Source organism: Netta rufina (genome assembly GCF_964035555.1).
Source record: "Netta rufina genome assembly, chromosome: 1".
Taxonomy (NCBI): Eukaryota; Metazoa; Chordata; class Aves; order Anseriformes; family Anatidae; genus Netta; species Netta rufina.
Window position 1 is genome coordinate 1,372,620 of NC_140123.1, and position 69,520 is coordinate 1,442,139.

The window sequence follows — 69,520 nt, forward strand, 5'->3', positions numbered from 1 at the left end:
CCACCGCTCCCCCAGCTCCTGTGGGCAGAGCGAGGCACTGCTCGCAGCAGAAGCTCTGCCCTGCGCTTCTCACCCTTGCTCGCCCCAGCACCAGCAGCAGGGTTTAAAGCCTTGGGGCTTCCCGGCAGGAGTGGTGCCGAGCTGGCACCTGCTGACCGAGCAGGGGAATTGCACAAAAAATGAGGGTTTTGGAGACGTGGGGCCCGTGCCCCTGGGTAGACAGACATTCATTCCCCTGGCTGCAACCATGGTGGCACCTTGGCAAGCTCTGCCACAGTGGCTTCTCCAAAACTGGTATTTTTACTTATTTTTTTCCTACCAGTAACCAAATCCTTTTTGGGTTGTTTTCCCCCAAATCAACCAACCTGCTTTTTTTTTTTTTTTTTTTTTTTTTTTTTTTTTTTCCCAAAGTCAAATCTCGCCAGCACCTACGGTGCCAGCCCTCCTCCAAGGACCCCATCTTCTCCCTACACACAGAGCTCAGACCTCGCAGCAGCTTAAACTTCGTGTTGCATTCTTTGGGGTACCAAGGGGGGAAGAGGGAAGGAGTTTTCCCATCCTGGGACACACAACATAGCGTGGCTGAGCTGATACATACATTTTTTCCCCTTATCTCCCTCCCTGCTCAGTCTCAGCACGCTGCAGCTGTGCACCGTGCTGTTTTTGGGGAGATGCTTTCCTGCCCTTTCTCATCTCTGTTTTATCCGTAGTTGTTCTTCAGAGAATTGTCATTATTTCCTAGCTGCAACTCTTGTTTATCTTCTTTAATAGCCTGTCTGCTGGGGAAACCGATCTGCATAGCTGCTAGAAAACAAGCTGTTCTGCCCCAGCTCCTTCTGTGCCCATCCTGCTATTGAATAAATGTCAAATAATCCATGCTGAGGCACACTAATTACCTTGAAATAAAAGGCATCGACAACAGGAATCCGTAGGGGAAGCATTCCATCAATCTCCCCATGCAAACAGCCCCGAGAACACACTCGGAGCGAGATGTGGACATCAGTCAATAACCTGAAGTGAGAAATGCCAGCTACCACCGTGGCTCAAGCTGGGAAATTCTCCTGATGCTTTTGAAGCCATTCATGTAAATCATCTTTTTTTTAAAGCTGTGACAACTTGTACTTGGTGGATGGAAAGATAATATTCTTTTTGCCAACGCATTCCCAGATGGCTACACATGTTTTTGTTTTTTTTTTTTTTTCTCAACGACAGTGCTTAAATCTTACATTTTTATTTTTTGAGAAAGAACTTTTCATGCAAAAGTACGAGAAATCCTGGCACAAACGTCTGTACAAGGTGCAAAAGTGAAAGAAATCTATCTGTTCGTGCCATTAGCCATACAATATTTCCCCCCTGATGCTGCGCGATGCTGCGATGTGCCATAAAACAGGCGAGTGGACTGGGAACCGGCTCCAGATGAAGCCACTTAAATGTGGGTGTCTCCACTTATGCTGGGTGTCTAAAACTCGGTGTCACTGGGGGAGGACAGCAGCCAGCACTGCTGGCGGTGCCAGGAGTGATTTGACTAACAAAGACAGACAGCAGCCGACTGTCAGCAGTCACGCTGTGCTTCTCTGCTGGTTGTCAATCCTGCTTAGGTATTCTTCATCCCCCTGAGCCTGATCTCAGGAGTTTTTCAGGTGCCTCTCCCTTGTTGGCATTGTTGCTGCCTCGCATTTTGAGCATCTCAAGGTGTTTGGTTGCGAATGTGCAGGGTGTTTGATCCTCTTGCACTATACGTGCTGCATGTCACTTCTTGAAAAAGCTTTTTTATTATTATTATTTCTTTCTTTTTATCCTTTTTTTTTCTTAATTTGCATTGCAAATCCGGCAGCACCCAGTAATGTCCTTCTGGCAGAGTGTTCCTACATTTCTGGGCTTCCTTCTTTCAGTGGACCTACACCCTCTTTTAGGGCTCAGCAGCCTCAGACACGGAAAAGACTGTGAAGCCACGCGGACAAATGCATCTGTCTCAAATGCAGCAATCTCCTACGAGAGCAATTTTCATCCCATTTTATGGACTATGCCTGTACCGATCCCATCCCTTGCAACCCTACAAACAAAATCATTCCAACTGCTTTTCTGGCAGTGTTTGACCCCAAGTCTTCCAGTTGTGCTTATGCATTTTGTCTGGTTAAGGAAGGAGGCTAAAATCTGACTCACCCACCACACGGGACTCCTAGCAAAAAGACCCCATTAATTCCACCCTGCTATTTTTAAGGCAGCTTGGTATAAGAAAAGAGGAGGATCAAACTCTGTATTTCCTTCTGCATGTCTTACAGGTTTATTTTATTGCTCAAATCCTCTGCTTTTCTTCAGATGGGATGCATTGACACCCGATCTTCAGGAGCCTCTGATAGAATTAACCTGACAAGCTCCAAAAGGAAAAGGGTGTCTGTACCTAGATGAATTTTGGACAGATTCAGTTAACAGCGCATGGACACCCTCCTCTGTGTCTCTAAGATCTCCGTGTCCCTGTTCTCCCTTCAGCATTGCTCGGTTGTTCGAGTTTCCCCTCATACGATATTAATTAAAACTTCAACAGAACTCCTTTCACTCCAACTCCTCCTCAGCCAGCTGCTTGCCAGCTACTATATATAATAAATTTCCAGAGGCTCTGCCCATTCTTTTTTGCCTGTTTGGAAAGCATTTTGTGAAACAACCATTATTACGAGCCTTTGGGCTTGGTTTCTGCCGGTGCTGGTGGTTTTGGCTGGGGGAAGCTCTAAGTACAAGACATTTTGTTACACACAAGCAACGTTTGAAAGAATCTTTTATAGAGCTTGGAGAACGAAAGTTTGAGAGTCAGGATACTCGGGCTTTACACCTGGGAGTATTGAAAGCTTCTTGGACGGATCACATAACCTCTCTGTGTCTCAGCATCGTCGTCTTTGAAATGGGGATAAACCTCATCTGCTTCTTGGAAGAGGAACTCGCGTTTAACTTACATTTGTCAGAGCCTCGTATGAGAGCACTGCAAATTCTATACAAGAGAGTATTATCGGGTCTTTTAAGGGAATGCTCCCAAAGTATTTCCAGATCCTGCACTAGGATTGATGCATCTTGCCTTCAGCAACCACAAATTTAGATGTCTAAACCTGACACGGTTACACTAGGTTGATTTTCTGGGCATTGAAGAAAAACAGACTCCTCTCGGGGTCAATACCAAAATAGGTGTCCTAGGAAGGTTCAGAGCAATGCCCCCTGGAAGTGCTTCAAACATCTCCAGTTATGCAACAGGAACCCCAGGCACATGCCCTTCAGCATCTATCCGTTTGCTGCATTACAATGAGAATATTTCCCTTGCTCCCATTTTTCCTTTTCTTTAAATTATTTTAAGTGTTTCATCTGTGCAGGATCATTTACAAGTTACTCTCCAGGACAAGGAGGCAGGGTAAGTTTGATTCTTCAGCCCCTTGTCCAATTTCATGGGCCAGTCTGCAGGAACTGCTGCCCTTGTAGAGCAACCAGCTCTAATGTGATGTGTGAATTAATGTGTGAACAGTCACCGTGCACCAGAAGGATCCCTGCAGCTCTCCTGCCAGCCAGTCCTTATGCTGTTTCCAAGATCAGTGTAGCATCCAGTAGATTTATGATGGAAAAAGAAGAAGAAGAAGAAGAAGAAGAAGAAGAAGAAGAAGAAGAAGAAGAAGAAGAAGAAGAAGAAGAAGAAGAAGAAGAAGAAGAAGAAGAAGAAAAGGAAAAGAAGAAAAGGGAAAGGGAAAGGGAAAGGGAAAGGGAAAGGGAAAGGGAAAGGGAAAGGGAAAGGGAAAGGGAAAGAAAAAAAGAAAAAGAAAAAGGAAAAAGAAAAAGAAAAAGAAAAAGAAAAAGAAAAAGAAAAAGAAAAAGAAAAAGAAAAAGAAAAAGAAAAAGAAAAAGAAAAAGAAAAAAAGAAGAAACAGTTATCAAAGTTGCAAGACGTTTTAAAAATTATCTTGTACCTTTACAGGTGTTGATGCTGAAAACTGGGGGTTTTGTATACTACCAAAGTTATTGCTGCACACTCAGGAGAATTTTCTGGGTCCCAAGGAGCGCAGCACAAGGTTTGTGTGTGCCCACTGCTGCATTTCTTTCAGGCTTTGCCATTCTGGATATTTCACAAAAATAAAGCAAACGAACAAAAAAAATGCCCAGGTGCTCAGAGGATAAACTGGGACTCCCCAAAACACCAGGGCTGAGAGGGCACCTAATTAGTTTACAACTGAGATTGCCGCTCTCTACAGTGATGTTAGGGACATGTCCCTGGTTTACACCCTGGGTCCACTACGTGCAACCCAAAAAGGGCAATATTTGCCAGGGCCAAGTGCAACAGGAGAGATATCACAGACAAGAAGCCAGGTTTCATGTCCCTGGTAAGCTCAGCTGGAGTACGAGTACCACAAGTGTGCAGCTGCGATGCTGGCTGCCTTTAAATTACAAGGCTTGTTTGATCTCCCCTGTTGACTGCGATGTTTGTAGGGGAATCAGGGCATTCAGGGAATAAAGTCACAAATGAGATCAGCACACCTTGGTTCTTCTTCTGCTTCTAGTACTGAGCTGATGTGCATCCCCAGGGAAATCTCATCACTTACTCCAAGTCTCCTTGCATCCATCTCTGCAGTGCTGCTTTGGGAGTTTCAGTGGCTCTGTCACATCTTCGCTTCTTTTTTCTTTGAGAAAACGGTAAAAGGACGTTAATATTCAACTGTTCCATACTTTGGTTTCAGGTTGTAGTTTTCATTTCATTGTTGATCAGCTGCTGTGTTTCAAGCACCATTGGATAGGAACATTTTGCACAACGGTTCGATTCACGAGATGAAATTGCAAAATGCCTCTTTACCAGCTTTGGGCAGACCTGGGGACCTCTCATACTACTGACACGAATATTCAGCGAGTCCCAGAATCTGCAAAAAAATCATCGCCTTTTCATAACAAAGAGCAGTATGTGAATAATGATTTTGACCTTTCTCCTGCTCCTTTTAAAATCAGAAATAAAATGCCTGACTTCAGGGAGTTAAAGGTCCTTGCTCAGCTCTTGCTGATTAAATGTATACTTTGCAACATCATTGATATTAGGGCCGGTGTCACCACCTTGGGCACCCAAAGGAAGATTATTCCTCGAGTGTTAAGGCTAATTTTGCAATCTTTCCTTTCAAAGCAGCCAAGTCTATCTCTCTTCTTCTCTGTTACAGCTCTCAGTACCAATAAATGAATGCATTCGAGTTACAGACCTCACACACCCAAAGTTAATCTGAGATTCTCCTGCTGCATGGTTCAGCCCTGTGAGACGTGGCACTCCATTGGGACCTCTCAGTTTTCTGAAGCCAGGATTCCTGGAGACACAATATAAATCAGAAGAGGACCCAGTGCTCATAGAGGTGACATTTCAGTGAACTCTCCATCAGAACTTGCCTCTGGCCCTAAAAACATATTTTTCAGCTCAGTGCTGTGGCCCACCTGAAAATACTAAGAGCAGAAGGAAACACGCATCACTTCTCTCCCACAGAAACAGATGTCGTGGCACGGTTAGATGCTGAGAAGTTCTTTCTTTTGTCTTGCTTTTAACTCTCGGTACAACAAAGAAAAGCAAGCCACCTGCATGCAGCATCGGGGCTTGCAGGTTGTGACTCTGTGCATCCCAGCCATGGTGGTTTTATTTTCCCAGCAAAAGGTCTATGGAGTTGGTTCAGGGTGGTTTGATGCGTTATAGTTTATTCATGACTATTTAAATCATAGACTCAATTTACAGGTAACAGTTTACTAAGATAAGTAGATGGCATATAGGAAAGAAGCAGGTCAGGAGGCTGAAATGGGCTGATAAAGGTGCCAGAGACAGGGGGATTCAGGCAGATGGGATGCAGGGAGGGTGGGAGAAGTCAGACGTCCCCTTCCTTGCAGCAGCAATCACCCAGACCCAGTTAATCCACGCGTGGTGCTACGCTATAACCCAGCCAGGAGAGATAAATAAGAAGCATAGCAAATAAAATTGAGTATAATCCATGTGGGAAGGAGGAAAAAAAAAAAAAAGTAAAAAACAAAACAAACAAAAAAAAAACACTCTGTAGACTTTATGAGTTTTTAAATTAACTGCATCAGCTATGGAGAAGCCCTTGGAAATCAGAATTGGTGTATTGATAAAGTCCTTGGCTTCCTGTGAAGGTGGATTACAAAAGGGATGTAAATGCAGTGGGATGGGGAACCTTGTCTTCCCGCATTTGGTATTTATTGCAAAATAAATAAATAAAAATAAAAGAAACCACAGAGTAATATTTAGCACGTGTTATGAGAAGTGCTGGACATCAACACCAAGCTAGAAGTTCCCCAGTGGAAACTTGGGGAGGGTTTATCCTGGATTAAGAACAGTTTTAAGCTGCCAACACGAGGCATCTCCATCAAGTAACGCCTCGCCCTGCCCTTCAGCGCTGACATTTCCCTGGGGCAGGGAGCAGAAGGACTCCAGACTCCGATTTGGTTCCCCTCTGGCATTCCAGCAAGGATCAGGCAAGCCCCAGGCAGGGCTGATAAAAAAGGAAAATGGGTCATTTCCAACAAGTTTGTGGTTCACTTTTCCCTGCCCTGGGTGTCTTCTACCTGACCGAGAGCAAGGATGGGGACAGGACTGCTGAGTGACAAGGAAAGGGGTGGCAAGAAGGATGCAGGTGACATGGTGGGGATGCATGAGGGGACAGCATGAGGCTGTGGGGACAAGGAGGGGACACTGTGGGGACACGAAAGGATGATGTGGGAACATGTGGGGGGACACAGCAGGGCTACGGGGACGTGAGGGGACATCATGGGGATGGATGTGCCAGGGGAGGCTCAGGTTGGCAATGAGGAGACATTTCTGCTCAGCAAGAGCGGTCAGGCCTTGGGACGGGTTGCCCAGGGACGTGGGGGAGTCCCCATCCCTGGGGGTGTTCAAGAAGAGGTTGGACGTGGTGCTTGGGGACAGGGTCTGGTGGTGACATTGGTGGTAGGGGGATGGTTGGACCAGATGATCCTGGAGGGCTTCTCCAACCCCAATGATTCTGGGATTCTATGAGTGAGGGGACAGTGTGAGTCTGTGGGGAGGGGGGGAGATGCCATGGGGATGTGTCAGGGGTGCAGAGCTGTGGGGATGTGAGCAGACATGGAGGGGACATGCAATGGGACAACAAGAGGCTGTGGGAATGTGAGAGATCACTTAGGGGATCTGTCAGGGGACAGGGCAAGGCCACGGGGCCATAAGGGGACACTGTGGGGGTGGCACAAGGCAGCTGAGATATGAGGGGATGCAGTAGGGACATGTGAGGGGACAATGGGGATGTGAGGGGACATGGTGGGGGTGTGCAAGGGGACAGTGCAAGGCTGTGGGGATGTGAGGGGACACAGTGGGATGTGTGAGGGGACAACACAAAACTGTGGGGTTGTGCGGGGACATGGAGGGGACATGTGAGGGGACAACATGAGACTGAGGGGATGTGAGGGAACGCTGTGGGGATCTGTGAGGGGACAGGGCAAGGCCACAGGGCCATAAGGGGACACTGTGGGGGTGGCACAAGGCAGCTGGGATGTGAGGGGATGCAGTAGGGACATATGAGGAGACAGTGGGGATGTGAGGGGACATGGTGGGGGTGTTCGAGGGGACAGTACAAGGCTGTGGGGATGTGAGGGGACACAGTGGGGACATGAGAGAGGACACTACAAGGCTGTGAAGATGTGAGGGGATGCAGTGGGGATGTGTGAGGGGACAGCATGAGGCTGTGGGGATGTGAGGAGACACCATGAGGACACGTAAGGGGACAGTGCAAGGCTGTGGGAATGTGAGGGAGTCTGTCAGGGGACAGTGCGAGGCCATGGGGACATAAGCGGACATTGTGTAGATGGCATGAGGCAGATGGGACGTGTGGGGACACCATGGCGATGTGTGAGGGGACAACACAATGCTGTGGGGACATAAGGGGACACAATGCGGATACGTGAGGGGACAGTACAAGTCTGTGGGGACATGAGAGAACACAGTCCGGACTTGACAAGAGGGCATAAGGCCATCTAGAACGAGAGGCGGGCACCCGCCAGGGCGGGTCGTCCCCAAGCCCCTCCCGGCGCCTCCGCGCCCGGCGCCATGTTGCTGTCCCCGCGCGGCTGCCGTCGCGTTGCCATGGCGGCGGCCCGGCCGCCTCAGCGCTGAGGTGCGCGGGAAGGGCGCGGGGAAGGGGCCGGCCCTCATCCGGCCGCCATGGAGGACGAGCTGTACCTGGAGAACATCGACGAGTTCGTCACCGACCAGAACCGCGTGGTGAGTCCCGATACCTGCGGCTGGGGGGGCCCCTCCGTGCCCTGTTTCAGCTCCCCCAGCCGAATATCTGCCGGTGGAGGGGGTGGTGGCGGAGTTTTTCCACAGGTCGCCGCTCCACAGGTTGCCATGAGTGCTGATTTCCACTCGTACGGGGCCAAAAATGCTTTTTTTAATCATTTTTTTTTCACCCCCTGTAATAGTTTAGTGTCTCTGAAGGGAGTTAGTGATGGCATTATTCCCATCACAGGAAAAGCAGCTCTCCCCAGCCTCCTTATCCGCCATAACCTGTTTTTTTTTTCTCCACAAACAAACCCAAATCGCTGTGGTGACAGCAAAATTTTACCTCAAAAAATAAAACTCAGAGGAGTGCCTGGAACCAGGAAGGGATTGAGGCGGCCCTGCCCACCCTTTCAGCTACTGCCGGGTCAGCCTAAAAACAATTGCCATTTATCACCTGTAGCATCTTGAAGCCTTGTTACTTGTAGGAAGGTTCAGAAACACAGTACCCAAGTGTGTCTGGTTTTATTTCAAAATAAAAACTTAGCCTGGAAACCCATCCAGTAAAGTTGCCACATCCTTGCGGCTGTCAAAGGATTTGTCCTAACACGAGCTGCCTCTGTCATTATAATTTATTTCCATAAAGTGGTAGACTAACAACAACTCAATTAACAGTTGTGCTTGAGGCAGGAGAGGCCCTAGCCTGAGGTTTGATGTAAAAAAGAAGGCAGAAAGGGAGGAGAAGGAGGTATAAGGATGTGCCCTGTTCAAATAGAGCAGCAAGTTATGGAGCTGCTGGCTCCTGGAGGGCTGTGGTGCAGCCAGAGATCCCCGGTCCCTTGTGACGGGGAAATTTGGGAAGTCCTCGGTGGTTTGGGGTGAGCAGCGAGTGCTTCTCACAGCCAGGTGTTGTGCTGTTCCAGTTCCTTCTCAGTTGTGAAGCTGAGCACTGAATGGCTTTGTCTGTGCAGTGGCAGTTCAAAAAGGTATTCACAGAAACACACCTGTTAAAATGTAGTCATAAAAATGCACCTTTTAGGGTCGGGAGATCGTTCAGATCTTGGGGGTTAAATCTATTCAGTGCAGCCCAGAAGGAGGGGGGGTGTCCACATGCTCTCACTTCTAACAGGTTTTGTGGTGGGTTTCCTGGGGAAGGGGGTCTTAAAGGGTTCGACTTACCCTCGGGAGGATGTGTGAGGTTTAACAGTCAAAAGAGTGAGGTTTTCTTAAAGTTTTTTTTCTTCTTTTTTTTTCTTTTCCAGGTGACATACAAATGGCTGAGCTATACTTTAAAAGTTCACGTCAACCAGGCTAAACAGTAGGTATTGGTATATCCTGCAAGTGTTTGCTTTTGTGTCAGAGCCTTGCTATTACTGTTTCCCTGCCTGTGGTTAACATATGAAAAGGATCTCTCTGGATGATGGGGAATCAGCTGTACCGTCAGAACATCGTTTGCTTCTCCAAATTTTGCTTAAATGTGTAACTTTGGGTATATTTGGGGGAATAAAAATTACTGCAACCTTTTAAAATATTCCATTAAACAAAGTATGAGCTCTCAAGGATTCTGGGGTTGTTTTTACACAGCCAGGTAGGGCTAAGCAGAGTTAAGGATCTAAAGGTCGCATGAGCACGTCAGGTCCCATAATATAAATCCTTTTTCTCCTTGTTCCCACCCAGAGCTGGGACCTAAAGGAACGTTTGTGGTGTAGCTTCAGCTGTTTTGTCCTAACTGCTTGAACATCAGCTTGGGCATCTAATGTGCTGAAAGATGGGTCTCTTTCCTCAGTGTGTGTTGGACAATTTAGGTGACGGGTGCTGCAGTGTGCTTCGCTGCTGGTGCAGACCTGGGTGGGATGGCTCCTGTGTCCTGGGATGGAAGGACACGGGCTCTGTGGGAAGGACGGGCAGGGGAAGCGAGGAGAGGACGTCCCCTGGTTGTCAGTGAACCTCATAATCACAAGCCCTGAGCCTCATTTGGGAGGTTTCAACCAGGAAGGTTTGATTTTCAGTGCAGGAGGCTCCAGGAATGCACTGCTGGCAGCTTCCTCCTCCAAGAGATAGAGGAGCCGATGCAACCAGGGCTGCAGTGACCACGACATGGAGCCATTTAGGATCCTGAGGGCAGCAAGGAAGGAGCACAGCAAGCTCTCTACCCTGGGCTTTGGGAGAGAAGACTCTGGCTTCCTCAGGGATCTGCTTGGTAGAATACCACAAGACAAAACCCTGGAGGACAGAGGGACCAAGAAACCTGCTTAATATTCAAGGATCACCTCCTCCGAGCTCAGCTTCGATGCATCCCAACAAAGAGAGAGTCAGGCAAAAATGCCAGGGGGCCTGCATGGATGAGCAAAGAGCTCCTGGCCAAGCTCAGACAGGAAAAGGAGGCTCACAGAAGGTGGAAGTGAGAACAGAGAGACTGGGAAGAATACAGAAACGTTGTCCCAGTGGTCAGGGATCAGGTTCAGAGGAGTCTGCAAAGATGCTCAGGGGCTGGAGCAGCTCTCCTGCAGAAACAGGCTGAGGGAATTGGGGTTTAGATTAGACACAAGAAGGAAATTCTTGCCTCAGAAGGTGGTGAGGCACTGGAACAGGTTCCTAGAGGAGCTGGGGGTGCCCCAGCCCTGGAGGTGTTTAAGGCCAAGCTGGATGGGGCTTTGGGGCTTTGGGCACTCTGTAGCAGTGAGGATCTTCAGGTATCTCCATCAGATATTGTACCTGGGACACTCTTCGTACACCACTGGTATTGGTGGGAGTTGGAAGCTTGATTCTCAGCTCAATCTCCTCAGCACTGGTCACGCTCTTTCCTCTTGCTGCTGATCACCGTGTCCACGGTTATGTTTGGGATTGGATGTGTGCACCTGGCAGTGTCCTCAAGCACCAAAATTCCCAGCTCCTTTGTCAGGTGGTTCGTAATGCTGGGTTGTAAAAGCATTTCTCGAGGGGAAACTTTGGAACAGGGATTTGAGACAATCTGCAACCATCTGTTAAAGTTTTGAGAGCTCGAATTCGTTTCACCTTTGGTTAATGTTGCTGTTGGACTGTGGGATTCTTCAGGGTGGCAAGGGAGGAAGGCGACCCCATGAGGTTAATTTAATCCTGGTTAAAATAACCACGTTTATGTAAAAAGTTTCCATGTCAGATTAGCTCTGCTCTTTTTACATAAGCTTCACAGACAGGGTGGTGATGAGCTCATTCCTTTCAAGGTAATTAACACTGGTTTGTTTTGTGCAGGATGCTGTATGATTACGTAGAGAGGAAACGAAAGGAGAACTCAGGAGCTCAGCTTCACGTCACCTACTTAGTAGCAGGAAACACCATCCAGAATGGACACGTTGTGAGTGTTTTATTTCTCGAAGGTGTCTCAGAGCTGCTTGTTCTTGCCTTGTTTTCTCACCTTTTGTAACCTTTGGGTCTGAAGCTGAACTTAAGAATTTATCAATTTAAGGATTGAATTTATCAATTTAATTTATCAAATTAAGACTCTCTCAATCTTAAGAATCCTATCTCTCTACCCTGTTGTTATGACCAGACAACAGATTTTAGAAAATAGTCCGGAAGGTCCCTTGTGAGATCAGCTAATCCATTTTCCAGGATCTCCTGTGGAGTAGAAGTGTGCTAAGTCGTGTTTGGAGAGAGCTTGGAATTCAGTTAAAGTTGTCTTGTTAAATAAGGTAACTACTTATCATGGTGTACAAGAGAAAAAACGTTTTGTACTCAAAAATAATTTGGCTTGCTAAGCAGAGCAAATAAATACATTAACTCCTTGTAGTCAATGTATTTATTGTTTCTCATTCCTGCTTGTCAGATTTTCAAAAATGTCATTCATAATTTCAGGTAGGTACTCCAGGAGGGTTTTTTTAAAGAAAATGAGCGAATTGGTTGCCTGCTCCCCTTTTCTCTCATAAGAGTTTAATAAGATGAACACTAAGTGCTTTCAATATTCCACCAGGTGTCTATTCATACCTTTAGGAACCCAAATATCTTTTAAAATGCAATCCACAGTCTTCATTTAGGATTAGTCCATCTCAGGGTGCCCTGGCTTTTGTCAGCAGACGGGGGAGAGAAACAGCCACCATCTTTTTCAGTTTTTCTAAGTAATTGATTCACAGGCATAGGATACTCTCTTTACATCTCCAAATTTGCCTGAAAATGAAGGTAATTCTCCATTGTGTGAGCTCCATACAATGAAATTTATTTATTTTTTTTAAAGCTGTACCAATGGTGTCCAACCTACAGCTTGAGTTTAACGTATTTTTCCCCTGGTTTCTTTTGGAAACAACGAGGTAGGGGCTCTTGGCTCACTAGAGTAGGTGAGAAGTTCATAAACACGCAGTTTTTAAACACCTTAGGGCAAACTTAATAATAGGAATAAGTGAATTCTGACATAGGATATGCAGGATACAGTTGTTTTTATTATTTTTTTTTGTACTCAGTCTTAGCAGCACTTTTAAAACAAGAAAGATTTACTAAGGTAAATGCATAAAGGTCACTTTTTCTTCCTCCCCACCTCATTTTTAAATATCTTGGTTTTGAACCCTACACAGCCCCAGTGACTTCTAAGAAGGATGACCTGCAGCAGCAGTAGTTTTAGGGGCGGAGATGGAGCAATGCAAATTCAGTGCTCCCAAGACTGGGTGCCTGAGGGCTACCCGGAGCTGGAAAATCTGGAAAATGCTTCCAGAAGATGTGCAGGCATTGGAGTAGCTGATGGGTAACATCTGGCACAAGTCAATTATGGGGAGGAAACCGATGAGAGTGCTTCAGATCCAACCCAGTGCCTGCTGGGCACCCTGCATTTCTTTCTGCTGTCAGTAGGGGTAGCCACAAGGCTGTGGATTCAACTCCAAGAGCTGTCTGTCGGGAGACAGGGCTAGAAATCTGTCAGAAAGAATTCTCCTCGGGGCTTAAGCACTGCTATGTGCTTGCCACTTTATAAAGCCTCAGTGGGGGACCAAGACTGCTGATTTTTCTTTATTTTTTCAGGTTGCCTGCAGTTTCTTGTCTCTTGTTCTTCTGCTGGATAGCCTGGTATCAGTTAAACACACAATTGATGGATGGATTTTGTCCAGCTTGTCTGTTTTGGATGCTCTCTGTACTCACTGCAGCCTGTTGAATGTCAGAGAGCAGGTCCGGTCCTCGAAGACTGGAAAAAAGTGCAGGCTGTAGAGCACATTTCCGGAAACATTCGTTTTTGGCTGTTAAATTAATTGCTTATCTTTTTCATTGCATCTTGCTTCTCTTTTGCCCTGTCTGTGCCAGATAATGCTATGTTAAATGTCGTAGCCAGTCTTAATATATGCGGCTACTGCATCAGCTTTCCAGCAGTCGGTCTCCAGCTGCGTTCTTTTGCTTTTCTCAGCTGTGCTGCACAATTGTTTTGTTCTCCTTTCGTCCATATCTCATCTCCTGGTGTCAGGAGCGGAGGACTGAGCGTTTCTTCTTATCTGTGAAGCAGTGCAGTAGGAAAGCAGGAAGATACAGCTGGGAAAACGAACTGCTGAGGGTGGTTTAAAGGCGTTGGCAGAGTTCTGCGAAGCTGCACCTACAGTCTGCAGGCTTTCTCATTCAATAGATAACCGAAAATATTAGTCTTACAACAGATCTTTTCAAGATTTAAGATTAAGATTAATAAAATTTATTTTTTTTTACAGTGCCACAAGGTTGCAGTAGTGAGAGAGGATAAGCTGGAAGGTAAGCAGATCGTGAAAATTATGCTTTTTTTTCTTTGAAAGAACAGCAAAGTGAGTAAAGCTCAGAACTTGCCATCTGCACATAAATGCTTAGTCAAGCTGTCGGCTTCAGGTGTGTACTTTTTGTACTAGCTTTTTCTCAGAATTTTGAGTGTCTGAGCCAACAGCTGGGTAACTTTACAGGCTTGTGATTTGGGTCTGATTTCTGGGTTGCACATTTGAGTCGACAGGGATTCTTTTCCAACTCCCTGCCACTTGACAGACGGCTCCTCCTTAAAGGCAGCAGTAAAGGAGCAGGGCACAGCAATGTCTCACGGCATTTTAGACCAACTGGGAGCCTTCAGGCTTCCAAGGACACTGGAAGAGATGATTCTTGTTATTGATTAAATGCAAGATCTCAATACTAATTTAATATCCCGTGAGAACATTGCCACTTTTGTCTGAGGTATTTGTTTTCACGGGAAAAAAATGTTCAAAAAAAATCAAAACAACAAGAAAACAGCAAAACTCACTTCTGCAACACTGCTTCCCAAACTGCTCCCTTTGTATTGTCAGTCGTTTTATTGTCTGTTTCCACGTCTGGTCCTGCTAATGAGATCCGACCTGTAGCAACTGAAACACATCTGCAGGCTCCTCATCACTTTCAAGTAACATCTCTGGCATTTCAGAACGTACTGTGGCATTTGTCGTGACCTTTACCATCGATATTAATGAACTAACTTTGAAAGACTCGTGATATTTTCCTTTTTGAAAGCGAACCTGAAGCGGATTTCTAGCTGAGTTGTCTTCATCAGGGCAGCAGACTGTCAAGCAGTGCAACTACTGCCTGTCATGCTCGTTGAATTATGCGCGCTGCGTAAAGTTCTGCTTTGCCGTGGAGGAAAGGGTTGTTCGTGGTTTTTGTGCTAGAAGGGAGGCCAGGGGTATGACTGAGATTTGGAAGAGGCTGAGGTCTGTGTTGGGAGCAGGGCTGCGTAGTCTAGGAATGGCCCCAAGAAATGATTGCCGTGTGTGTTTTTGCAGTGCCTGGAAGCTCTGCCTCAACCCAGGGCTGTGTGGAAAGAGCGATACGAGCCGTGAACAAAGAGTTCCTAAAGAACAGCTCTTGCCTCAAGGGGATTGCAGCCTAAACAGCATAGAGGAGATAAAACATTGATTTCAGCAGCTTATGAAAGAAAACACTGCAACACTAGCTGTAACAGCAGGTGCTGCTTCAGTGGCACGGGGAGCAGTTGCAGCAGGGTTGAGGTATCGCCATCTATTTTCTTCCTCAGCCTTAGGTAGTCATATAGGATGTTCTGAATCCCAGACACTGGATATTTTTAGGTAAACACTAAGAGATTGGTCTTAATTCAGTTGTGTAAAGACCAGGTGTGTACAGTAGAAAACACATTTGACAGGCTCGTGGAGTCTGCGACCTTGAATTCTCAGTTAGTGATCATTAGAAGAAGTACAATTAGATGATTTAATTTGCAGGTCCTTGCTGTCACGGGGACGGACTGTCAGTGTTCATCAGAGGCAGAGCCTAATACTGAAAGTTGCCCCCTGCTTCTCTAAAAGCTGTGCTAACGGGACTTCTCTTCTTTTTCCCCTCGCAGCAATGAAGTCTAAACTGGCCACGATTGCAAGCGTGCACGTTTACAGCATCCAGAAAGCCTTGCTCAAAGACAGCGGGCCGCTCTACAACACCGACTATGACATTGTCAAAACAAACCTGCACGACTGCAGCAAGTGAGTTATGGCTCGGTTTTGCTTCTTACGCTCCGTGGTTGGAGATTGAGATGTTGTTACACAGTGCGCTTCAGCAGGAGTCAGCGGTTACCAGACATGCCTGAATTTTTAGAAAGCTAGAAGAAGTCATGCCAGACCCGTCCCTAGACAATAAATTGTATCGTTGTTTTATAAACTGAGCTATCTCCAGCTTACGGTCGGTTCGCTTGCTCTCTTACTCCAGCAGTGTTCCAGTACTTTTCTTGTCTGAAGGCTAGAAACATTTTTCTTATCTCCAGGCCACGCTGAATCATGATCGTTTTTATCCAGTTCCCTGTCATGCAGGAAGAGTAAATCGAAACAGACGTACAAAGACACGAGCGATGCGTTCAGGAAAGCACTAACCTGAGCTTGCCTTCTGTTCTGTGAGCCTGTGTCTTCATCCACTGGTCTCTTCCACCTCTAAAAGATGACTTTCAGAAACCCGCTCTCCGTATTTCAGATAAGAGCCTGGAGTGTAAACAGACCAAGCAGCACAAGGGTCGAAATAGAGAAAGGTTGTCTTAGAATTCAGAGGGACTTCGGTCTCCAGAGAGCATTGATTTGCTCTCTGAGTGGTGCCTGGCTGCTGGGGCTTTTCATTTATGTGTGTTTCCCCCCTGACGGCTTCGTCTTGATGCAATCAGTACGTACGGTGCCGTGACCAATCTGCTTTAGAAGCGGGATGCCTGAATGCTGTGTCACAGGAAGAGTATAGAATAGAGGAGTAGAAACATAGCTGCCTTACAAGAGGGTGGTTGGGAAAATAATGTTCTCGAAGCTGTATTTCAAATACGAATGTCAATACCGCAGTAAGAGCTAGGAAACCCAGCTTCAGGGAAGATGTGTGCTGTTTCTTTGGCTGTAGTTTCCTTGCTGTTTGTGCTAAGGCACCCCTGCGTGGTGATACTCGTGCCTCAGAGGAGCCTGCCTTTCAGATTTGTACACCCAGAAGGTTTAGACAATTCTGAAATCGCTTTCTGAAGCCTACCTTTAATTCTCTGGCTGGATTTGGAGCGGTGTTTCCCAAGCAAACTGAGAAAAAGGCAGCTTCTTCATTTGTGGCCTGGCTGAACTACGTCCAAACCGACCACGTTCCCTCTCCCTGGGACTTGTCAGCGACGTGAATCGCCTCTTACAGCCGGGACAAGATCCCCGCAGTACCTGCGCGAGACAGAGGTCTGCCTATGTGCATGTTTACAGCAAACAGAACCTCCTGGCTTCTTCTGGTTCCCTCTCAGTCCATATATCTCCGAAGCTCTGGGGCAAGGATCTTAATTCTCTTCTGCGTCTGTATGGGACCTCTTATGCTGTGAAGACGGAGGAGGTGGCGAGCTGTACTGGGATAAACAACGGGCTTTGATGCATGTCACCAACGTCAGCTTTCCAAGCGGAAGCAGCTCCTTGCTTGCAGAGCCCAGTCCAAACATTGCTTGTTTTTCCAGCGATTATTCAGTCAATTTTGGATCGAGCCCACAGGTTGTAGCCGCGCAGCAGCAGTAGGGCAAGGTAAATTCCCAGAGGCCTGGGATGTGGAAGGTTTGCGTGTGCTAACTGCACCATCATTACAGACAGTGACAAAAAATGAATTAATTGTAATTTGGGGAGTTGGTGGAGTTGCTCACGAGTGTCTGTGGAGCTGGAGCGAGGGCCATTTAGCATGCTGTGTTGACCGTGTTGAGAACAGGCTGCAAGTAGAAAGGAAAGCAGGAATATTCCCCTTCAGTGCCTCCTCTCCTTCCATTAAAGGTTTGGATGTTGAGGGATTGCTGCTGCAGAGGTGTTGTTTGCTGATCCATTTCGGTTTCTGACCCGCGCACAAGCAGGCTGCATGTTGAGCTGCTAATGCCCAGGCACGGCGATTAATTGGCAGAAAACTGATTTATTTCTTACGCAAATAAAAATTACGCTATGCAATTCACTGGCTTGGAAGGCGTGAGTCTGTGCTCTTTTGTGGCATTTCTGTAGGAAATCTGGAAAGCCTCGCCTGTGATTTGCACAGTGGGGAGCAGAATTCGGTTATTTTTGGGTACAGCTATTCCTGACTCTCAGCGAATTGTCTTGTAGCTGTGAGCACATCGTTTCATTCTTGTATCTCAGTATTCCCCAACAATCACGTTTCAGACTGCTGCAAGCTGAGATGCGTCTCTGCCTACCAGTGACTCCATGAAAATGCCTTTATATAGTTAAGTCACTGAATGTCGTGGATGTCTTCTGAGCCCTGTGAGTAGTTTACTCGCAGTTGTAATTTACTTACCTGGCTGGTGAGGTTGCAGCTGCTTGCTGCAGCAAGAGTGGACCCTGTCAAAGCATCTGAAAGTTGTGAACGTTTTAGATCTTCAGACAGCAACACTATTCACGCTGTAAGCTTTGGAGAGTGTAACCAGTTTAGGAATAAAATGCAGTTCTCTCCATCCCCACCCTGGGTGTGGAGATGGGCTCCCCCCCTCCACGAAATCCCAACAGCTTGTTTTGCATTTGAATGCTCTGGCTCTTGCTGACAGGTTCAGCTGATCTTTTCAGTCGAGGTCTCCATCGCTTTCCTTCAGCGCCAGCCTTTCTTTCTTGTCCCCATGCACAAATTAAATTGCTCTTTTTTTTTTTTTTTTTCCCCCATAACAGGAGAAGGCAGAACCAGCGAAGTACGGCGCTGCTGGGGAGGAAGCCGAGGTGAAAACTAAGAAGTTAAAAGGCTAATTAAATTTCTCACTCCGTCGCACAGGTTTAGTGCCATTCACTGCGCTGCCGCCGTCCCCAGGACGCCCGCCGAGGTTTCTCAAGCACAGACGTCGGCGCAGGCGGGTGCCCAGCCACCGAGTGACACGGGTGCTGCCAGCGTGCCCACGGTCAACGGCCACGGTCCCTCGGCCACCAAGCAGAGCTCGCAGCAGCCCAAGGGCATCATGGGGCTGTTCGCAGCCAAAGCCGCTTCCAAAGCCCAGGACACGAGTAAAGAAACCAAAGCAGAGCCTAAGGAGGCCCCAGGTGTAAGTTACCTCAGACCCTTCGGGTTAACAGCCTCGGGCTTTGTGCTTATTCAACCTCACTAACCTTAACCAGCCGCAGCGTGGCTTCATCCAGCGCCTCTAGTGCTAAATTTGCTGTCCCCTGGGAGCGCTCAGGCAGCACTCTTGTAAGCGTTTAACCGTATAGTGCAGTCGTGCCTCCTGTCATCAGAGGGGAGAGCGTTGTGCCACGCTCTTGACCTCGCCGCAGAAGTGTAGCTGCCGTGCCTTTGACACTTTGACGTTCCTCCTTGAGCCAGATCTCCAGCTAGTATAAACCAGCATAGCTGCATTATTGAGACAATTGTTCCATTGTCTTCAGTGATGCCAATATATACAGCAGTGGAGGATCTCGCGCTCTCTATTGTGCTTAAAAGGATTTGTTTTGAGCAATAAGTGAAATGTGAGAAGCCCAGGTCTTAAAAGTATCAAGGTGTTTAAACTTGGTCTGCGAGGGAGGTTTCAGAGCCTGACCTGTGCGAGACTAAAATGTTTATCTTCCCAGCTGCTGTTTTTTCCAGCACAGGGCTGTGTTTTAATTTTAATCAGTACGAGTGTTTTTAGAGCAGATTGGCCAGTAAATGGGTATTAAAGTGGTAATGTTCTCTGTATACGGTTTAGCCTTTTTTTTATATAACAATTGAGTACATTTTGGTTCGTTTTTCTGATTTTTATAGTGAATTGAGAACTGCCGAAACGTGCTTGTCTGAATGCTTTGGAAAGTTTAGTGTCTGGTTGCCTTTTTTGCATGAAAATAAATGGGATTAAGAGGCCAAGCTTTCAGGCTTTCTTTTTTGTGTGTGATTTTTCATTTTGGTGGTGGCTCTAGTAATGGAATCGAGCAGTGATTTTTTTATTTTATTTTATTTTATTTTTTTGCAAACTGCTCAGCAGAACAGCGTATGTGCCAGAGTAGCTGGATAAAGTCTTCATGGTTTGGCCAACCTGTGTTCTTTCCCCTGTCGGTTACTGTGAATTGAGGCACTGATATTTTGTAAAAAGAACAGTTCTTTACTGGGAACTGACCCAAATCCCAACCACTTATTTCAGTAACGCTGTCAGCCATCACATGGGAATGTGACCTAGGTTAGATTTGAAGGCCTAGCTTAAGGGGTGGTAACTAACTTGCTCGCAGACTTTCAATCCACGTATTATCTAGCATTTTCAAGTTCTCCCAAACAGATGTTGAAATCCAAGACACCGACTAGTCAGCTAATTATACGTATTTATTTTGTTTGTCCAGAAGCAGTGCTGTGCGTTTCGAGGGCTCTGTTTCATGAATAATTCCTGTGGTTACACCTCTGTTTGCTTCCAGGTGTCTGCAGTAAGCAGCAAACCACCGGCAAAGGGCAACATAATGAACAACTTCTTTGGAAAAGCTGCCATGAGTAAGTGCTTTATAACCTGCATCAGTTTTCAGAAACCATTGTGGTCAGGGACCAGTCCTCTGTAGTTTAAAAAAAACAAAAGTCCTGAGGGACACAGAAAATCAATTTTTTTCCACTAAGTAACAATTAAAAATAATCAGTGCTATCAGGTGTCTTGCTATGCAGCTGTGATGGGGAGGCATGAACAGAGATCAGGGAGTAGAACTTTCCCCTCCATTCCCCCCGAACTTCAAGACATGAGGCTTGCTGGATTTCCTTTACATCCCTTCTTTTCTTAAGGTTATTCATTTGAACTCAGAGGGGTTAATTTTTTTTTATTTTTTTGTATGCAGCTCTTAAGGCAAAAATTAGAGAAAAGTAGAAAAGTTGTAAGTGGAATTTTTCAGACAACAAGCTTGCTGGGTGGAGATCAATTAAAATGACGTGTTTGTGCAGACTAACCCAGGAAGGATTTTTAGTGCAGAAGAAATCTGATTTAAAGTGAGTACTTTTGGCTGGAAGATTAGCTATTGGTGAAGCGTGTGCCAAAACCTGTTAGGCAGAGCATGTTAATGGTGCTTGCTTTTCATCACAAACCACTGAGGAGTCTATAGTTAGGTTTAGAGTTAATTACTGCAAAGTGAAGAGCTAATGAGCAGCATAGAAAAGTGAGGGGTGGGCTTCCCCTCTGAGGAGGGGTTGGAATAGATGGCCTCTGGAGGCCACTTCCAGCTGAAATCGTCCAAGTCTAAGGAAAAGATGCAGAATCTTTTGAATACACATTGGAAATTATTTGAAGATGCTGTTACAAAAAGCACTAGAGAATTCAAAGAGTTACTGGGTGAGAGCAAACGGCAAAATTCACTCTCTATGAACCAACTGTTAAAGTCTGTGGGATACAGTTGTCAGAGAACACACAGGGGGCAGCTCTGCTGGACATCTTCAAGCTCCTGCTTTGTTGAAACCACACTCGCTGAGGATGCTTTCAGCGTAGGACTCAAATCTAAGGGCAGGCATTACAATTATCTCCGTTAAATTCTTAAGATCTGAGAGGAGCCCTAGACCAAAGTTCGTATTCTAAAAACCCAGGAAATTGAAATTGCCTGCTAAAGATAACATAGTGGCAATAAAAGAAAGCTTTGGATGAGTTTCTGTGACTTCCCATGGGTCTCAGTCCTCTGCTCAGCCCTCTCAGGGAGCTGAAACTTGCTTGGTGACTGCAGGGAGGGAGCAAATTGAGCAGAACTGGAAATGATTACATGTATAGAAAATACAGGGTGATTCCAGGAGGAAGATTTATTCCCTGCACGTTGATCTGTCTCTCCTGGCTTCAAAGATCTCACCGCTGCCAGAAAGTCCTGAGTTTAACAGTAATTGGGTCCTTCAGCTCTGCGCTATTGATCATAAATACGATAGCTGTCATTCAACTTCTTCCTTCTGAGCTGTTTTCCCTTGCTCGGTGAAGCAGCCAGCCTGTTTGCCAGGCGGGGTCAGAAAGGTGTTGGCAAGAAGTCCCGTAGCCCTCTCAGCAGTCCTGTAGCCCTCTCAGCAGTCTCGTAGCCCTCTCAGCAGCCTCTGTTCCTGCTGACAGTGTAGTTGGTCTCGCTGATCAATGCTTCACCCAGGCATCTCATGCTTGGGATGATCCAGATTTCTAAATCGTCTCTGCCTGTGCTAACAGCACCGCCTATCAGGTTGATAAATCTATTATTTGATGACCACTCCCCCCGATCTCTCTCTTCTGGTACTCGATTGAGGCTTTGCAGCGGAGTTGTCCTTGTGTGTGGTGCTGTGTAGGCAAAAGGGGCTGGTTCTTGGTTGGAGTTAGGGAAGAGACAAGCTGCTACGTTACTAAAAATACTGATTGTGGGCTCTAACCTTATGGAGGCCGCGCGCAGCTCTCGTTGCTGTTCATCAGTCTCAATTCTGCTGTTTCTGGACTTTTCAATGCTTGATTAAAACTGATTTGGAAGGCAATAAAGGTGGATGTGGTGGTATGCCAAGGGGGATGTGTAGAAGGTGGGCTCGCGATCCTGGTGTGGTGCCTTAGATCCTGGAGACCAGGCAAGCTTCTGCCATCGCCTCCGAGCCTTCTCTGCAGAATTTATGAGCTGCTGCAGCACACCTGGCTCGCGGTGTGTTCGGGCTGTGCCATCAGGAACAACGGAAGCAAACCAGTAAATCAGCTGGAGATGTAAACGTGCCCTTCTTTCATATGTAACATAGCTTGGTCAGTGCAGATCCCTTAATGCTTTTACACATCATCTGTAGCGTTGTTGGTGCTCTTGGTGCATTGTTCTGCTTAACCAACCCCTTTTTAAGTTGTCATTTGTACTGAATGCCCAGTGTTCTTTTTTTTACTGGTTTATTCACAGATAAACTCAAAGTCAACTCCGTGCCCGAGCAGCCAAAGGAAGAAAAAGAAGTAGTCAAGACTTCAGTTCCTGTAGCGCAACCAGAGTCATCCCCTAACGCTGTCGTAGAGAAACCTGGGAGGAAAACAGAGCCTGCTAAAACTCAACAAAAGGACAAGAAAAGGTGGGTCAGACAGTTCAGGGTCCCTGTAAGCTCTTAACCTGTGTGTTGATGGCCTGCACGAAGCTGGCTAGTCATATGATGCTGGCTTACGTGCTGTTTTCAGCTACTAAATTGCACTAAATGCGCCTAAAATTACCTTTCTTAGAATTCTTTCTCAATATTTCTTTTCCACGGAGTGCTGTAGGTGCCTCAGGGCCATTTGTGCCATCCCAAACGGGGAGGGACGCAGTCCAGGTACTCCTCAGCGGGACGGGGGTGGCGTTTCGTGAGACAACCTCGTGCTGTGAGCAGGCTTAGCGTGGACCCCCCAGGCAATCTGTGGGGGCTGGCAGGAGCACCTGTGCTGCAGGGAAGGGTAGCATATTCCCAAGCTTGTATGTACACAGCTCCCAGCACACAAAGTTCTGCTTGTTGATTTCCATAGCTAATGTGCTGCTGCTTTCAATGCCGCCGGTTTACTTTGGGCTGCGACTCCGAGGGAATTTTCAGTTCAGCCCTTTGTGTTTAATCCAACCCAAACTGACAGAGACAAAAAATCATTACGGTCTGATGGCTCTCTGGTGGCCTGGGAGTAATTAATTGGTGATCTCGATCCGTTTTTAACCGGAGAGGTAAGCGCACCGCCCAGCCCACCATCGCAGCTGGTGCTTATTGATAGTCTTACCCAAAAAGCTGTACCAGCTCCGTGAGGATACGTGGGCCTTTAGCCTCCAGGCTTGTTAGTCTGACGCGTCTCGCCAACAGTCAAAAGAAAGAAGCTATTTTATTTTTCCAGTAGTCTTTAAAAATGGCTCCAGGATTCTGAGACACTACCTCATAGGCAGTCAGTGGCGAGCAGTCTGTCAAAAGAGCTTCTGAACGATGCTGTTGGGGACATTGGTGTTTGGGAGCCTGAGCTAGAGAGACAAGATCAGGAATGTGCTCTTGCCAGCTTGCTGTGGCCAAGCTAGGTGAGGTGCCGGGCAAAAACTGAACTGCAGAGGGGCTAAAGAAGTCCTCCTTGTTTTGGAGAACTGGATATGGGTAAGGTTGAGAGGCTTGAAAATGCTCTTGCGCTTATATCTGATTGTATAGGTAAGCATACTTCAGCTTATGTGATGCTCATATGTTTCTGAGAGGTACAGAGGTGTTTGATTTCCTTGCTAGCAGTAATTCTATCAGGAACATACTTGTTTAAATGCGTGCAACATTTTCACACACACACACGCGAGGGATAGCATGTTTTCATTCCCTTTTTCTTCTCCTCATTTCTTTGTGGCAGTAAAATGAAGAGGTTGGACAAGTCGGATAACGAGGAGGAAAGAGAACCCGAAAACCAGAAGAAAAAGAGGAAGCGAATCAAACAACTTGAGTCTGACAGCAGCGATGAGGAAGGTAAAAGGCGTGTAAACAACCAGACACATAGGTCAGGCCTGATTTTGATAACATTTCTCTCCGAGGCTGTTGGTCAGGGGCCGAGGGAAGAGTTCAGAGCACTAAGGACCGTGCAAATGGCTGTAGCTCGAGTTTTCTGCTTTCCTTGTGCGGCGTGCACTTCAGCATACCATTGAGATGCCTCAGTCATTCAGTCTTTGTCTTAGCTTAGCTCAGATCTGGCCGTCTCCTCACCAAGTGTGCTGCCAGTCACCCTGACGTGTGTGCAAAGGAGGTTCTCGAATCTCCTGTGAAAGATACCACGCCTTTCGGAGTTGTGGTGCTGGTCGTAACCAGTTGATTTAGTGAGTAAACACTTGCAAAGTGACCCTCCCCGTTCTCGGGGTCATTTTTAGTATCTTTATTCGGTCTGTTTATAGAAATGGTTTGGAAGATGACAGCATTGGAAGCAAGACTTCCAAAAAAAAAAAAAAAAAAGAGAATAGAGAAACTGGAGGCAAACAGTTGAGCCATATCCGATGCGACTCCGCATCTCCTCGGTGGCTGTTGGCTATGATAGGAGCAGGGTGCCCAGAACGTCGCAAAATTTGGGCTTATAATGAGGAACAGCAGAGCCAGATTCCAAAGAATTTGGATAATTGAGGTGACAAATGCCGTTCAACGTAGATAACTGGAAAACAAGTTGGGAGCCGAGCTAGGGAATACGTGCTAAGTGGAGCAGTCATCCAACGAGCTGATCGGGAGAAGAATTTGGAGATCATTATGGACAAGTAATTGAAACCACCAGGATAGTGTAGAGCTTCAGCAAAAAGGTGAAACAGCTCAGAGGTTGCACTAGGGAAGGGATGAGACTCCAGCAGGAGAACAGAAGCTGTTTGCTTGCTCAGTGTGGCAAGCCCACGAGAAATAACCACGAGGTGAAGAGAATCTGTAATAAAAGTTAGGGATGCGAATCCTGTTGGGCGTCGTAGCAGCCTCCATGCCACCTTAGGCCTATTTTCATGGTTTCTCTCTCGCCCGGCATAATTTCAAGTGATCTGTGTCATCAGGCATCCGTCACTTCTACTCGAACTATTCCACAGAATGATAAATCTCTCAGGAAGCCGTTCTTCACCATCGGTCTTAATTTCATCACATTCCTGTGTGCGGCTCCCTGTTTAGCCATAAAAACGACGTATGCCCACGCTCTCTGGTATTTAGTTCTTTAAATGTTTGTCAGCTATTATCTGGTCTTTCCATTTACTCATCACCCAGCCGACTGACGAGCTGCGTTGTTTTGCTGTGAAGAGGGAAGATGGAAATCAGCCCGCTTCAGCCACTTGAAGCGCTGCTCCGTGCCGGGCTGGAATCTCTCAGCTCATCAGTTCTCTGCTAGCGAGCAGGCAGCAACGAATCCTTTGTTCCAGGCACGTGGTAGGGACGAGCAGGGGAGGCCGTTGTTTGAAGGATGAAAGCTTGTTGGTTTGGCTTTCTTTTTGCTGCCAGAAGTTGCTGGTTTTGAATATCACAGCTCTCTGGTCTCTTTTTGAATACCTGTGTTACGTTAGCATATGCTGACTAGTTAATGCCTCGTGTTTTCATTTATTTCATGGTGTGAGACTCTGTGCACACACCAAATGCTCTTAGTCATTCTCCTTCGGTTCATTTATGCTCTCAAGCTTGAGTTACCTGGTTTTGCAATCAGAAACCAGGGATCTGGTCAGGTTGGGGGCCTGGTTACCTTATTAACCTCGCTCTCTCTGTAGCTTCAGTCATCAAAAACAGTGCAAGAAGGCTTCCCTACCCGCTCCTCCGTGGGGAGAGTAGGTTTATGTTTTGCCCATTTTTAACCTACTGGAGACGTACGCAGAAAATTTGGCTTTCCATTTGGAGGATTTTCTTGTCACTGCTCGTGCTCCTCCTGCGTCATAGCCCTCTTTGTTCTTTCCATTATGTCGAGAAATGGCTTTGTGCTACACGTTAGAATTGTAAATTTATGCAAATCATAGCCTGTGTATGCAAATTTGTGTATTACACGGATTAGCTTTGTGCTGCTCCCTCTTTCAAAAGGGAAAGATTAGAAATGAGAGAGTTTCCATCGTTCTTTTTAAGCTAATGACTGCCTAAACCACCCTGATTAGGTCTGCGTTGAGTGCTTTGGTTGCTTGCCCTCCTAAATCCATCTGGACGAAAGAAGATAGGCTGGGATTCTTTGAAATGCTCAGACTGGAGCCAAATCGACAATGTAGGCAATATTACATCCTCTAATCGAGTATAAAGACGTAAGCTGGGTAGAACAACTTTTAAAAAACGTACAGCAGCTGGACTTTGAGAGCTTTTACCCTTGGAAGGATTGGAACGAGGTTTCTCCGGAGAGCAGGGGCAGTTTTAATCAGGAGCATTTGGAAACCGCTGCCAGCCAGGGCTTGGTTCATCCAGCACCCGCAGAATTCACCCACAGACAATCGAGGGGTGAGTTTTAATCGTGCAAGATGGGAATCCAAACTGTCCAGGACAGTTACCAGAGGCAAAGAGCCGAGCTGCTGCTCCCACTGACACATCGAGCCTGCCGACCTCCTCTGGTCGCAGGGACGCTCTGTGGGTTTGAATCCGGGTCTGTACAACCCGTGCACAGCTCTCAGGGCAAGTCGTTTGAGCTGTTCCGTCTTAGCCTGCAATTAATGCACCGAAATTAGCCCCAAATAAACTCTTCTTACCCGAGTGTCAGCACGTTGTACCGAGGTGAAAATGCAGAGAGGCCACAAGGCACAATCATCTCCATTTAAATGATTTTTTATTTTTTTTTTTCATTAAAAAGTTATATTGGTTTGAGGGTGCCTTAGTCACTGCAGGTTGTTTTACTCCCAGTGCCAGAATAAACTACACAAGTGTGTCCACAGAGGACAGGAGGTTTTGGCAGCCCCAGCTATACCAACACAAGCAGACTTTCGTAGTGTTGACAAGTGTTTTACAGCCACTTTGGAGGGTGATTTCAGTGGCAGGGTGACCTACAAACTCTATCAGTTTCGGAGAGCCACAGCAGAAGCACTAAAGCTTCTCACAGTTTTTCCAGGCAGGGTCAGAGCAAACCAAACAAAGCCAGGATTTACATCTTTGGTACATCCAATTGCCCAACTTGTATCCATTTCACGCAGCTGTTGCTGTTGAGTAAACTGTGGGCAGCAGCTCGGGGTTGACTCAGGAGTTATCACATGTCAGAGGGCTGTGCTGGCTAGGGGAGGATAATAAAGCAACAGAGATGGAGCTCCGTGGCGGCCTGAAACACGCTGCCGTGGGAAGGATGTGCCTTCTGCCTGCCAAAGCTGGGGCAACTCATTCTAAAGAGGCTAAAAAAATTTAAAAAAACAAATTTCTCCCGAGCAAGAAGAGCCGAGTTGACCCACGGAAGGTCCCTTAGCAGGCTCTGCTATCGAGCAGAGCTGGCAGGATTTTTCCCAGCCTGGTTTTCAGCCCTCTTTAAAATAATTTGTGATCAGCTTGGGTAAGTCCACGAAGCAGGTTCGGTGCTGCGCAGCCTCGGGGCGCTTCAGCCTGCAGTTGCTGTGAGACTGGGATAAATATTGAGCATTTTGAGCTCCCCGCAGCTCCTCGCAGGCTGCCCCAGCAGTTCGCACCTTCGAGCAGCCCCGTTGTTTAGTTTTTATCTTCGCCGAGCTGCCAGAGCCGGCCCTCTGGAGCAAGGTGAAATACCGAGTCATGTTATCCCGCTCTGTTTGCATTTCTCTGCCTCGCTTACTGAAGTAGTTAGGAGGCTGAGCCCTCGTTTGAAGAATGTAATTTATTATTTGGCGTTGGCAGCCAACCACTGTTTCGCTTGAGCCCTTCTTAACCTACGAAGGTCAGTTGGCCGCACGCCTGGCACAGTCATAACTCTTCACACTGACCTAATCGGCTGGGACAGCTACAGATCCAGAATTCGTGTTACGACGACAGCATGAATGCGGGGCCACGGCCAGCAGAGCGGGAGGAGAAGCCAAGCAGGCACTCTGTCCTCCCGGCCAGCAGCAGCGTTGTTATTGTTAAGCAATAGGTCAGCTGAGGAGTTTCTTCCCCCACGTTCCCAGCTCTCCCCCACGGCTGAGGGCCTGCGTGGCTGTGTTTTGCTCTTGGGCCTGGAGAGGATTTGTTAAAATCACTGAAATTAGTCGTGGAGCCTGCTGCGGGGTGCAAGGTGCTGCTCCTTCTCCCTCCTCGCCCTGCACCGAGTTTGTTTTGCTGTCACAGCTCCGTCCTCCTGCCAGCCCCACGGAGGAGTGACCCCAGCTTTCCTACACCCTGCTAGACTCACCGAGGCCCTGCTGACACTGCCTGAGAGCTTCCAGAGCTGGGCCTCGACCACTGTGGTCAGTTTTTGGTGTTGGATTCCAGGGTTTTGGTCACTGCATCAATCTGCAGCATGAGACGGAACGGAGATGATGACTGGACTTCTTTTTTGGGGGTGGTTTGGTTGTGGTTTTTCATTTCTGTTGGTGTTTTTTTTCCTCAAATCAGGGGCTGGGTGTCCCTGAAAATCTTCTAGGGTGGGTAGTGTTGCACTTAATTATCGGACCGAGGTAGTTTCAAGCTAATAGCATCGATCGTTTGGGTTTTGTAGCCTTGATTGTGAAGCAGTGGCTCTGCTCTCCCAGTGGCAGAGAGGTAGAGAGACTAAGGGATTTGGGAATACGTAGTCTTAACCCTCACTCGTCTAATCTCTAAACAAGTAATGATCCCTCTCTTTAATGAATGACTGACATACATGGTTAAACCATTCAAATTTCTGTGCTTTTTTTTTTCACGTTTTGCTTAGTGGAGCTGATGGTGGCTTCCCAAAAACGCCCTTCTCCCGTCCTTTCCCTTTCACCCTCCAGCATCCTTTCTGTGGGAACCACAGCACGTAGCACCTCTGTGCCGGGTGAGCTGCCAGGCTGGAGGCTTGGAACTCGGTGTCCTGACCTGAACTAAACAAATCTAAGTTACAAGTTGTAAACCTCGAGCTAAATACAGGTTGCAGGCAACTACTCAGGGTTAAATAGATGATCTGAGGCAACGGTAGCCACAGGGGGATCTTAGAGCAGTGTGCTATCAAGATGTTCCTCTGTCCTTCTTAGTCAACGTCCCGCTGTCTCCCTCACCTGAGGAAGAGAGAGCTCCATCTCCACCACCTCCAGCACCTGCTCTGAAGACTGAGTTGGAGCCTGCATCCAGTGAGGTAAGAGCGTTTTATCCAGCTTGAAAGAGTGTCAAGTTCACAATTGTGTTTATTTTCTAGAACAGAACTTTATTGAAGGTTTGGTTTTTCTGCTGACATAGCTCGGTTTTCTTCTCTCTTACCCTGCTAATGGTTCTATGAATTGCTGCTCACATTTGGACCCCCTTCCTTCTAAATCTTGGCCTCAGGAGTCGAGGCAGGGCCAGAAATGAAACCAGAGAGCCTCGGCGTTCAACCTTGTATCACAGAGAAGCTGCTGCGTAAGGCCGGTGGGCTGTGGTTGGCAAGAAGTCAACCTCTGAGCTTAAAATTTACACGTAGAGTTACTGGAAGTGCAGCTGTTCATCACAGCACGTGTCCTGATACCTTGCACACCTTGTTATTTCCTCATTATTCAGAGGAATGATGAAACAAGCCCAGTGCCACCTCCTCACACAAGTAAACGCATTTCAAAAACGTCACATGCCCCAGGAGAGGAATGTGCCCCCAGGGCTGGCAGACAGGGAAGGTTGCAATCTGATTTAAGTTGTTCTGCCTCCCTAAAATTTGTCCTGGTAGGATGGGGGGGATTGTGGCATTAATAAAACTTAGACTGCAATATCCAGAGAAGGGACAGAATTTACAAATCGTGCTCAGCTTGGTTAGAGAAACCCTTGGGGTTGATGCTTTTATGACCCGAGTCTGTGCACGGGAATTTAACTCCTGATTTCTCACGGTACTGCAATGTCCTTCAGGTTTCAGCTGGAGGGAAGAAGAGGAAACGGAAGCGGGTGCTGAAATCCAAAATGTTTGTTGACGAAGAAGAAGGCTGCATGGGTAAGACTGTCCCACACACATCAGTGAGGCTAATTTTTATTGCGGTTGTGTTGAAGGTTTTTGCAGGTCAGCCGCTCCCAGGCCGAGGAAGAGGTTCACAATATCACTTTATTTTGCTTCTACCTCATGCTCCCAGCCTCAATAATTCACCATTTTGGTGAAGGCCTGGTAGGGGTTTATGAAACTGTGCTTGAATCCTAATTCTTTTTGATTATTCACAGATTTTTCTTCCAGTTCTTCTCCTTTCCCTCCTGCCAGCGTGAGCACCTCCTTCATTTGCTCTCCTTCCCAAAGATAAAAGCTTTTAAAGATGATGCAGAGAGAAGTCTAAATTTTGGGATAAATTCTATCTGGGATAAGTTTGTTGTTTTTTTTTTTCCCCACTTATCTTTTGAGGATAAATACAGGGCTTGTGCAACACAGCTTGATAATGTTAGTATAAATTTCAAGTATCCCAGATAAACAAGGAACAAGCCGGGGTTTAAATCCTAGAAGAGGGTTTCTGTTTGTGATAAGGATGGTTCTGCTCTCTGAAGGGGAAGAGAGTTCTTACAAGAGTACCAAGAGCCAGAGGCTTCAAATTCCAGCCTGACTGGACGCTGCTTCCTCATGTGACATGTAACACCACCGTGCTCTTTCCTCCTCTCTATCCTCACACTGCAGAAGAGCTGTAGGAGATCAGAATGTGTTTGGTGTGTTTTTTTTTAAAGGTTTTAAAATTTTAAGAGGCTGAAATACGTTTCTTTGCAGTGCTGTTGTCAGCTAAACTGTATGAGATGCTTCACATTCTGCAGCCTTCATGATCCGAGTAAATGTCGAGGGAGTTCAGCCAGTTCTGGAAGCCCTCTTGCCATGGTGCAGGTTTCTTGTGCACAAATGTGGAGAGACGCAGGGCTGCTTGGTCCAGATCTGGAGCTGCATGAGCCAGCCTGTTTGCACCTGTCTGTATAGTTGTATCTTAAGTTTCCTCTTAGTTTTATTCATCTCCTTTAAAGAAACAAAGCTGGTGCTCAGCAACCTCTTCTCCCAGCCCCAGAGGTTTAGCAGTCCCTTGTGAAGGCCAGACCTTTGGTTTTACACTTCATATCCACTCCCATTTTTTGAAAAGGGAAACCCAAGCCCCTGTTGTGCCTCAGGGAGACACCCCTGGGAAGGTGAGAGGGATGCAGCTGGGATGCTGAGGGACTGGGCAGGGAGAAGATTCTGCCTCCTGGACTGAAAACTCACCACTTCCCAGTCTGTTGGGCAGAAATTGCTGTCTGGTTATTGTCCAGCTTCTCCCCTCCTCTACACGCCCTTTCCGGGCACAAACCTAATCATCTGAAGGCTAGATAACTTGCAAATCTCCCAGGCTAATATAAATTGTTGTTCTTCTTGGAAATACATTTTTTTTTTCCTCTCCATGATGCCCTTTTTATTTTAAACAAGGGCTACAGAGCTGTTAAATCCTGACGTTAGGGTTAGGCTGCACCTCGTATTTTTCCGTGACTTGAAGTGATCATTTTCACAAGAGCTGCAACAGTAAGAAATTGGTGTCAAAAAGCAAAACTAATTCAGGGATTAGCCCTGAGGGAAATTGAGCAATTAAAGTATCCGTGGAGTTTAACATGAGGCAGGTCACCATGCATCAGCAGGGATACAAGCGAGTGCATCTTCTTAGTCTGCTGTGGAGGGGAATTAGTGAGGTTTAAGCTAAAGCATTTCTACCTTGCACCTTCTAAAGCCTGAAGTCCACACGGACTTCAATCCTGGAGTATGTCTACGGCGTTGCAGGCAAATTTGTTTTACATTTGCATGCCTGTGGCTGCCACAAATACAGAATTTTTAAGTTCAGTCGCAATCTCAGTAAAGAAAGTTAATCTAAGATAGATTGTGTTGTAATTGGAGGGGATTAAGCACATGCCTCGTGTTACCAACAGTTGCCACCAGGGTGACAATGCCATAACTTTTTAAAGCTCAACAACTGGCCGGCAGTCTGTTAAAAACTGCTCCCTGAAAAGCCAGTTACCTCTGGAGGGGAAGTTTTAGCTTGGATTTATAGTCCCCATTTGAGCACCCACTACCAGCGAGGAGCAGGATTTCATACCAGTCCTCTTTCCCGTCCGATGACGTCGAAAACCCTGCGTGATTTGATGCATTAATGCAACTGAGAGCTAATTTCCCAGAAGAAGAGGCGTTAAGACGTGTGTATAAACGAGGACAGTTGCTAAAGAAGAATGGTTTACTAGAAGAATACCAGAGCAGTGCTGGGAAGGCTGATACAACGTTTACTAGTATCTAATAATGGCTTTCGTCAGTGGAGCCGACTCCAGTTGCAGCTCAGCGAGTGCTGGTTTCTGTCTCTTAGCTTTCCCTCGTGGGATGCTGACAGTAATGAGCCAGCAGTCCCATTCATTAACACCCCTTGATGTTGGTGATGAGTTTGGTTTTATTGCTAAGGGATTTCTTCTGTTGCCTGTCTGCGGAGAAAGGAGCTGCCACCTGAGTGTCGTGCTCCTTTTCTCACCTCAGAGATGGCTTCATTTTTCCCCAACCATCTGCACACAGCGCAGGAGAGGGAGGAGAAGATCTCCTCTGGGTTGCCTTGCCCTAAAGTCTGGACAATTAAAGTCTGGACAATCTTTCTGATTGCTTGGGCTCCTGCTGAAGTCAGACCAAGTCAGAATGATGGGTTTTGATCGTCCCATCCTCTGATGCCAAACTAAAGATTTTGATTTCGTTCAGATTCATCACTTTCGGGTAGCTGCTTGTCAACCTGTGGCAAGACGAATTGATGGTAGGGACCTGCTAGGGACCTGCTTTAGCTGTGTTTTTTCAGCACAGTCAGCCCTCGTTTCTAGAAGAGGGCAACATTTTAATATATTTGGAACAGGAATTGTCCTCTTGAGTGCTTCCCAATGTGGAGCCTTGGGCTGCTGCTGGCTAAGGTGTACGTACAGCCCATGAATGAACATCTGTAAGAAAACAAGACGTTTTGAAAGAGCAGGATGATGTTAATGCTCCCGGGTCGTTAGCCTCTCTTACATTTAAGAAAGAAGGGATGCAGCCTGACAGAAAACCAGCCCACTCATCTGGATCTAGCACGTAACCTCGAGCGTTGGGCTTGGCCCCTGTACCTGGCATGTACTCCTCGAACCCAGAACTCTTGTTCCTAGAAATACAGAGGGAGAACTGCAGGGAGGAGGTCGCTGCTCTTCAATTCGCAGGCTTAACCATCTCCATTTGTTCTTCTTCTCTTTTAATCAGTGACGGAGAAGGTTTACGAGAGCGAGTCCTGTACCGACAGCGAGGATGACTTCGCCAAGACCAAGCCTCCAGCTGCGCCCAAACAACCTGCACCGCCTGTCAAGAAAGAACCAAAGGAAGAAAAGAAGAACCCGAAGAAAGGGGCAGCCACCGCCGGCAGAGCCAACAAGCAGGTCTCCATCATGGGATTTTTTCAGAAGAAATGAACTCGTTCTTTTCCTTGGTCCCTTTGGCAGCTTGGGAGCTGTGCTCGTTTTGAGTGGCTTACTGAAAGCTGCTGCACTGGAGGAGGACAACATGCAATCTTGTGTTAAGTAAGATATCTTGCTTACTGTGTAAGTAAGCCCTCTGGACTAGATTTTGTATTGGAAAAAAAAAAAAAAAACAAAAAAGTTTTATCTGTTACTGCAATAACTCAGCCCTCTTTACTAAGCTGTATGAAAATCACCACCTAGATGGAAAATCTAGAATGAACTCTTGAAGGACTCTTCAGCTACTTCCATGACATTTTATTTTTTAATAGGGCTTTTTACCAGCTCAGTGCTGAAGGCCTGTTCCACGAGTGGTAGATTGACTGAACGAGGAGTCAAGCTCTGGAATCATTTTTTTTTTTTTCCCCCTGTTTTTACATTCCCAGCTCTCCAGATCGATCTAAATCTTCGTGTTGGTTAGAGGCTGCAATGTAGCAGGTCTTCAGGCACACACATACGAATATTGAACATCTGCTTCAGCTTGAACCGAATGAAATGAATTTAATTTTCCCCCTAAGACCGGTAAAATAGTTCTTGCTCTGCCTTTCATAATCCGTTTTTGGACAAAGCAGGGCATATAAAACGCTCTTACTCTTTTCTTCCTTGAACATATCCTCTGTAAATTGCTCAGATGCCTAATTATAGACGAGGACACTGTTGGTGCTCTGTCTCTGCAAAAACATCTTAGGCTTCCCACACAATTGGCTCCAGTGGAACTGGGGGAAGGCTTTGCTGGTATTGGGAAAGCAACTGCCTCTTTAACCTTGAAAGTCAACGAGTCAAAGGGGACAGTGTTCAGAGGGCTCTTCCGATAACCCCAGGCAGGTGTCCTTGTCTGTGAAGAACCACACGCAGCTTTTTCGTTTGCTTTCCCTGCTGCAGGTTTGTTTTTTTTTTATTTTTAACAGGCACAAACCAGACACCCCAAGAGTTGTTTTCTAGGACATCCAGTCAGCTGCCTGCTGGAGGAAGCGTCGCAGCAAATGGTTCTGAGAAAAAAAAAAAAAAGTTATTGGAGGTGAATAAAGCACTGCAGTCCTGTCGGTCAGAAATAACTTCTCCTTTTGGCTGCCTTCTGCTTTTTTGGTGCTAAATTTTATAGACTATCTTATAAAAGGCCCCTTTTTTTTTTTTTTTTTTTTTTTTTTTTCCAGAGGAGGGATGCTCAGCACTTCTGAAGCTTGGCCTGCTGAGGGCTTTCATGTGGGCAACTGCTGTCAGCGGTGGTCACTTCTGGGTGGTGGTAGAGCAGTGTGTGTGTGTTGAGATGTGCTTGCAGGTTGGTATTTAGGGCATTTGTGGTTGGCACAAAGGCAGAGCAAGTCTGAAGGGTTTGAAGCAAGGAAGGAACGCCTTCAGGTGCCCAGCTGCAAGGATTCTGACCTGTGGGCAGTAAAAGGGCCAACTAATTGTGTGGACACAGTCATTCAGGCTCAGAGATCGAGTAACCCTGGGCTTTGAAGTGGAAGCTCCCAGGAAAAACAACGGGAGGAGAGGGGAGGGCAGGCAGAAAATTAGCACCAGCACCCACAGCCACCCTCAGCCAGAGCCTGCTGCGCACCCTGAAAGAGGTTTGATGTTCTCAAGGTGTGTTTTAGCGATGTGGGCAGCAGAAAGCTGTGGTGGGAAGGTAATGAAGGACTTTTGTTTTCACTTTGCTGAAGACCACGGCCTGGGCCAAACTATAGCACCGTAGTGTGTTGGTTTTTCTTGGTAGAAGTTGGGGGTATGTTTCAAAAGGCAATGATAAGTAACTAAATGTATTAAATACAGATTTGTCTTTTTATTTTACTGATTAAAAGATGTGCTCCGTCCTCATTTCCAAAGCTTGACACTTGGCTACACCCAAGGATGTCGCCACGCTGACGTGGGCAAAGAGTTCTGCCATCAAAACGGGGGATGGAAACATCAAACTGATTATTTTAGGTCACCGAGGTGGCAAACCCCTCCAACCACCGAGCTCTGTGTTGAATTCAGCCCGCTCCAACGCCTCCTCAGGTGCCAGTCCTCTTTTTCTCTTAACGATTTTTAGCGAGGACGTGGTGTCCCAGCGTGCTGGCACCTCACCTGCTGTGGGAGAGCTCGCCGCTCCGCCCCAGCTCCCCGTAGAACCAGAGCAACGTCATGAGCAGCTTCCTCAGGAAAATGACTTAACGTCTGCAGCAGGACATAGGCGAACTTCAGCCTTCCAAAATCATGAGCTCATGCTCCCCTTCCCGCGCTTCGTGGCCTGCCAGCCCCCCCCAGGGGCCTCGGGTCCCTGGATGCCCCCTCGGAGAGGCTGCAGCATCCCCCAGGTGCTGCGGGGGATTCAGAAATGTGTTTTAGGACTGGGTCCACGGGCTGCTGGTTAAAGGGAGAAGGTTCCCTCTGCGTGGAGGCAGGGATCTGGCAGATCTCAGCCCCGAATCTTCCCTCCTGCGTGGGTTTTACCTACTCAGGATGCTTTGCAGTCAGATCAAGGTGAGATACCGATGCTGCTCAGGGTCTAAAACCTCACCCTGGAGATATGTAAGCATTGCAGATATTTCCTCTCTCCCTCCAACCACTTCTGCACCCTCAGGAGGACAAAACCCTAAGAGAGGCACAGGGAGAGGATGTTTGTTAGTTCTATCCTTTCCTAAATTGCAAATTTATCCTGTTTTTAGCTGGAAATTCTTTGGAGGTGGAGAAAAACAGATGAATTTTCACCATCCAATACTCGGGTGCAAAACCATCTTGGCCAAGGTGCCTCTGACCCAGCAGATCCCCGCGTGCCCTGCCTGGAAACGCTGCTTCTAGGGCTAAAAAAATCCCCATCTTGTACGAGAGGAGCTGTAAATCCCCTTCCCACGCTGCGAAGTGAGGCAGAGCCTGCTCGGAAAAATACCTCGGAGCTGCCCAGCCTTTATCTGGTTAAACAAACTGCACCGTGAAGGGAAAAGAAGGGCAAAGAGAGGGAGCTGAGGGCTCCCAGTCAAATAAACCTCGGGGCAGAGGCGAGCAGCGCTGCGGGGCCGTGGCACGGAGTTGTTTTGCTCTTCCAGCCCCATGCCAGCACGGCCGCGGCTCTGAGCGGGGTGCACGGAGCTGCAGGGCCTTAAAAGGAAGCAAAAAAACGGCTCAAAAAGGAAGCAAAAATCAGCTCGGCGAGGCCGAGGGGAGAGCAAGTGCTCGCTGGCTCCGGGCTGTGCGTCAGCACCTTGCCCGGGGGAAGCTCCCTTCCTCCTGCGGGGCCGTGGGGATGGCACCGGGCTGGGTATGGGGCTGCGAGGCTGTTTTCCTACTGACCCCAATCCGAGCAGGATCTTATAAAAAACGGTGAAACCCAGGTGGGGAAATGCAGGGCGGGTTGAGGTGGTCCCTGTGGGTACCACAGCACCTCTCCTTGCCATCCCACACGGGCTTCACCGTCCTGCCTCCCCCAAATTCCCTCCAAACGGGTCCTCGTGGTGGATGCCACCGCCTGTCCCCTGTCCTTGAAGATTTAAGGAAGGTTGGGGGTGATTCTGCCTGTGCTCGGTGCCAGAGATGTGGAGTTTTGGAGATGCCAACTTTCAGCACCTCTTCCTCCAGGGCTGTTTGGTGCCGTTATTTAACATTTTCATCCCCTAATTATTTAACATTTTCATTCCCTAATTATTTAACGTTTTCATCCCCTAATTATTTGACATTTTCATCCCCTTCCACCAGGAGCTCACTGCCTCGATTCACAACTTGATTTAAGAGGTTTCCAGTTTGGGGAACTCTTTGGATACCCTTGGGGATATCCAAAACCAACCCACAGGAGCCCTGAGCCGCAGCTCTGACTTGGGGCTGGATCCCACAGCGAACCTGACCCGTGGGGTTGGACCAGAGACCCCGAGAAGCCCCATGCAGCCCCCACGAGCCCGAAGGCTGAGCTGGCCGTGGTGCCGATCCCAAAAATGGGGCTGAAACCCCCATTAAGGCATTTTGTAAGGTGGGCTCTGCCCTGTGGGGTGTCTGCGGGGCTGCGAGGGAAGGGTGCAGCGAATACAACCAAGGACCGAGGGATGAGCACGAGGGCACGGCCACCAACAGGGTGAGCAGCGCCAGGACCCTAAAAGTAGTTGGGTATGGGGGCAAAGCTGCAGAACAGGAGGAGAAAAAGCAGCTGTGGGATTTTGGAGGCAGTTTTTCAACGCCCCCCGTGCCGTGCCGGGTACCATCCCCGTGGCACCGCTTCCTTTTTGTTGCGCGTCCTGAGCAGCCAGGGCGAGCCCACGGCACAATGGGGGGAAAAACTCAGTTTATTGCTGCATTTTGCTTTTTTTTTGCCCTCTAAAAGCACCCCGGCACCCACCCCTGGGTGCTGAGCACCTCCGGGCCGAGCCCCCGGGACCCCTTTGGGGCTGAGCATCTCCCACGGTGTTGAGCAACCCTTGGCGGTGCTGAGCATCCCCTTTTGGTGCTGAGCCTAATTCCTGGATGCTGAGCATCCTCCCTGGGTGCTGGGCACCCCTTTGGGTGCTGCGCATCCCCCCTGGGTGCTGAGCATCCCACCCTTGGGTGCTGAGCACCCCAATTCAACGCTGAGCATCCCCCTTGGGGCTGCGCATCCCCATTAGGGCTGAGCCTCCCCATTAGGGCTGAGCCTCCCCGTTAGGGCTGAGCCTCCCCGTTGGCGCTGAGCCCCGCAGCCCCACATCTCCTGGTGGCCATGGCCATGGATTTGGTGGCCCAAAACGTCCCCATCCCCACGAGCCCCCCTCGGAGCCGTGCTCCTGCGCCGCCCGGCACGTCCCGGCTCTTGTTTACTCCTCGCGTCCCGCCGCGGCGCTTCACCCCAGCGCTTCCTGGGCTGGTGTCTGAAAATAGATATTTTTAACCTTTTAAAAATAGAAAGTCTCGCGGAACGGCGGCTCCTGTTTTTCCATTCCCTTTCTCGTTTCGTCCTTCACGGCGAGATGAGGAGCCCGGGCTGGGCGCTGCCGGGTGGGGTGGGGGGGGGGCGGTGGGAGCCCGGCCCCGTAAACAGGCTCCCGCAAAACGGGCGCTCGGGCTGGCGAAGGGAAAAAAAAAAAAATAAATAAATAAAAATCAGAGAGAACAAAATCAATAAAAAGGCCGTCCACCTTTTTCGCACGGAGCCTTATTTGGTATTTTCATGAAAAGTTATATCTTCACACTGTAAAAAGTGCCACTTATTACTCATACTTTACTAGGTAAGTGTATTTTCCTTGGCATCGAGCGCGTTTGGGGTGGTTATTTTATTTTATTTTTTTCTCTCTCTCTCTCTGCTCCCGTACAAACTATTTCGAAGGTCTCATTAGTTTTCTCCCTCGGAACTGGCACTTTCTGCCGCTGTCTGGAGGACCCAGCCTATTAAACCCGAGACAGAACCTCTGTTTGTTCGCCCAGTATTAGCCTTGACTTCGCGGGACTGTAAAATCGCGGCGCGGGTGTCCCGATACGGCGCGCACAGGGCAGCCTTTCAGCGCCGGCCCCGTTAAAGTGCCACTCAAACGCTGGCCAAAGGTCCGCCTCACTGCCCGCTTGGATCGTCCAAAAAATACCTTTTGCCTTCTTTTCCTTGGTTTTGGGGATCGGCGTGGTCGGGGCAATTCAGGAAGATGGTTTTGGGTGCCGCCATAGGCTCAGGGGGCAGATCGCCACCCATCCATGTGTCCCCAGCCCTATAGCGGTGTCCCCGCTGTCCCTGCGTGCCCGTGGCCGTCACCCCATCCACGTGTGGCCGTCAGCTTGTCCCCATGGTGCTGAGCACGTGTGGATGTCACCCTCTCCCTGCTGTCCCTACACACAGGTGGATGTCACCCGTCCCCGTGGCTCATGCACGGACATCGCCCACCCCATGGGCACTGCACGCACGTGGCCACCATCCTGTCCCCATGTACCTGTTCACAGATGTCCCCTTGTCCCCGTGGCCACTATGCACAAAAGAACATCGTCCCACCCCAGGGGTAGACGCAGGTGTCACCTTGTCCCTGGGGTCACCACGGACCCATGGGCGCCACCCTACCCCAGAGTCCCTAAACTTGTAGGGACATCACCTTGTCCCCATGGCCATTACATATGTGGCCACCTCATCCCCGTGGTCACTACAGCCCCCTGCACGTCACCGTGTCCCCAACAGTCCCAACACACAGCCACCGCCCTGTCCCCATGCTCATTGATGCCACCTCGTCCTGGGGTCCCCCGCGCACCTCCACGTCACCAAGACCCCCAAGGGCGCTCATAACCCTCCTGCCCTGCCCAGGCTGGCCACGGAGGTGACAATGGGGCCACCCACTCTTGTCCTGGTCCTGACGGCCACCGAGGGCCACTGACGGCCACCGAGGACCACCGAGGGCCACCGAGGGCCACTGAAGGCCACCTCCCTCCGCCGCCCCGCGGCCGCCTGGCCCCGAGCCCGGGGCTGGGCGCGAGCCGCGGTTCCCAGTGGCTCTAAAAGCCAGCTTTGTGTTTTACAGCCGGGCCCTCGCTGGCATACGATTTTAATTAGAGTCTGGTTACACGGCTCGGCAGATGTGGAATGTATTTCTTAGCCCAGGTGGAATAAATCTATTGCCATAAAAACCACCGCGCGCACCGCCCCCCTCCCCGTTATTAAATTCTCCCTTCTAAAGGGCCCAGTATTGAGCTCCGCGGCTCCCCCCCCGGCTGCCCTGGCCCCCGCCCCAACCCCCTCAATGCAACTCCTTCTCTAAGTGCTTAATGAGGTTTAATTTTATTATATTCCCTGGCTGTATGAAACGGGCTTCTGGTCCCGGCGCAGGTTCCCGGCTACCGGCCGTGCCGCGAGCGGGGGCAGGACCTCGGCGCGGGGGCCACCGCGTCCCCCACAGCAGGAGGTGGCTTTGGGGGGGCTTTGGGGGATGCTCAGGGATGGGGCTGGCTCCTGATGGACCATCGTGTTGTGACAAGGATGCTCTTGGGGACCGGTGTCCCATGGTTTGTTCCTCTTTTATGAGACACTGGAGCCCCCCCATGTGTTGCCAAGTGGGGAAACTGAGGCACGGAGGGTCCTTGTCCCCCTCTTGCCCATCCTGTCCCCACTGTTTCATGTTCTGGGCCGCCTGGCACAGGTGTTTTGGGGTCATTTGGGTCTGGTTCCCATTGGTTCCCCCTTGCCCCAAATCCCATCCCTGGGGAATTAAAACTTCCCGACCTCCCCTCCACATTGTGTTTTTTTTTTTTCCCCAAGGGACACACGTTTGGATGCTGATGGTCCCTGTCATGGTGCTGTGCATGTCATGGCACCTGCTCACCCGTGTCCTGAGCACCCTAAATCTGGGGTCTTGAGGACTTTGGCCCCTTTATCCAAGAGCAGACCTCATCTCCTTGTCCTTGTCCATCTCCTCCTTGTCCTTGTCCATCTCCTCCTTGTCCAGCGCTTTATCAGCACTCACCGTGCCCACTTGTGCTGAACATGGGGCTGCCATTAAGGACTTTAGGAATAAATTTGGGTGGGAGGGGGCCCTAACACAGGGAGAATGTGACAGCCAAGGCAAAGACAGAAAAATTAGGAAGTGTTCTGGATGTGACCCACGTCCCCATAAGCACTGGGTGTCCCCCAGCACGTTGAGTAGGGGAGGATATCGGTGAGCACTTTGGGATGGAGGAGGACACAGGTTCCACTGCTTGCTCCACGCTGGTGGCTGGAGGAGATAGATGTTTTTTTTTTCCTGTTTTTCCTCAATTTGGAGAGCCAAGGCAGGTGGGAGGTGTCTGCCTCCCACCCATCCAACTCACACAGCACTCGGGGCTCAGGGACAAGCACTCCCGTCCATCCTCGGCAGGGTGAGGACTGCAGGATCTGACCCCTTCCAGCATCGCTGCTAAGCTGGATCCATTGGGATCATGGCACAGAGCTCAGAGGCCACCCCCCTTCACCTGTGTGCAACCACAGGGAAGAGATAAGGGGACGAGGTGGGACCCCGAGCTGATCATCGTGGTCCAAAACACCCGATGGTGAGGGAAAGCCACGGACCTGAGATGCTCTCCCTGCCTTGAAGACCTGCCTGGAGATCTGCTTGGGATGAATTCAAAACTCATTGCAGGGGAAAAAAATAAAAATAAAAATAAAAAAAAATAATAAAATAAAATAATAAAATAAAATAAAATAAAATAAAATAAAATAAAATAAAATAAAATAAAATAAAATAAAATAAAATAAAATAAAATAAAATAAAATAAAATAAACAAGGGACAGCATCTGCTCCTGAAGAGCCCACCTCGCCCAGCATGGACTGTGGGCTGGGGAGGGGAGAAGTCGTGTCCTGCCTGCACCCAAGCAAGGGCTGGAGCCCACGGTGGAGACCACAGAGCTTGATGAACAACCACAACACTACGTGGAGCTGCCAAAAAGCTGTAGAAACCCTAAAAAAGCAGAGGAGAGAGGGTAAGAGGAGCACGCACAGAGGCAAGGTGCTGCCGAGTCCATCCCACGGGGCCACCAGGACCCCGTTCCCAAACCTCCCTCTGCCTTACCCGGTGGCACCATCCCAAACCAAGCTGCCTGAGGACCAAAACCTCGGGGCGCTGTGGTGGCAGGAGCTGCCTCCTCCCTAATCCTTACCTCGGAGCAAAGGGAACAAGGGCAGAAAACTGCGGAAAGCGGCGGCCGAGCCCTCCCCACCGACTCCCGGCGGGGAGACTTGGCGCTGTGCTCGCCCGTGCGTTTTCCCCCAGCTGGCCTCTTTCCTGGCCTGCTGGCTGGTATTTTGCAGCCGTTTCGGTGCCAAGGAGCTGTGTTGGGCTGGATGACGTTATCCCTCTGCCCCAGGCCAGGTGTGGGGAGCACGGCCGCTCCCCGGGGCCGCAGAGCCTCGCAGGGGAGGAGGGACCGTCCCCAAGGGGAACGGCGCTGGTGGGACCTCACCCAGAGCTCATTTTGGGGTCCCAGGCAGAGATTGGGTCACTCGTCTCCTGCTCATGTCACCGACACGAGGAGCAGATCCCAAGCTGCAAGCCCCAGCTCCCATCGCTGCTCATCTTGAAGTCCAGGACCCAACGCGTGGCCCGAGGGACCCTGAGGTGCTCGGAGGGCAGCCAGCACCTCACCAACCTGGCCATCCCCATCCCATTTCAGAGAGAAAACCTCCCTCAAAACCCTTTTTGAGTGTGTAGGGCTAAACCATGGCCAAGCCAACATGAACAGCAAAACCCCCTCTGATTCCCCAATTTTGTCCCAAGCTGCTCAGGTCTGCAGGGCAAGCACAAGGTTTGGATCCACAACCAAGCAAGAGGCACCCAAGTGCCCTGGGGCATCCGATCATCTCGGGCTGGCCTGGAAATCCAACGCCAGCTGCAGATTGACGCCAGCCTGGAGAGCTTGTTCCAGCAATTTGGGATGTCTACCACCAGTAGACATCCCAAATTTGCCCCTGTCCCCTTCTGAACCCAAATGAACATTTTTGGCCACTGCAAGAGGTTGTGGTGCCCATCCCAGCCCACGGGTTGAACTTTATCTCAACCCAACCAGGACCTGCCCCTTCCCAGGGCAGAGAAGTGAGCTGTTTTCTCTCATCCACCCCAAATCCACCCTCCCAAGCCTCCTGACCAAGAATCTGCCACACAACCCCATCGCAGGACCATCCAGTCCATGCTGGGGAGATGCTTGGGTGTATGTTGAGCACCATCTGGTCGTGCAAGCCACTGCTCTTTGACCAGAGGAGGAAGAGGAGGCTGATGCATCCACCTGGCAAAGCTCCTGGGCTAGACTGAAGAAGACAACGTTGAGGAGAAGGGCAGAAGGTGGACAAAAGGGGGGTGAAGGTGGTTTGGGGAGGAACAAGGATGAGAAAATAGTGAAATAAGGGGATAAACGGGCCAGCTGCATGTAAGTAGGTGGGCGGTCACCATGTTTGGCCCTGGTCAGAGCGGTCTGTCCCACTAATTAAGCTCCGTTTCCTCATTAAGCCAACTGGAGGGGCCTGGGGGCTGCCTGCTGGGAAGGTCCATGTGGGGCGTGCGTGGTCTTCCCAATGTGGCATCTCCTAAAATATATGACCAGGGGGCCTCACTTCTCACGTGGGCACCCTGGGGGTGGACTGTACACCTCATCCCCAAATTTCTGCAGGCTCTGAATGCCTCTTGGGGTAATTTTGGACACGGCGAGTCACTCCTCACCCTTAAAAACCCACTGGTGCCTTCCCATGCCATCAACCCAACCTGGAGAGCCCCACATCCAACCTCCAGCCCCTGCAAGAAGCTGCCCAATTTCTGAAGGGGCCCAAGCCCCTATGGGCACCAGCTGGGACCTCTGCAAACCCCAAATCTTTCTTTGGGGTGCCTCAAGCTTCGCCCTCTCCAGCTCCATCCCCAAAGCCCGAAGGGGTGCGGAGCTTTGCACAATTTGGGCAGGGGGCCGAGCTCCTCACCTCTGTCCCCTCCAAGGCCACCACTTTCCCATTTGGGGACACCAAATGTGTCTCAGAGGCACATGGCCAGATACAGGGGGATGTTTGCCCTGCAGACCCTGTGTCCAATGGTCCCACTGGGTTTATTTTCATTGTCAGTGCAGCTGGGAGGCAAAACGGGGCGCCTGGGCCAAGCAATCCTTCTTACTTCATTTTCAACTGTTTTCAAAGCCCCTGATCAGATGACCCAGATGGTGCTAAATGGCCATGAACAACCTTTAAACAGTGGGTTATTGTTGTGCTCATTGAGTTAGATAATTGTGATGGGCCTGAACTAATTAATTTCTACCACCCCAAAAAAAAAAAAAAAAGGAATGAATCATGGTCTTTTGGCAATGCTGGTGAGAAGGACTCGTAAGCAGTTTCCTTCGGATTTACAGGCAGGATTCAGCCCCTCACCAGCTCCCACGGGTGAAAAATGAGGCCAAAAAACAGAATCCTGGCATGGAGGGGCAGCAGAAGGCAGCGTGCGCGGTGCTCCTGCATCCCACCGGGCAGGAGGACCACGAGCACCACGCGATGCTCTCAGCTCCTCCAGCAGAGCCCTTTGGGAACCCCGCGCTGGTGATGGCTCATGCACGGGGCACGGAGGTGAGAGGAGGAGTCTGATATTGAGATATAGAGGCATAGAGATAGAGAGGTATCGAGGTATAAAGATATAGAGGCATAGGGATATAGAGGTTGAGAGATACAGGGGTGTAGAGATAGGTATAGGGGTGGAGAGATAGATATAGGGGTGTAGAGATACAGAGGTATAGAGGCATAGAGGTATAGAGATATAGAGGTATAGAGGCAAATAGAGAGATATAAAGGTATAGAGATAAAGAGGAATAGAGATATAGATGCATAGAGATATAGAGGTATAGAGATATAGAGGCGTAGAGATATAGAGGCATAGAGATATAGAAGTATAGAAGCATGGAGATAACAAAATATAGAGGCATAGAAATAGATATAGAGATATAGAGGCACAGAGATGTAGAGATATTGAGGCAGAGAGATATAAAGGTATAGAGATAGAGAGGTATAGAGATATGGAGATAGAGAGGCTCACAGATATGAAGATATAAAGATACAGAGATATAGATGTATAGAGATGTAGAGATATTGAGGCAGAGACATAGAGATATATAAAGGTATAGAGATATAGAGGCATAGAGATATAGAGGCATAGAGATAGAGGGAGATGGAGATAGAGGGAGATGGAGATAGAGAGATAAAAAGACGCAGAGATGCAGAGTTACTGAGATACAGAGATACAGAGATACAGAGATATAGTGAAATAGAGATATAAAGATACAGAGATACAGAATTATAGAGATACAGAGTTCCAGAGATCTAGAGATATGGAAATAAGGAGATAAGAAGATGCAGAATTATAGAGAGATATTACAGAGATCTAGAGGTATGGAGATGCAGACAGCTCTACAGTGATGCAGCTCCCTCCTGGGCGATGCTCAGAGCTGCCACCCATGGCCCTGGGCGACCTGCTCCTGGTGGCCCTGCTGGGCTGGGAGCAGATGGACCAGCGGTGCCTCCGCCCTGTGATTTTGGAACAGGGCCCCTGCAATGTGGTCTGGCCTCGCTGCTCACGTTTCCTCCCTCTCCGATCCCTCCTCGGGCTCCAGCCCTGCCAGCTTCGCTCTCCGCGTCTCTGAGGATTTCCCTGTTTTTCTCATCACCCCTTTCTCCTCACCCCTCTCGCTGGCACCGCAGGCAGCCGGGGGCTTTTTCCAGTGTCAGCACCGTCCCAACGTGCTGGCAGAGCTTTACGGGGAGATTTTTTGCCTCCAGGTTTGGGGGTGTCGGGCTTTGACGGAGCCGGAGGCGAGGAAATGTGATCCCGCTTCCCCAGATTCGGTACAGCCTGAGCCTCTCCAGCATCCAAAAAGGTGCAGAAACCAGGGAACGGAGCGATTACAGACGTGTTTCTATGCGAGAAGAGACAGGAAATATTAGGACTGTTTAGTCTGGAGAGAGACGGGCTCGCGGTGGCAGGAGAGCAGCCTGCGGGCTGAGCAGCCTGGACGCTGCTGCTTTTCTCCATCCCTCACCCCTGGGAGAGAAAGGGATGCGCAGGGCAGCGTGGCCACGAGGACAGAGCTCCCCCAGCGAAACACGAGGGGCTGTGCCCCTGGAAAACCCCATGGGGAGCTGCTCCGGGAGAAATCCCATCCCTCTGGGGAGGGAGGAGGTGAGCTGGGAGTAGCACGGCCCCGTTCACGGGGAGATGCTTCACCTGCGAGCCGAAATTTCAACCATCCCCAGAGCCCTGGGACCCACATTGGGGTTTCACAGCAGCACCGAGCCCACCCGAGCCCTCTTTGGGGTGGCAGAGCCCCGAAAGCATCGTGACACCGGGCTCGGGAGGCAGGATTTGGCTTCCCCTCCGCTCCCGAGCCGCCGGCAGGGAAGGGGGGCTTCGTGCAGATTAAGGTGAAAGCAGAGATTTTGCATGACTGAAAACCCGATGCAATGGAAAACAGCAGGAGCCAAGGAAGTGAGCGTAGCTGGCAATTATAGAGACATATAGTTCAGAGCCGTGTTTTGACTAACCTGATAATAGAGCATGAAATAGCACGGCTCTGACGTAAAAAAAAACCCCGAGACCCCGGGGGTAGAGCCAAGATTTCTGGTGCTGACTTGCCATCGGCCCTGGAGCGCGGAGCCGCCGGGTGATTCAGGCTGGACGGGACCCCAGGAGGTCCAGCCCCAAGCAGGGCGAGCTCTGACCTTACACCGGGTTGCTGAGGGCTTTCTCCGGGCAGGGATTGAGTTTTTCCAGGGATGGAGATGCACCCACTAATTCTGGTGGTCCCTGCTCGATCAGCCTGAAGCAGGACACTTTTTTGGGGTAACTTCCAGCTGGGATGGGTCCAGCCCGGTGCAACCTGCCTGGTACTGGGGACCCAACCTGGATCCAGTGCCCAAATTTGCCCTGAAGAGGCCAAAAGTGGCCCAGCTCAGGTTGGTTTGGCCATGGCATAAGGGGATGCTCCTACTGCACACACAGGAGACCCCAATAAGAGGAGAGGGGTACGGGAGGGCCAGCAGGAGATGTGGGTCCTGAAGAATAAATCCCAGGAGATGTGGGTCCTAAAGAATAAAGTGCCAGGAGATGTGGGTCCTGCAAAAGAAAACCATGCAACCACGGCCGGGTTTTCAAATCTCCTGCCCAAGGGAACCCGGCAGAGCCCCAGACACCAGCCCTGGGCCGAGCTAGGAGGAGAGGGGGACATCACTGTCCCCAGCCCTGCGAAGGAGAAGGACCTTATGTGAGGGCGGAGGTGGCATTGATGGGTTTTGACACCCTACGTGTGCTTCCTAGGACATGGAGGGATGGTTTTAAGGTAAAAAATGGCTCCACGCACCATAAGGGTGGCCTCAGTCCTGGGCACACCAGGAACGTCCCCAACCCCTCTGGTCCCCAAGATGTGGACACCACGCGGTCGGGGCGGTGGGACCCAAGGGATGTCCCCAGGAAACGTCCCCTGCAGACCCCAAACCACAGCACAGGCACAACGCCCCGCAGAAAACCCAGCCGTAAAATCAGCCCCATCTTGGTGGCCCAGGGTGGAAGCGGGCTGGGTCCTGCCAAGGGACACGGGGAGGTGACAAGGAGGTGACGCCACCGGCTGCGAGATGTTGGCTTTGAAGCGGTGGCTGCTGATCCTATTAAAAGTGCTAATCCCCCGCAGGAGGTACAGTCATTAGGGCACAGCCCAGGTCACTGAAACCCTCGTAGGAGAGCTCCCACCTCGACCCCTTGAGTCCCTCCTCGGCCACGCTGCGTGCAGAGGCTGTCACCAGCCCTTGTGCACGTCCCCAGTGTCCCCCTGGGGTGTCTCATGGGGTCAGGTTTGTCCTGGGAGAAACGAAGATCTCCAGCAACTGGTTCAGGGGGGAGCAAGGTGATGACGATGATGTTTTCTCCCTCCCATGTCACGGTGGGGAAAGAAAAGGGGTCAGAAAGGTAATGGATGGGGAAGGAAGGGCGGGTGGGGATGGAGGGATGGGTGGGTGGGTGGGTGGATGGATGGATGGATGGATGGAAAAAAGGATGGAAAAAAGGATGGAAAAAAGGATGGATGGATGGAAAAAAGGATGGAAAAAAGGATGGATGGAAGGAAAAAAGGATGGATGGATGGATGGATGGATGGATGGATGGATGGATGGATGGATGGATGGATGGATGGATGGATGGATGGAAGGAAGGAAGGATAGGGAAGAGTAGATGGATGGAGAAGGGCAGATGGATGGAGGAACCCATCCATCCACGAGGAACTCCCCCAAAAAACTCATGGGTGCAGCTCTGTCTTCTGCAAGGAGGGCTTTGTTGGCTCAGGGTCACTTCAGTCGGGTCAGAGCCCTTCCTGCCTCACCACGGGAAGCAGTCCCCCAAAATGCCCGTGGTGAGGCCCTGGCCAGGCTGCCAGGAGCCAGCAGCTGAGATGTGGGGCTGGGCAAGCAGAGCTGCAGGCTCCTCGAGTGCACCCTGAGTTGCTGCAGCGAGCCAACACGAAAACGTTTCGTTGTCCCATGTAAAATTTACGGGGTGCCTTTATGGCAGCATCCCAAAGCAGGGCTGGGGTAAAGGGAGGACTAAAACGCAGCAAAAAGCCTGACCCACAGCAACAGAGAGGGCATCTCCGGAGGTTTTTGGGACCTCCTTTCGTGGTGGGTAGGCACGGCACCAAGCCCTGCTAGGAACGAGTTGGTCAGTGGGTTTTTTCCTGGGCAACTTGAACCAGAGCAGCCCCATCACCTGGATGATGGTGCAGGGCTCCCAGCTGCTCCAGTTATCCCTAGTTGTGTGTTTGCTGGGGCTGGAGATGCTTTGCTACCTCCCTGTGCCCTCGTGATGCTCCAGCAATGCTCCTCCATCCAAATTTGCCTCCAGCTTGAACCCGCTGCCAGCCCTGAACCCAATTCTCAGCCCCAAAACACCATCAGCAAGCGGGGTCAGTGCTGTCCTGGGGCAGGATAATGCCCCAGGTGATGCCACAGCTGTTGGGTGAGGGGTCTAAAAATCGTCTCCCCAAATCCAGGTGGCCAAAGCAGGTGGCCCCCAGGGTGGGGGATCGTGCCATGCAAGAGTGGGGCCACTTGGCTGCCCCGTGCAACCCCCTCCTGCCAAAATATGGACGTGGGAGAAAGACTGCAGGGAAAAGAGAGCCAGCACAGGAGGGTGAATCAAAAAGACGCTTTAATCAGCTTTATCCGACAGCTCCGGATCTCCAAATAAATAGATTTATCAAAACGGAATAAAACAGGAAACCGGGGATAAATACTTGTACCGAAACAACCTGAAAATCCCCCAAAGCTAGTTCCAGTCAGGGGGGAGAGCGGCGCCGCTGCACGCCCTCCTCCCCACGCTACAGCAATGGTCCTGATGGCCTTTTGGGAGATGTCCCTCCTGTGAATATAGCATGTAGGATAGGATATATATAAATACAGAGCATAGTAACACGCGTAGCAGCAACCTTAGTGCAGTGTTCGGGGTCTCGGAGCCGGTTAAGCTTACATCCTGCGGCGAGAGGGGACAGGGGACAGACGGGGGTGGCACCAGCAGTGGGGTGGCATCGCCCCCGTCCCCCCGAGCAGCAGCTGTGCTGCTGCTGGCCTTGAATTTGTGCCACCACCCTTCTTCTGTGGCCCCAGCTCCTTCTCCGCGGCGTCACCGGTGCCAGCAGGCGCGGCCTCCCGAAAATCGCATCGCTCCACGACCTGCAAAGGGAAAAATGGGAAAGTGCCCCCCCCCCAAAAAAAAAAGGGAAAGTGCCCCCCAAAACTCTCCCAGCTGAAACAGAGGAGGAAAGACTTCTGAGGAAATACCCTGTGGGGGATATTCAGCCAAAGAAACCCTTTGCAGCTCGCAGGGCCTCCGAGAAAGGAGGCAGGGAGGGTTTTTTTTCTCTCCTTGCAGGTCACCTTTACGCCGGCAGTGGTACAGAGCAGGGTCTTGCCCTGCTTGGCTGCTGGCTCCTGCTGCTCCTCAGGAGTTCCTCCTCTCTTCACATTGCACCAGGCCTCCCTCTGCTGCCTCTCCCGCCGCACACCCGGCATTTTTGGCAGCAGGGGATGGCCGTGGCCGTGTCTGCTCTCCCCCAGAGCACGGCGGCGGCGGCGGTTCGGTTGGGTTCCTCTGCTGGAGTTGCTGTCCTTTACACTAGTGTACCTCTTATTGCTGTGCCAGTCTACTGAATAATGCGAGTTTTTTGGTTTTTTTTCGTATATATGGGTAGGCGTGTATGTGTGTGTGGGTGTAGATAAATCGATAGCTAGGTTAAAGTTTCTCCTTTTACAAGTTCTTTGTTTCTTTCTCTGGGCTCTCTGTCATCTTCAGCTCCGACGTCTGGGCTCGGAAGATGTTCCAGTGACCTGGAGGAGCAGAGAAGGACATTCGTTAGCACCCGTTTTCAGTGTTTTTTTTCTCAAAAAGACTTTTCCCATTCTGAAATGGGGATAATCCCCTCCACACGTGTTTTAGCTGGAGCACAGAGGGCCAGATCCAACTCATGGCCAGTTAATGCAGCAGGCAAGCAGCCCCCCCAGCATAGCTGGGTTTAGAGTGAGCCCCTTTATTTCAGGGAGAGAAGGGTTTTTGTTTGTCCTCTGACTCTTCCACAAAGCCAAAATTCATGCTTTGTGGCCCACAGTTGGGTGTGCTTCTCTGTATGCCTTGCTGGCACGGGGCAATAGCTGTCAGCCCCATTTTTTGGGGGGGATTGCTCAGAAAAAAAAACACATTTACACTTGTTTTTCTGCTGCCACTCCAGCCTTAGCTCTTCATGCAGGGCTTCAAAATGACCTGCAGTGGGGAAAATGCAGCTGAAAAAGGAGGAGAAACCCCCAGGTCCCCTCTCAGCACCACCAGTGGGCTGCAAACTCCCTGCAAAGCAAACACAACGCCCCAAAAAAGAGGCACCAAGCCCCCAGCCCCTCTCCTCACTCCCCCCAAACCCCAAAATTCCCGTGGACCCCCCTCAACCCCAGCGATGCTGGAGGAGGCTCAGAGCCTTCTTCGCATCCCCTCCAGGGGGTCGCCCCCGCGTAATCCCAGCAAGGATTAGGCAGCCCAAACGTAGCCCTCCCTGGGGGCATATTTTCGGCCTGAATGAACCTCCTGTGGTGGAGAAATCCCCGGCCAGTCCTTTCCGAGAACATGCGGTGGCAGCAGAGGGATGGTTTCCCAACAGGGTTATTCATCACGGGAAACTGAGGCACGTGCCAGAGACCCCATCCCGGTGAAAAACCCAACCTGGGAGCGAGGGGGCTTGAAAATCCCTCAGGGCTTGGCCGAGAGATGTCAAAAATGGGCTGGAGGTGAAAATAAATCCCCACCTGCCCCAGCCAGAGGTTTTGGGTGGGCTGGTTCGACCCAAGACCCCATCCCATGGGTGCTGAGCAATGCGGGAGTGGGCTCGATCCCAGCCTGACCCATTAAAGTCTAATCCAGCCCAGGAGAAAAGGCAGCCAGCGGGAAATAGCACGGCAGTTGCGCTCTGCACAGGCACTCTCGGCATGTGCACTGGCATTCCTGCTTTTTGTAACATTTACGCACATCCAAGAACATTAAGAATGATTTTAAAAGATATTTCAGAGTTTGTTTTTTGTGTTTTTTTTCTTTCAAATCCTTCGCATCATTTTTTTTCTCTCTCTTTCTCCCCGTAATGCCAGATGGATTAGATATAAAAATCAAACAGTTTTACGGGCTTTGGAGAGGTGCAGCCTTTGGATTTCACAAGCACGCGCGGCCACTTTTAGCAAGCTGGCTGCCCTTTCCAGTGCCATAAAGCGAAAATGTGACCGCTGACCAGGAGGGCAGGCTGTGCGTGTGAAGGGAGCTCAGCCCTGGCCCCGCTGGGTTTGCACAAATCTTCTCCCCGACGCTTTGCTCTGAATTTGGGCAGCCTCAGAGGCACGGCCAGCGCACGTCAGCAGAGCTCAGGGTGCTGGGGCCAGGCAGGAGGGGAGTTTTTGGGTTTTTTTTTCTCTACCTTCGTCCGTCCTGGTGATCAGCCTGAAGTTTTGTGCTTCTTGCTTGAATTCCTGCTTGCTGATCTTCTTGGTCTGGATCAAGTGAAATATCCCTGCAGAGGGAAATGTGAGGCGTCAGACAGAAAGAACCAGCTGGGGGCTGATGATGAGAAGCTCATCTCGCCCTCCTGAGAGGCGCAGCCCAGGGACAGAGGCACCAGGGATGCACCGGGGTCCTGCCACCGAAACCTGCTGGGAATTTGGGATGTCCAGCCTCCGGGGCTGGCAGCGAGCTCATTTCCAACCAGCCATTACTCACCAAATCGGAACACGGCGTTGCAACACCACGGAGCAGGTGGAATCAATAAGATTTTTGTTGCTCTGGAAAATATCTCGCCCTGGAGGAGCTCTGATCTCCCCCAAACCACCAGGATCAACAGGATCCCAGGTCCCCCCCTTCTTCTCTGCTCGCTCTCCCCCAGTCCCCACCCATGGGGACACCGCAGAGCCCCCTCCATCCCCGAACACTTCCCTTTCCTCGAAGCAACCAGCACCAAGGTTTTTCCATTCCTTTGCCCCCCAGCCCTAAAACTCCTCCGGGACAGGAAATCGGGACTGACCTCAGCGCAGACGGATGGTTCTGCCCGTGCCAGCACCGTCCCGTTAGGAGAGGGGGGGGGGTTTTGACTGATTCAGAGCTCTGACCCGAGCAAAGCAGAGCGTGCATTTAGCAACGGAAGCGACCTTTCCGTGGGATTAGGGCTCGTGATATTCCTCTTCGCCCGCAGGCGTGACGAAGGGGGGCAGGTATGCCTGGCGCATCCTTCCCCGCGTCTCGCCCAGCCTCTTCCCCTGCGCCCAGCATCTCGCCGGGGGCGGCGTGGTCCCCTCGTTTGGGTGAGAGCCCTTCCCTCTCCCTTCCCAGCAGCAATTACGCACGGAAAGGGCACGTAACGACTGGGAAGCGATGCGTATAACCGAGATGTTGCGGGCTGTGGAAAATGAGCACAGGAAGTTGAAGTACAGCGGGAGAAATATGCGGCCGGCCGGGCTATTAATAAGCCCTTCGAGTGGGTCAGGGAAAAGGAGTCCTACCAGTAAGAAAAGAAGGTACTGGATGGGGATAATAAAACTGTTAATGACGCAAGGAAGGCACAAGTGTTCAATAAATCCTCCTGGTCTATACTTAGAAAGGAGCAGGAGGGTGTGCTTGTAGCCCCCGTGGCTGATGAAGCACTTTCCAGCACATTAGTAACCAGGAGGCTATTTTAAACAAAAGCCACGGGAGATAAACATCTTTTAATCAACCGACCGAGATAATTTTCACCCGAGAGCCCCCGGAGAGCTGGCTGAGACCTTTGGCCGCCGGATGGTCACTGCTGACAAATGCCAGGAGCTGGGGAGCTGCGGAGGAATGAGGACGTGGAGCACGGAGGGTGCGAGGTGGTGAGGATCTGAAAAGCCCACCGGCCATGGAAAAGCCAGCACGGGATGGAGCTGGTGAAGAACGAGAGCATTTTGGGGTGGTGATGGCTGGACGGTGCCATTTCACAGCCAGCAGAAGCTGCCCAAAGACCCTGGCTCTTGGGGGATGAGATGGGAAAAGGCACCGGGGCTGTCCAGCACTCGCCACCCTTCTTGGTGCTCTCCACCCTGCCTCAGGACCAAACCCAGACAGATCCCAGTATCAGGGAGCACGAGGAATGAATTAATGACCAGAGGCAGCAATCCATCCTTGCTAATTTTGGAGATGCAGGGGAGAGAGAGGCTCTTCCACAGAGGTGTTCTGCCCGTCCTAAAACGCGTGGATGGGACCAGTTGGTCCACGTGGGGACCACCGTGGCTGCAGAAATGCGGCAAGTTGTGCCAGGCTGGGAGTGAAGTCTCAGGAAAATGGTGTCAGGACTTGCTAAATTATGAACAAAGTGGGCATTTCTACGGGGTTCAGCCTTAGAGGAACACCAGGCGGCATCCTCACTCAAATTGTGCTGGTACAAGCCATGTCTGTGCACTACAGACCTCCAAAATGTCCCCAGGGAGAACACGGACCCGAGAGCATCAGCAGGTGGATGGAGACGTGGGTGCACGTGTGTAGGAGACCCAAACCAGGAGGACGCAGAGGGGAGAGCTTTGATCAGAGCCCTGAGCTCTGATTTGGGCTCTGCACTTAAGAAAGACACAGAGGGAGCCCAGAGCAAAGACACAGGAAGGACCAAAGGACCAGAAATTGCTGACATCAAGGGAAGACTGAAAAAAAAATGGAGAGGGCACGGGCAGGAGCTGGTGGCATCTTCAAATTCATCAGGGAAAAAGGAGTCTGCTTTGTACCCAGAGCAAATGGGAAGAGCTGGAGCTGCAGGGAGGCTGCGTGTCAGGAAAAACTTTCCCTACAGAAAGGGTTTGTGGCTCTGGATCCCAGAGTTTCCGTGGCAGGAGACCTTCAAGCACGCACCAGGCGTGAGGGCACGCCGGTGTGGTGAGACAGAGGGGATCGCTGGTGGGCCTGGAGCTGCAGGGTTTCAGGAGAGAAAGGAATTTTTTGGGGTGTTGCCTAATGCACAGCCTGGCGGGGTAAACATGAGGAAGAGGTCCTTGGGGTTTTGCACCTCCACGTACAGCCAGGCATCCACGAGGAAGCAGATGACACAGCCTCTGAACCACGCCGATCCCATCCATTCCCTTTTCTGTCTTCTAATCCCTTCTCCAAAACATCCGAAAGTCAAATTTCAAACCCCTCCAAGCCATCCGGACCCCCTAAAAACTCAGGGGAGCCCCCACCACGACCCGTGCGAGCTGGGCCAAGCTTGGGGCTGGGCTTTGCTGCCAGCTTCTCCTGCTGAGTCCTGCCCCGTGGAGGCACCGTCCCAGCACAGGAACGGAGGAGGCCACGTAGGTTTGGTACAAAGGCAGCTGGCCGGGCTCCAGGCGTGCCTCGCAGGCTCTTTTCTCCACACACGCTGCTCTGTTGGTAGAGTGATGGACCATGGAGAGGTGGAATCCATATGTGCCTGAGCTCATGCTCCTTTCCCAATAGTAACACTTCCCTCTGCCAAGCAAAAGAGCTGTGTTGGCCTCGGGGACAAGGGCCTCCCCTGTCCTTGGCTGGCAGGGCTCGGGAGCTCCGTGCAGAGGCGAAGCTTTTGGCCTGGGAAGGTGGCGAGAAGGTTTGGGTGGCGACCTCTGCCAAGCGGCGAGGAGAGGAAACGGTGGGGCCCAGACAGTGCAGGCTCAGAGCTGTCCTCCAGCTACAAGGTGCCATTGTGAGGGAGGCTTCGGCGTGGTGGGGGGAGGATGGGGAGAGGGGCAGCGTGCAGGACGGAGGAGGGCAGGGGGAGGATGGAAACGCGGTGACGGCCACGGCTCCGCATCTCTGGAGGTGATTTCTTTGATTGCTACCCACGTGTGGCCATCCTAGGAGGCTGGGAGGCCAGCCAGAGGACTCCTCTGGGAGCAAGGTGAGACACGAAAACACCCAGGAGACCCAAATATCTGCTCACAGAGGTCCACGAGACACCCAGCTCCACGGACCTCAAGTGCCCGAGGTTCTGCAAGGGGTGGAGAACCTCCGATGGAGGCTCCGGGTTGGGTCTTGCTTTGGGCACCCAAAAACCAAAGACAAATCTCTACTGGACCACGCATCTTGGGTGGAGACAGGCTCCTCTGAGTGCTGCACAGCTGGGTGTGTGGGCAGATCGGTGTCATTTCACAGGTTACGTGCCCTGCTCTGACTGCTGGAGGACACGCCAACCTACGGGTCCAAATCCAGGCTGGGGAAAACTCATCGTCCCCGCACGCATTTTGTGGAAGCTCTGCAAGCTTTGTTCCCAGCAGTGGGAGGACTGGGAAAAAAAAAAAAAAAGAAGGAGCAAAAGCTAAGACTGCAGAGTGACTGGGAGTGTTTTGGCTTGTTTGTTTTCCGTGCGTGTTTGGCATGGAAGCAGGCAGGTTTTGAGGAACAGCCCCGCAGCCCCCGCCTTGTTTGCCCACGTGCTGTGCCTCCGGGTAGTGTTACAGCGTGCCACTGGGTACACTGGGACCAAGAGTGGTTTCCAAGCCCTGGTTTGCATGCAATGACAGCAAGAGAGTGTGAAAGGGAGGGTTAGGGACGCCAGCCTGCTGTCAGCAGGTTTCGACTCACTACGCGAGGTCTGGAGCACCGCTAGAAAAAGCCTGAAAAGTTGAACAACGCTTGGAAAGCACCGCATTTCTGCACGCACTCTCGCCGTCGCTGGCTGGTTTCGTTACGGGACTCACCTTTAATCAGCTTCCAGTTGTAGATTTCCACCTCTTCAGAGGGCTCCTTCTCGATTGCGATCGTCCTCAGGACCTCCTTGGAGGTCTCGGAGCTCGGTGGCACGAACATGTACACCAGGACGCGGTTGGGGTTCTTGCCGCATTGGGCGGTGACGATTTCATCAGTGGGTTTGACTCTGGTTTCTGGGGACAAAGGAGAGCAGAGTTTATTAATTAGGGCCGTGCAGAGGGGCGGGAAGGATGGAAGAGGCCACCTCAGCACCCAGGGGTGGCACCTTGTTGTGCCTGATGCTGTGGGACATCGCGTTGCTCCCCAGAGCTGGGAGATGGCTCAGAGCTGGGCTGGGATCCTGAAAGCCCCACAACACCCACACCAGGGCTGGAAGCAAAAGGCGACGTTGATATAGGATCCGTAGACCTGCTCACCCCCATATTTTCTATCCCCTTTAGTTTTGGGACCAGCAGGGACGGGGCAGGGTGCTGTGCTCCACCTGGATCCCCCAAACCCACCGCGGGGAGCTCGGTGCCATCGCCACGCAGCGAAAACCCAGGCTGGGTTCCCTGCTCCATGTCCCGGAGAAGCAACGTCAGCGAAGCGGAGAGGGACGAGCCCACAGCACGGGAGCCAGGGCTGCGGCTGGGCTGCCTGGGCACAGCGCCCGTCCCAGCCCCGTGGGTGGGCTCAGCCCCAGCCCCAGCCCCTTCCCCGTACCCGCGCTGAGCTCTTTCGGCCCCGGACGCCACCGCCGGGGACCCCAGGGGGATTTCTTCAACACCCCCCGTTGAAGAAGAGCCGCTAATTTTCTTGTTGTTGTTGCTTCTGGAGTAATTAAGAATCCCCCATGGTTTTGGAAGGAGATTTATTGCCTTTGGTTGTGGTCCTTGGAACGCAGAGGAGCTCGGCTCAGCTGAATTTAGCCTTGTTCTCCCAGTCGTTTTGGATGCTGGAGCTTTTCACACTACTCGAAAGAAAGTTGGGCTATAAATAGACACGTGGGGTTTATTTTAGTAGGACGGTTATTTTGGGCCCGATTCTGCTCTCCCCATGCTTTCTGGGGTGGTCCTGAGCCACTCCTCGCATCCACCAGGGCAGAGGGGATGGGAATCCCAAATTAACGGGATGCAAAGAGGGATTTTTTCAGCAACCAGAAGAAAAGCACTCAACCCTGCAGCCCCAGCGTGACCCAACGCAGGATAACCACGGCGTTTGGGTGCAGGGTCTCCATCCCTGACCACCAAACCTCTCTTCCTCCAAGGCTGCTCGCTGCATGGCTCGAGGCAGCCCCACATCCACATTTGGTAAGGAATTAAATGCTCTCGCAGGTACAAGAGGTGTTTAACAACCTCGGAGCTTCACGCCGGAGCCACTCGATGGCCAACGGTGTGCAGCACGTTGAGGAGGAGGAATAAAGACCCAGAAAGCAGTCGGTGTTTCTCTCCAAGCTCCCACGTACAAAAGAGCACGAGGAGGGCAGTCATGGAAAGTGCCCGGAATTAGAAGACGGGCGAAACCGCCGTGCAGTGAAGCAAGGGACAAGCATGTAGCTTGGCTGAGCGGGGTGTGTGTGTGTGATTGCTATCTGTGAGTACTGGAAAGCAAGAAAAAAAAAAAAAAATCGTTTTGGCTGGGTCGGAGTGTTTAACTGGAAATAAATGAAGACTGAAGAGCAGACAAGATCCCAGCAGAGAAAGCTGTAGGCTTTAAACCGGAGAGACCTGCTATAATGGGAACGCAAGACTGGAAGGGCTCTGCTCAGTCATCACATCCCATTCCCACCAGGCACCACGTCATAAATCCTGCTCATAAACATATCACAAACCTTATTAAAACAAGCTGAGCTTCTGCCCTTCGCTCCCCAGGGGAGGCCGTCCCAGCACCTCCCTGCTTGGCAGAAGGAAAAGCTCAAAAATCCCAGCTGAAATTATTTTGCAGCCTGCTTGCCCCCATTCCTTGATGTGATAACGTCCTTCGCTTGCTCTCCCTGGCGAGACCCCTCCGTGAAACCACCCCAAAAGAGCTCATCAAAGATGACCCAGCAATTCCTGCATCTGCAGCCAGGCTCGGGGAGGCTCAGGTCTCTCTAGGGAAGCAGTGGGTGGTCCATCAACTAAACACCCAATGCTGAATCATAGAATGGAGAGGGATAACCTAGAAAACATTCTCCAGTAGAGAGCAGGAGAAGATCTGATGCCCTGATCTATCTTTTCCAGGACTGTGGTTGCAGATGAATGGCTTTCCGAAGACCTAGAAGCCATGGAGAGACCCAAAACGTATTAAAGATGAAAAATGAAGTCCTTCTCACCGTGTCCCAACCAGCCTGGTCCCACCGGGTACACCCTAACAGCTGTGTGTAACCCGTTCCTTCCAAGGATGGGGATTTTAACCCCAACTCAAACCAAACCACGGGTGCCACAGACACCCCGTACCTGGAGAATCCCCTTCTAATTTCCAACCTGCATTTTTTCAGCTGCCACAATTTAATCCCGTGACTTCGTGTCCCAGCTGGGGCACCATCTGCCTGTCTGAGGACTGCTGGCACGCACCTCTTCAGGCATCTTTCTCCAGACAAAAGCCACCCAACGCACGCAACTTTTTGGGATCGGAGCAGTTCCCTCATTGTGGGGCAGCCCTCCAGGATAGCACAGCCTTTATTTCAGTGCTTGCCCTGCTGAACCTGCTCGCCCAGCCTGAATCCAAGCCTCCAGTGATGTGAAACCCTCCTCACCTCCACACCTAGGGCTTTCAACCACAGCTACACGAAGGAAATGGAAGAGACAGCAGGAGCAGGTGGGATTCCACGTACCTGGACATATTTTACAGCATTTCCCGTCCACTTTCTCGGGGTAGTCACAGGGATACTCCTTGGGGCACGAGATCTTCTGGCAGTCCTGGACACCGTCCCTGCACGTGCACAGGATGCAGGGCAGGAGGCCGTAGAGCCTGAAGACGGGGTGCCACACTTCCCCGTGGGAGTAGGTCTTCCCGTTGTAAACGCAAGCTGGAGGAGACAGAGAGAAGAGCCTGACGCCCCTGGAAATAAATCCTCCTCCTCTTGGCACGCCCAGGGCCTGCTGGAGCTCGCCACCTTCCACAACATCCCAAATTCCTCAGCCCGCCAGCAGCACACCCGGGGCACGGTGGGCGCGGGGATGTCGCAGCCACCCCGACCAGGAGGTGCCCCAGGAGCAGGGGACGAGGCTCCAGGAGGTGGAGGTGGATGGGGCCGAGCACCCCAGGGGAGGTGAGGGGCAGCTGCGGGCAGGACCTCACCTGTCTCCTGGCTTCTGTGAGCCCAGGGTCCCTCCAAGGCCATCGCCAGCCCCAAGCACAGCAAAGAGTGCCACCTGCTGACTTTTCCATGCAAATTTTTGGAGGTCCCAAAGCTTTCCTCCAGGGCTTCACCTCCAAGGGTTGGGAAGAGCCCTTCTGGAGGCACAGTGGTGGGAGAGCCCCCTGGGGGGAGAAGGAACCTGCCTTTCTCCCCTTTGGCTCCATGCAGTTGTCTCCCCATCTTGCCTTTCTGCTCTCCCCTCCAGGGGGATGACAATGGCCCCAGGACAGACCCACCCCATGGAAGGTAGGTGCAAGGAGGACCCCCCTGTCCCACTGCAACAGGGGGGCCTGGAAGGACTACGTGAGGTCTTCCAGCTGCCCACCTCCTTTCCCAGGTCCCAAAGTCTCCAAAACACCCCAAGGACCGACCTTCCCCTACTCCTGTGGTTGGGGATTCGTCCAGGTTGTGGGACAGGGGCTGGGCCACCAGGTTGGAGATGGCTGAGTGAGGTTGGCTGTGGAGGAGTCTGGTGGCAGCCAGTGGTGGAAAACGGCTGCTGAAACAGCTCCCCCGGGGTCCCGAGGCCTGGAGAAGTCAACTCAGGCAAGGGACAGAGCACCCGGCCCCTCCATCCCTTACCTTTCTTGTGCTTCTCCTTCAAGACGATCTTCACGGTGGTGCCACCTCCTCCCTTGGGTTTGAAGCTCCTGGGAATGAACTCCAGGGAGGAGCTGAGAACGGTGGACGCCGTGGCTCCGAGGGGCTTCCTGCCCATCGCTTCCCCCGAGCACTGGTCTTGCGAGTGCCTCTGGGGACAGGCAGAGAAAAGAACAGGACTCAGACCCAGGCTGTGCTGGAAAAAAACCTCACGGTGCTCTCCGTCAGGATGGGAAGGTTTGGGGACATTTTCAGTGCCATCTAAAGGGTCCTGAGCAGTTTGTGCCAATGCCCTACACGCTGGTGACCTCCTAGGCTGCATGTGGGTCACCTCCTTCATCGGGACAGCACCCCAAGCCCAACACAGCACCCTCAGGGAGACATTTGGGGTCCTAAAACAGGCTGGGCTATTCTAGACACTCACTGGACAGCTGAGGATTGTCTTCTGCACGACCCACCCAGGATCAGAGAAGTGAGGACGGGACATATCCTGCCCTCTTACCTGGCTGGCACCACGAACACGGGTGAGGAGCTGCCAGCCAGCAGGACCCAAACCCCTGGAACATCCCAGGCTTCCAAGAGCAGAACGCTGGGACAAGACATGCAGCACAAAGGGTCCCCTTGTGTCTATTTTGGAGGTTTTATAGGTGGTGGAGGTGTGATGCTGGCAGCTCACCCAGCAGTATGGAAAAGGGAAGGGCCAGGAGCTGTAAGTGACCTAATCCCACAGACCTGGCGTGGGCTGCCCAGCTCTGAAATGTCACCCTGAATCAACCCTCAGCAGCCAGGAGTTGCTTTTTCCTTGCTGGGGCTGCTGATACAAACAGCCTGGGGAAGGAATCCTCATGGCCAGCTCCAGTACTGGCTGTTTTGGGAGCTACAACTGGAGGGAAACACCCCTGAGCCCATGGGGAAGAGGAAAAAAACAACATCTGGAGAAAAAGCCCCCAAAGAGAGATTTGGGCCATCTAACTCCATGGGTAAGGGTCATATCTGGCTGTTGGTCACCTCTGAAATTACTCCATTCTCAACTCTCTTAACCTACTGGCCAAGGAAGAGGAGAAGAGCCCAAGATTTCCAATTCCCACAGGACTTTTGCTCTTCCAAAGCCATCAGAGATGCTCCAGAGGAGAGGCCAAGAGTCCTCACCTGGTGCTTTCAGGTTTCAGCCCGTGCTGGTAGCCCTCACCCAGAGTCACCCAAGCACGACTCAACTGCAAACCGAGTGTCAGTGGTTCATAGTAGAGCTACTATGGCCTTTTTTATGGCCTTTTTTTTTAATTTTTTCCTTTGGAGAAGGCTATGGCCAAGGGCAAACAGCTTTGTTTGAGCTGTATAATGGGGCTGTGTTAGAAGCAACGCTCTGGGTTTGAAAATGCAAACGTCACGTACAACACCTCTGTTTAACTGCAGGGGCTCCTCTTCCGCGGACTTCTCGTATGAGCCATCTGCAAGGAAAAAACACAGTCCAGTGAAATGCAGCAGGGCTGGATCTGGATGAGGATTTGTTCTCTGGGGTCCAGCTGACTAAAACCAGCTCTCTGCAGGGTGCTGGACCCCTGAGAGCTTTGAATATGCAATTCACATCACTCAAAGCAAAAGGCTTCTCTGTGTCACACACCAAAACCCCTTTTATCCCCACTGATGGTTAATGAGAGCTCAGCTCCAAAAAAAAAAAAAGACTTGGCCTTGTAGCCTTCTGAAATTAGGTGGCATGAAAATACCCCAGAGGTAGAGTCTGAGGTGATGGGGATGATCTGGCATTAAATTCAAAGACATTTCTCATGAAACACTGAGCAGATGGCACCGAGTGCAAGGGAAGCTCTGGTGGTGCCCACAACTCTTTAAAAGTGGGTTTCTTGGTGTCCCACAACCAACCCAATCTGGACCAAACTCTGCTCTTCCCAATGTGCACACTGGTTGCACTGTCTGGCCCTCACCTAGGGCTTTCTGTGGGACCTGAGCTCTTCTGGAAATCTGCCTGTGCCGGAGCAAAACGTTCTCCTTCTGTTTGGAGCAACCTCTTTGCTCCTGGTGAACTCAACGAGGCCATACAGATGCCATGAAAAATATTTTAAAATGTCTGTCTTGTTCATGAGGTCATTACAGTCTTAAATACATCACCCCAGCCCTGAAAGTCTGTGATTCTGCAAAACCCAGCGACTTTTGTTTCACCACAAGAAAGAATCAACCCCACACGGTGCTGAGAGGCAACCCCAGTCCAGTTTTCTGCTGACTTTTCAACAGCAGCCAGAAACCCGCCCCAAAAAAAATAGGGGCTGGGGCTATGGGATGCAAGAGGGGAGAGCTTGGAGGAGGCACCAGAGGTCACTCTGTGGCCATGGCCAGGGGGTCACCATTGCCTTCCAGCTTCAGATATTTCTGGTATTAAATGAGTTAGGAGAAACAGCAGCAAATTCAGGACTTTGCTTTGGAGAGCTGTGAGAGCGAAGGCTAAGCTCAATTTAGGTGGATCAGGGGTTTTCACTAGGGTCTGGCTGTTCTAGAAGCTTCCCTAGAGCACCAGCAGCGTGCAACATCCCTACGGGGTCCGTGCCCCCCTTACCTTTGCAGACCTGGCAGCAGGAGTCCGGCACCGTGAGGGGAGAGGAGCACAGCAGCTCCGGGCAGGTCACCAAGCCGCAGTAAATCTGGCCTTCCTAGGGGACAGGAGCAAAAAAAAAAAAAGCATTGTCAGCATCACCGAGGTCCAGACGGGGCTGAATGGTCCCAATATCGGGGTGGCAGCACTTCAAATTGCAGACCCAGCAGGAATCATCAACACCCCAAAAAGCCATCCTCAAATATCACCAATTGCCAATGACCAAAAGCTGAGAACCTGCCCTGCCGTGCTCTTCATCCAGCATCCTACCCCAACACGGGGTAGGTAGTGCCTCGTCCTCGGGCTTCGTTAGCACCACCAGCTCTGAAACAGCCACCACAGATCTGCAAACTCTCCGTAACACCAACTCAGAGCAGCACAAGGACCCGTTCCCTGACAGATCCCAGGACGAGGACCTGCAGGAGGTAGGGGGAGAGGGGAATTGGGGTGCTGAACCCTTTGTTTTGGGCGATTCAGTAACACCAGAAGCAAGCACAAAGGCACTGGGCCAAGAGCTGCGGGTGGATGTTCAGGTGCAGACTCTCTTCCACTGGTTTGGTGGTTGCTTTGGAGAGAATTTGTAGTGAAACCAGCTGAAAACCATGAGCCAAGGCCAGTCTTGACCTGAGCGCATCCCGGTCCCGCTTGGGTCAGCGGATCTGCAACCTTTGGCAGATCAGCAACCTTTTGGGTTTTGCTGCCTTGCAGAAGGGTTGGCGGGGATGTTGAGCAGTCCAGAAGCAGAGCCCAACAACGAGGCCACACAGGAATTTCCTCCAGGGTGCCACCAAGCTCTCAGTGAATGGAAAGCAAGAGGTCAACCGAGGATGTCCTTAAAAACTAAATCACAGCAGCTCCTTCTGCCACCAAAGGGCCAAGCCACCACGAAGAGGAAGCAGAAATCTGGTGGATCTCGTGGAGGTCGCTGCAAACAAAACCCTTCAGGGACCTGCACGTGGGTCAGACCTGCAGGGAGCAGAGCTTGGCCAGGGAACCACGTTCTCCTTTCTCCTTCTGCCACAACGAAGACCTGCCCTGGGCGAGAGAGATCACGTCATAAAAAAAAAGCAGGATTTGGGCTGGAGGCCCCGGTCTCAGGACGGTTTTCAAAGACATTTAGCCCAGCTGTTCCCGCAGCTGTTCTAACAGCTGACAACATCAGACACAGCCCGGCAAGACCCCACTGCTGCAAGGCTCACAGTCATCCTTTTATTTTCCCCTTTGTATCCAAGGCATTATCCCAATAAACAGAGGCTGAGCGAGAGCCAGTGCCTCCGAGCGGGACCAGCAGGTCCTGGTGATGGTGGGGTTGGAAGCAGGGCCACGTGGGCACTCACAGTTGCATTTGAGGGCTCTTGAGGGCTCTTTCCATGGTGTTTGTCCCCATCAGAAGGCGATCTGGCATCCAGTTGGGGTCAGTAAGAGAGGAACCAGCCTCAGAAGCTGTATAAAAGCTGTAGGAGTTGGACTCCACGATCCTCGTGGGTTCAGGTCAGGTTATTCCATGATTTTCTGATAATTTCCAAGTGTAAACTCTTGCCACCTAGCTCCCAGCACCTTGCTCCCGGGCTCACAGAGACCCCAAGGGCTCAGGCCAGGTGTGCCAGGTATCGCAGACACTGCAGTAAAAGCAAGCATCAGCTGACGAAAACCAGCACGTGCATGCTCCTGGCATGGAAAAATTAGGTGGTTTGGGTTCTTTCACTGCTCTTTTTTTCCCTGGCCGAGCTCAGAATAATTCTTTGCTGCAAGCAAAGCTCAGCCCAGTGGAGCCTGGAACCATCAGTGCCGTCTGTGCCACCCTTTTTTTTACGGCAGCGTCCAAGTCCAGCACTTTCTGACTCCCTTTCTTGCTGCCTCCAGAGGAAAAAGAACTCCTCCAGCCATCTCCTGACACTCAGCTCCTGGCTCACGCAGCCCACGCTCCGCACACCTTCAGCATCACCTCCGTCCAGGCTGCTTCCTTCCCCCCTCTGAGTGATTCTTGCTGCTTTTCGACAGGTTTCTGCAGGATTCCAGCCCGCGGGAGAGGGCTGGGCAGAGCAGAGCCAAGCTTCATCTCAGGAGACATCGCTGGGGGCTCAGGGAGGAGGAAAATCCCTGCAGGGCTGGTAACAGGTAGCAGAAAAGCAATCCATCACGGTGATAGATGCTGAGGGCCTCACAGCATCCCTGCCACTTTTCACAGTGACAGGGTGGCCTCCAGACCTCAGGAAGGACGGAGCAGATGAGCTGATTGGGACCAGCACTGAAAACCAGCAAGCAGCAGTCCCTACAACGCAGGGTAAAAGGAAGATGCCTCCCGAAAATGTTTTTCAAGCCCTGGGTTCTGCTTCCAATTAAATCCGAGCGCGTGGGATGAAGGTCGCCAGGAGCCTGCCCGTCGCCATCCCTGACTGCCAGGTTTTTGCAGAGGATGCCCCCACCTCTCTGCCACCACCCCCAAGCACCCAGCAGGGGCTGGGAGCCACCAAATCATTTCTGGAGCTCAGCTCAGTCCCACCAGCCCCACACCAGGCTCAATATCCAAGATTTTCTGACGCCCAAGAGCTGTCCCTTCACATCCACGTCATCTCGCAGGCGGGCTGAGCTCTCCCAGATCCCCCTTGCTACAAACTCATCGGTTTCGTGCAGGTGCAGGAAGGCTTTCAGCTGTCTTTTTTTTTTCCTTAAGATGTCCCAGTGGGGCAGGTGGGACAGCTGGATGCTGCAGAGACCAGTCTCCATCCCCTGGGACAAGGTTTTGCTCCCTACCCACCCCAAGGAGCCCTGTCTGTGCCAGCCCTGAACCCATCCATGGGATTTCCAGCAAATAAATGGTGCGACCAGATCTTCAGGCTCAGCACAGCAGAGGTTTTTAACCTAGGAGGACATCGCAGGGGTGCAGGAGAAGACCCCAAACCCCCTCCCCACCTCCCGTGGGCTCCCCAGAGGCTTACGGAGCAGCTGCACTGCACACACTGGTTGGGCTGGCGGCTGGGGAAGAGCTCGGTGGTGGTGAACATCTCGCCCTGCTGGTACGTCGTCCCGTTGTACTGGCAGGACCTGGCAGGTGCCCGGAGCCCAGAGGGAGAGTTTGGCTCTGGAAAAGAGGATGAGAGAGCAGCGGGGTGAGAGCCAGCCCCTGCCAGCACGGATATTCAGCAGATCCCCCCCCCAAACCAGCCCCAAAGGACCAGGACCTTCTACACGCCCCAAAAGCTGGTGGGGAATGGGGCTGCCCTGACCACGCTGAGCTCATCACAAAGGTGAAACCCAGGCAAATGTCATTAATTTTTAGTGGGATTTAATTACCCATGGGAGAAGCCCTTTAGATCTGGCTCTGGCTGATGTTGGAGGTCATCCCATTCAAGGCAGGGAAAAATTCAAGAATTTCATGCAAAATCTTCAAAAATGTTCATTTTTTTTCTGCATCCAACACGTTTTGCAGGCAAATGATCTGGTTAACCTGCTGGTTTTTGGTTTGTCACAGAGCTGCGAGCTAACTTTTGTCCCTACAAAGCTTCTCAGGATGGGGGGAGCTGGAGAAGGCGGTCTGTTAAAGGGTCCTTTCACATCAAAGTGACATTTTGGGGGGAAGGCAAGAGCGATGAGGGCAGTGGTCACTGCTGCTGTCCACCATGCCTCAGTTTCCCAGCTTTTTAGAGCTCGTTAGCCTGTTTCTTTGGCATAAAAACCCAGGAGGGGACAAGGACGTTGTGTGTCCATGGCCCAGCACTGGCGTGGTGACCCCAGGGAGCGACCCACCCCCAGAAGGGTATTTTTTTGTCCCCTGTTCACAGCTACAAGCCCCAGCTGTGGCAGCTCTAGGGGATGGGACCTTCTGACCATGAAACAATTCCCCCCTGGCTCCTGTCATCCCCTTCCCAAGGGACATTCCCCTACCGAGACACCGCGGGCAGCACTGCTGCGGGTCCGTGACGGGGCTGGCGCACTGCAGAGCCGGGCACTGGATCCGATAGCACCTGGTGTTCCCATTCTGGGGAGAGAAAAAGTGTTTTTTTTTTTCAGCTACGTGTTCACCTCATGAGGAAAGAAAGAGCTTCCCAAAGTTGCCCCTTTCTTGGCCTTTCTCTAGGGGGCTCAGCAGAGGAGGAGGACAACTCCCTCATGAGGTCAGCCCAACACCTACGGGGGCACGTGGGGCTTTATCCAAATGAAACACATCAAACCAATGTCCCTATGGGACTGGAAGGGGTTTCTCTGGTCAGATTAGACCCCAGAACCAGCCTGTGGTGCCCTGAGGTGGTGGCACCCTGCTCATTTCTTGGGGCACCCTGCCCGGGACGTACCTCGGAGCAGCTGCAGCGGATGCAGTACATCAGCCCCTGGGGCTCCAGGTAGGGGTGCCAGCTCTCTCCTGGGCTGTACTTCTTGCCGCTGAAATCACAGAACATATCCGGCCCTAAAAAACAACGGGGAGAAGCTACATGAGAGAAGGACAGCCCCAGGGACAGCTCTCTTCCCTCTGTGATGAGCAGAGCAAGGAGGGATCGGTAGCTGTGTGCCATCACCCACGAGAAGCTGATGGTCACATCCCATCTACCAGCCCAGACCCGGAGACACTCCCCCAAAATCCGTCTTTTTGCCACGTTTTTGCCTGTTTCTTTAGGCTGGGACCCCTCTGACCAAAGGGCAGCTGTGCCATGCAAGCTGGACTGCCTTTGCAGAAATTAGTCGTCCCTCTGAAACGTTTCGTTTGGAGTATAAAATATTTGGAGCATAAAACGTGCTCATTTGGAGATGGAGAGGTGTCTTCAGGGTGACACCCCAGGACTGGATTTCCCCCAGAAAGGCCAGAAGGTGGGGGAGAGAGGAGGAAGCTGAACACCAGCCCTTCAGCAGGATCTCGAGTCCTCAAGTCCTGAGGATGTGCGGCTCCATAATCACCACCACCAACCCAGGGCTTTGGCCAGAAAGCCCAATTCAGCCATCCTCAATGTCTGCACCAAAAAGCATCGCCTGGCCCTATGGGGCCAAACTCCAGCCCCATGTAGGTCAGACCTACACGAACCTGGACCCCATAAGTCCACCGCAGCCTGGTGGCTGTCCCCGTGCCGTGTCCCCAAACCCCAAAAAGCTGGAACGACACGCTGCTGCTTAGGCCCTTTGGTGAATAAGCACACGCCTGTCCGTGTGTTACGAGTGGTTTAAGTGCTTACAGCCCCACTGAAAACCGAAGGTGATTTAAAAGGTTATGTCATCGAGGGGATTTGAGGTAGTTGGGGCGATTACGTTGCTGGAAGGCAGCTGAGATGTTTACGCTCCCTGAAGTATTTACGGGCCTTTAAAACCTTACGGCGCCCTGGGGGAGAGGGCAGAGGGGAGACAGCTGTTTGCCGAGGCACGGTGCCCAGCTCCTGCTGCCGAAGCTGGAGATGTCACGTCCTTAACGCCAGCGTTTCTCCCTCCGACCAGGTAAACCTCATAGAAACACGTTTCGGTGGGCTGCCGTCCCTCCTGAAGCTCCTGAGCATCCTCAGGATGAAGCCGAGGGATGCTCTGCTATGAGCAGATCCTCCACAGCTGCTGGGAAAGGGCAACCCTAGGGGTTTCCCAGCAGCTCTGAGCTCCTCCTTGAGGTGCTGGGTTCAAGCATGAGTTTCTCCAGATTGCACCTTCCAAGCAGGTGGCCACCAGGTGTCCAGACTGCCTGGCCCAAGCTCAATGTGGTGGGGCTAGCACTGCATCTGGAGAGGTGGAGATTTGCAATGATTTTCACGTGGATGCCATCAGTGTCAGGCTGGGGCACTCTCCTTTCACCTCTCTTGCCTCTACAGGGTCTTCATAGCATGCTCCAAACCTCTGACAAGTCAGCAAACCCATATTCCTGGCCATCCGTGCACCGGCTTACAGCAAAGCATGCAAAAATGCAGAGTGCATGGCTGGAAACTGCAAATACCAGGGAGAGAAAAAAATATATTAAAAAAAAACCTCATCATCACTTTGCAAAAGGGTGAGAAAATGACTTCATTTTTCCCTGCTTGCAGCATCTTCGTGAATTATGCTGAGGGTGAAGAAATCAAGTTGCCTCCATGTGACACGGCCCCACTCGGCTCGCAGGCTCCCATGCCAGTTGGCTGCTCCGTTCAAACATTTAATCACTTGCCTTTCACAAGTGGAGCCCTGGTTTGGGTCCAGCCCTCGAAAGCAGCCTGATTCATGTCTGCAAAGGGCCCGCTGGTAAAATTAAAGCCGACTGGCAGCGCTGGGCAGCAGCAGACGCTTGTCCGCATCTCAGCAGCACTATGCCGCCTATTTGGCAAGAGGCGCGCACGTGTTTGGTTAAAAGCAAGCTGGGGTGGATGGAAGGAGGAGGCTTAAAAGCTGGAGGCTCTGGATCATTTCTTCCCATGCCAGGCTAATAATTTCATTTTCAGAGGTCAAGGCTTGGCTATCTTCCCGATTCACTCGGAGGGAAAAGCCATTTGTGGCAGCGCGTCGCTCCCGTGCCTTTCAGCCTCCTCACTTACTGTGTCTTCAGCAACGGCATGCTCACTACAGTCATGCTGCTTTGCTTCACAGAATCCCAGAATCCCAAAATCCCAGAATCTCAGAATCCTAGAATCCCAAAATCTCAGAATCACAGAACTGTAGGGGTTGGAAGGGACCTCCAGAGACCATCGGGTCCAACCCCTCTGCCAAAGCAGTTCCCTACAGCAGGTTGCCCAGGTGGGCATCCAGACAGGCCTTAAATATCTCCAGAGAAGGAGACCCCACAACCTCCCTGGGCTGTCCCAGTGCTCCGTCACCCTCACTGGGAAGAAATTCTTTCCCATGTTGGTGCAGAACTGCCTGGGCTCCGTTTTGTGGCCATTGCCCCTTGTCCTGTCCCCACAGACCACTGGAAAGAGGTTGGCCAAATCCCTCTGTCTCCCACCCCTCAGGT

At 51.0% G+C, this 69,520-nt stretch overlaps 2 protein-coding genes across 4 annotated transcripts in view; one reads left to right on the forward strand and one right to left on the reverse strand.

The window, feature by feature from the left end:
• The first annotated feature begins 8,073 nt into the window (after positions 1 to 8,073).
• On the forward strand, positions 8,074 to 34,536 carry POLD3 (DNA polymerase delta 3, accessory subunit). 3 transcript variants are annotated; one of them, XM_084306175.1, is made up of 12 exons: positions 8,074 to 8,257; positions 9,517 to 9,572; positions 11,486 to 11,588; positions 13,906 to 13,945; positions 15,543 to 15,675; positions 18,416 to 18,680; positions 20,014 to 20,086; positions 22,441 to 22,603; positions 23,865 to 23,977; positions 29,068 to 29,168; positions 29,903 to 29,984; positions 33,231 to 34,536. In XM_084306175.1, exons 1-12 carry the CDS (start codon positions 8,198 to 8,200, stop codon positions 33,434 to 33,436), a joined length of 1,395 nt encoding a protein of 464 aa, XP_084162301.1. In that variant the 5' UTR covers positions 8,074 to 8,197; the 3' UTR covers positions 33,437 to 34,536. The 3 variants fall into 3 exon arrangements, with proteins under 3 accessions (XP_084162301.1, XP_084162303.1, XP_084162302.1); XM_084306177.1 differs by lacking the exon at positions 11,486 to 11,588 and having other exon boundaries at positions 8,177 to 8,257; XM_084306176.1 differs by lacking the exon at positions 8,074 to 8,257 and having other exon boundaries at positions 9,517 to 9,576.
• A 14,593-nt stretch (positions 34,537 to 49,129) lies between these two features.
• Positions 49,130 to 69,520, reverse strand: part of CHRDL2 (chordin like 2) — a 24,457-nt gene continuing 4,066 nt past the window's right edge. The window contains exons 2-11 of the mRNA XM_084287060.1: positions 66,924 to 67,036; positions 66,517 to 66,610; positions 65,571 to 65,713; positions 62,596 to 62,689; positions 61,422 to 61,477; positions 60,012 to 60,180; positions 58,902 to 59,096; positions 56,098 to 56,280; positions 51,864 to 51,956; positions 49,130 to 50,244 (exon numbers count right to left, since the gene is read on the reverse strand). Of these exons, the coding sequence (XP_084143186.1) occupies positions 50,165 to 50,244; positions 51,864 to 51,956; positions 56,098 to 56,280; positions 58,902 to 59,096; positions 60,012 to 60,180; positions 61,422 to 61,477; positions 62,596 to 62,689; positions 65,571 to 65,713; positions 66,517 to 66,610; positions 66,924 to 67,036 (1,220 nt within the window). The 3' untranslated portion in view covers positions 49,130 to 50,164. The remainder of the gene's footprint in view (positions 50,245 to 51,863; positions 51,957 to 56,097; positions 56,281 to 58,901; positions 59,097 to 60,011; positions 60,181 to 61,421; positions 61,478 to 62,595; positions 62,690 to 65,570; positions 65,714 to 66,516; positions 66,611 to 66,923; positions 67,037 to 69,520) is intronic.

What these genes read in the sequence shown, in the direction of transcription:
- POLD3 (XM_084306175.1), top strand. Translation starts at nt 8,198, where the DNA reads ATGGAGGACGAGCTGTACCTGGAGAACATCGACGAGTTCGTCACCGAC. An exon ending in AACCTGCACGACTGCAGCAA is followed by an intron (nt 15,676 to 18,415) that starts GTGAGTTATGGC and finishes TCCGTCGCACAG; the next exon opens with GTTTAGTGCCATTCACTGCG. An exon ending in CAACAAAAGGACAAGAAAAG is followed by an intron (nt 22,604 to 23,864) that starts GTGGGTCAGACA and finishes TCTTTGTGGCAG; the next exon opens with TAAAATGAAGAGGTTGGACA.